The sequence below is a fragment of the Prunus avium genome, chromosome 6, assembly GCF_965620075.1.
Source record: "Prunus avium chromosome 6, drPruAviu1.hap1.1, whole genome shotgun sequence".
Lineage (NCBI taxonomy): Eukaryota > Viridiplantae > Streptophyta > Magnoliopsida > Rosales > Rosaceae > Prunus > Prunus avium.
In genome coordinates this window covers 27634251-27691870 of record NC_142289.1, presented here as the reverse complement: position 1 = coordinate 27691870, position 57620 = coordinate 27634251, and the positions used below count along the sequence as shown (strand labels likewise).

Below are 57620 nucleotides of genomic sequence, written 5' to 3'. Positions count from 1 at the left end.
ATAAGCCTCAACCGAACAAAAATGAAATAGCCTTATTTAGTGTGAATTCAAAGTAGATGCGGTTAAGGCCGTTTACCATCTCAGATATTGTTTGTTTATTTATTATTTTTAAAGTAGTACACCGAAATATATGTGAAATGTTAAACTTTATCTAAGCAATGAGGTTTTTTTCTTTGTATATTTTCTTTTATGCCGGAGTTTTTTTCTTAAATAAATATTTTTTAAATTTCCCACGAATATCATAAAAGTAATGAACCTTCAAACAGAACGAGATCAATAAAACCAAAAGGGGACAAACTTTGCTCGTCTAAGAATTTTTGCTTTTGTTGTTTTATGTGATTAACGAGATAAAATTCCAAAAGAATGTTATGGTAATTGTTACACACTCATAACTTTAGAATTTAGTAATTTTTGGATTTAGAATTTATAAGGGTTTAAAACTTGTACATTTTTCGAATTGTAAATTGTTCTATTTATATTGAATTTAAAAAAACATATTGATATAAGAGAAAATATGCCTATTAAAAATTTGATTGATGATTTCCAAATTCGATAAAAAGGGGTTTGTGCTAAAATAATCCTTTTCACAACTTTTATTCTATAATAGGCCCAGCCTCGTACAGTACCTCTTTGTCCTTATAGTGCCTCTTTAATGCAAAGGGGTTATTTTAGAATAGAAATTGTGAAAATGAGTTATTTTAGCCAATTCAAAAAAAAGAAAAAAAAAAGAAAAAAAGAAAAAAAAAGGACCAAAACATAAAACAAGGTTCAGTTTTCAGGCACCGAGTGCTGAACTGGTGACTGCTCCTACAGTCTATACTCTCAGACGCAGAGTAAGACTGAATTTATCATTTTCTCTCCCTCAGAGAAATGGCGGCATCGTTAAGAGAAATGTCCAAAAGCTTTCTGAGGCACACTTCTCATCCCAACCATTGTATCCCTCCAGCCCACTTTCTCTTCTCCAGGGGATTTTCTTCCAAACTTTTGGTCAAAGGTACTCTCTCTCTCTCTCTCTCTCTCTCTCTCTCTCTCGCACTGTTTTGTTTCTGTAATATTTTCCATTGATATGTTTCTATCATTTCAGACAACTATGTCTAAGGAAGAAAAAGATTTGATTTTTGATTGCCGTATGTGACCCATTTTGCAGCTTAGCTGTTTGTTGAATTGCCTCTTCGGAGCTCTTTTTGGGTTCAATAAAATGTCTTTGTGTGTGTAACTTCTTTCTTACTGCTATTAGTGTTGTTGAAGAATGCTTGACGAGAATTTGTATGGTTGTGTTTATTTTGCAAAGTCGAATTTAGGGATTGTAAACTCATTCCTTTCCTTAGAATAAGATTTTTAGAAGCCAATGGATTGGGAATTGCCGTTTGTGTCTGGAAATGCTTGGAATGGAGCTGTTCTTATTTTTATGAAAAATTAATGGAATTTCACTTTATGGTGGAAGCATAAATATAAGAGCATGGTTCATTTTGAGTTATTAAAAGTTCAAGATTCGAATATGAGAATGCAAAACCTATACAAAACATGAGAATGCATAATTAGGAAATGTTAAACTCATTTTTACCCTCAATTTGAACATGATAATGCAAATCCCTAAATCTGGTAGAATGCATTATTTCTATTCGGGAATGTTAAACTCATTCTTCAGCCTTAACTTTTCAAAACAAACACAGCATTCGGGAACGGGAGATCCACGTGAGCCTCTACAGCGCTATGTGAAGGGTAGGGGTTGGGGTTTATGATTGTAAGTTATATGTTCACCAAGATTGCTGTTTTGTGCATCTTGCAAGTTACATTGTTTGACACAGCCGAACTTTCGAAAACTCATGTTGTTCTGTCTCATTAGGTATATCATTCACCTCCACAGAAGAGTCATTGACTCAAGCATTTTCACCATTCGGCAAAGTTCTTGATGGTATGCCTTAATCTTGTTGATACAAACTTAAGCATATTTTTCCATGTTAAAAAACTGCAACGTTCAAACATCCAGCTGTCTTTCTTCTTGTTCAGCTAACATAGTGAGAAATAAAGTTACGAACAAGTCAAAAGGTTTTGGATATGTGACCTTTGAGATGGAGGAGGATGCTGAAAAGGCTTTGGTGAACATGAATGGGAAGGTAAGAATGCATTAATTCGTCTTGCACTTCATTCTGCGAATGTTTCTTGACACTAGAATCACTTGCAGATGGTGGATCAACGCGTTGTTTTCGTGGATAAAGCACGGCCAGACCACAAGATGGCCAAAAATGCAGGTTGAGAGAAGCTACATTGTGCCTGTGATAGTTCTAGGACATACTCTCTGAATGAGTTGGAATGGCTGGAAATGTTCTAAGAGACCTTGAGGTGCAATTTCTGGTCACGCAATAATTTTTAGTTCTCTTGAGATATCACAAACTTATGACAGTATTTGTACTATTCAGAGACGAAAACCCACTTCAAAACTTCTTTCTTCCCCTCTTGTATTTTTCATAAATAAGCTATAAACTAATGTATTTTTCAAAAGAAAAATATCTCTTCATAATTTCCACCACCAAATCCTAAAGTTAAAGCATACCTAGAAAAGACAATTGCATATTGTTAAAAAGGTAAGGAACGTGAACTGGATTGATAAAGGTTTGTAAGGGTTCGTTTTATTTTTTGCAATAGGTCCTAAAAATAACTTATTATGTTATTGGTCGGGGATAGCAAAAGTATCCAGTTGCATGAGAGTTTTTCTCGGCAGTAAGAAGCAGGGCACTGCAAACATTGGCTAGTCTTCTTCTTTCTGTTTTGTAGTTTTTTTTTTCTTCTAAAGGGTAAAATTGGAACCTAATGTCCAGCTGGAAAAACAGTTCACATAATCTTGTATTCTTTCTACTTACTACTTGAGCTCCAGTTTTTGGGACCTTGGTAGTTTTTGTGAATTACTTTTCGCGATTTGTACGTTGTTGCAATCATGGTCTTAAATATCGATAATATCCCCGATATTATCCCGATAATATCTGATTTTTGGGGGTCCGATATTTTAACAACTAACCATATAGTTATCGTCAATATATCGATATTATCCCGATATTATCGGAAAGATATTTTCAACACTTTTATGAATGATTTGGTCAATATATCGAGATATTATCGATAATATCCCGATATGAAACTCAAAAAATGTAGAGAACTGAAGTAGCTCATTGAACTGATTTGGGCACTCTACGGAAAGCATGTCTCCTAGAGTAATACAAAAGTAGCTCATTGAGCTAATAAACAAAGCATGTCTAGCCGACAGAATGCTCACATGCTTTTACAAAATGGATAAAATATAAAACTTAGCTTTGGATTCCTGGCTTGGTTTACAAAATGGATAAAATATAAAACTCACCAACGTTTTTTCAACTTACATTACTTACCCTACCATTCAACCACTCACCTGCTTTTACTTACCCTGCCATGGCAGTAGGCGGGCAGGACCAGGAATTGGTGCCATAGGGAAGAACTATACTCGTAGAGAAAGAGGCAAGGGGACATTGTCAAGTCAAGAAGATGACTCGTTATCTATAACTTCGGACTCTGTTGGAGTAGGAAGTAGTAACTATGGTTATACTCATAACCAACCATTTCCCTACCCTTCATATCCCATTCCTGTTGGGATGGAATCAAGTGACACATGGAAAGAATCCGAGACTCAATCTTCAAATGATTTTGCTTATGGACAATGTCAACCAATCTCGGATCCATATGGGTGGCATGTTAACAATTACATGGAAAACTATTTTGGGGATTTATCATTTGATGACTACTCTTCAAAATATACTTACTCTACACATAAAGATGATGAAGATAGTGAAAATTTTGAACCTCATAGGAACTCTATGTGGTACTAAGTCACTCATGTATCTTACCATGCAATGTATAAAGTGTAAAATATTGTAGTAATTCATTATATATAAATGATTATGGTGTGTTTAATTTTTTTTCATTAATTACTACATATTTCTACACTTACGGTGTTTGCCAGCTCGCTATATAATCAACTTAAATCAATTAAATCCATCATGCAATGCATTTCCTTCCAATTTTTTGTGATAAACTAATAGATAATTGACTAAATAAACATCCTACAAAGTTTCAATAAAAATTTCCAAGTTTTTCTTACAATTTCCGTGGTTTTTATTCAATTTTTTCCGATACCGATAATATCCCGATATTTCCTGCGATATTTCCGTGTTTTTTGACTTCCGATACCTCCGATACCTCCGATATTTAAGACCATGGTTGCAATTCATGGACGATGACTTAATTTCGTCAAATTTTGTTGATTGTTGACGAACCAAAACCATTGCCTTCGAGTTGCAACGATTGATGTGATTTGCGAAAGTCAAAAACTACAAGTAGAATAGGAACTTTGGACATTGAGGACAAGTAAATAGATATCACCTTTTGAGATGCCCTTTTTATTTTTGGTACAATATATTGGGAAAGGGAGTTTACACAAATATTCATTGGGAGCTTGAGGGTTTCAAGCCTCTGCCGACATGAGTGGAGGTAGAAGGCACCTTTTGATGCTCTTAGAAAAGAAATAACCTATTCCGTACCCAACTCGCACTTTGGGTCTTTCCTCATTCTGAGTCTTATTGTATGACTAATTAACGTGCGGAAAAAATAAAAGGAAAGAGAGGTCATATGATTGGGCATGCCGTTGTCGATCAAATTGATGGAAATTGGAACTCTGAATAACAGAACGCAAGCAAATGCAGAATAAAGAATGGACCAATCGTAATTTAACCCATAAACGCATCAGTCAACATTCGATTGCACTCAATAGGGTAAGACCCACAACATGGCAGATTAAGATTAGCAAAACAAAAAGGTGTGATAAAATTGATCACTCTGAAAATTTGCTACTATTAACTAGACAGTGAACTAAAAATAAAAGATAAAAAAAAATCTAAAAGTGCATCCCTTTGCAACAATTGTCATGGACCATAGACAATAGTTCTATCTTGACCACTGCCCTTGTTTGTTTGAGCCGTATTCGAATTCAATTGCCATGCAGAAACGTAAACATCATCCTATGCCCAGAAAATTGCCAGTATTACCTGGATAAACCATGAATCTCAACAAAAAAATTCTCAGCACCTTGATGCGTGTCATTCTGGCACAATAAGTTATAAGCATTTTCCTATAACCAACAACTGAATGATCCTCATGACATGAACTAACGTGTCAATTCATCAATTTTAATCTACGCCACGGAGAATCTTCTGTACTAAAGAAAAAGGTAATTTTCTGGCATAATCCTATCTTCAGTAATCAGGCTGTTTTCACCTTACGTGATGGAGGTCGTCGAAATAAACTGATCAGATCATCAAGACCCTGCCGAAGAGCAGCACCAGAAATTGAAAAAAAAATCAGATTTCTGCTCGTATTCCATTAAAAAACTACTACATATAATATGAGAGAATGGCAAAAAAGAATTTCGATGCTTTGATATTGTAAGGATTAGGAACAATACCCTAGTTGTGATGACAAGGAAACTGAAAAGTACTATCAAATATGATCCCAAAACCAGAAGCAACAGCAAGTCGAATGTCACACTAGCAACCTGAAATAACATGGTTGAACTGATTAGTTGAATGTCCCATTTCTACCTGCATATAGTTTCTATGGCAGTCCAAACATAAAAATAAATAAAACTTTGAAGAGACTTATTTAAGCTTAAGCATAGATATTGATGGTCACAGACTGCCTTGAAAGTATATTAAACCAAGAAACTTGTAATTACTAATGGGCATTGATATAGGGGCGGGAGATGGAATTGTTATACTACAAAACTAGCAAGTATAAGAAATCAACATAAACTAGCACAAAATTAGAACATTTTCTTTTTTCCAGTACACATTTAGTACCTGATATACGTTAAGTCTAGCCCTAGTTGAATCATAGAAAGTAAACATCCCGTCAAGCACCTCATGCTGCACATTCACCTCATCGGTATGATCTTCCAATTCCTGTCAATAATATAAAATCTGACAGTTCACAAACATGTACCAATGAAACGAGAAAAAACCAGATTTATTCTTTAACAGGCAGGTTGGTTTAAATTTTCCTATTTGACCATAAGGTCCCTCCCTTCCCACGGTCTTTTATTCGTTTCTCTTTCCTCAATTATCCCATGGTCTACAACAGTATATCCAACCCCACCTACAATGGTAGCCAGCACACCAGTTGCTATCCTTCCCCAGTTTCTATCCTGTGCTCTATTTATGACAAGTTTTCAATGCTTGCAGTTCGATCATATTTCACAAATGAAGTCTAAATTTAGGTAACTTGTTTGTTCATAGCCTACATTTAGGTAAATTTGAATTCAGGAAGTAATTTAATTTAAGAAAACCCAAAAATTTGTATAAAATATATTGCATAATCCCATAGTTACATATTGAGCGCAAAAATGCAACTTAGAGTATCATCGACAAACTTCTGAAGGTTGAACTCAAGAGACTGTCAACAATAGAGAAACATTGGATGCTTCCAACATATTCTCAAATTTATAACTTGGTTCTTTTTCATACAGTAAGAAAACTAGAGAACATATATGTACATATTTAATAAATATTAAACAACCATCAGCACAATATTGAGTGAAAGCAATTGCATATTTGAGCTATAACCATGAAATGTATGGAATATATGAAGATAGTAAAACCTTCTTCAATGCCAAGATAAATGGGTCATTCTTTGATAAAAACGGCGCCACACGGGGTGTTTGTGACAAGAGATCCAGCCATGACTTTATGTAAGAAGGATTGACTGCTAGACTACTGTTGTCTGCAAAGATTTGGACGTTCTTTCCTTCGTGACCATAAATATGCCTCTGAGTACAATAGAGGAGAAACATGCAGAAAGATTATAAACAAATAACAAAAAAGTCAGAAATCAATTACTTCCGACCTATTTAGTAAATTTTCCGGTTAACAATATTCACTTCTATGGAACATATTTTAGCAATTCATATTCCAGAATTCACATCGTCTAACACTTGTTGTTCAAGCAACTATTGACATATCAATGTTCATTTGATAATGTGAATTGATAATGGACCTGCCCTGAATTAACTGTGTACATTGAATAGACACAAAAATTAGGTCAAAATCCTTCTAAAAAATATATCCAAGGACACGACAAAGACCAAGATTAACTACTTTTACAGTGTACAGTAAAGAACAGGTTTCTTAATCAGATAATGCTAAAGTTTCTAAATAACATGATGTTTATCCTTAACGCCACAGCACATGCTGTTTATCCAGACAAAAAAGAGTAGTACACACACTTACAATCTATAGCAAGTAAGAACAGAACTGTATGCTCCTAGAGATCCTGTTAAAACCAAGAAGCAAAAGCAAGAAAAAGAAAGAAGTTAATTTCCAGATAAATTAGCCTTACCGCAAGGCTCTCAGCAACTAATTTGACACTTTTAATGATTGCAGCTTCATTCACGAATGGTCTGCACAAAACCAAGATCTCAGCAAAAGACCACTTATAATATATGTACCAGTAATAAGAAGTGGGTCTAAATAAACATAACCTGCCATCAACCAGACTGCCAGTACTTTCTAACAGTTCAGGAGCAACAGAGAGTTCAGAAAGAGTGGCAGCAGTAACTCTCAGCCGTGAAAACTGTTCATGCTCCCAAGCTACCTAGAACAGGTAAAATGGTTTATCACCTGGTATAAACAGTAGGGTACAGTGCAACAAAAACACAGCATGTTTCTAGCAATGGACTAGTACTTTGAAGAAAGATGCACCCAGATTGATTTACAAGCTCATGGAAACACAAAATAAGTAGCGTCCAGTTTGGTTGCAGCAGCAAGAATATATAATTTTAAGAAATCAATAACCTATCTGCATAAGGTATGACCACAACATAGACCGAACCAGCAAAGTATGGTAGAGGAATTGATTTTGTGGACAATAGTAAAGATGAAAACAGATTAAAACTTGCAATGAACCCCAAGCATAACCTAGTGATAAGTTTGATTATCCTAGAGCTGATTTTAGATTAGGAGAATTGCAGTTATTTTCTCAAGTTGTAAATGTTTTCCATAATATTTCATTACAAGAAGACATTACGCCCTATAAATTTCCCTGTCAAAGCCAGTAGTTGAAATGATTAGGGGTATCATAGTTTTCCTGGTAGAAGAATTTCAGAGATAACCTGGGAAAATCAATGCAAACTACTTGCTGAGTTATATAAATAATAGCTATATTTTTGCATCGAATGAGCAAGATAACCAAACATCTTTCCTAATTTGAGGCATTAAGCATTATACTTAAACATAGAAATTTTCTCATAATCATTAAATTGTGAAGACATAACATAACAAAATAGTCTTGTTTGTTCACCACAAGATGGCATTTCAAGTATATCAACTTACTCGGGGATTTGAAATATTTATCTTCTTGTGCTTCAGACCAACTTTAACGCCCAATTCTTCTGCTACATTAGAGAAACCCTACAAGAAATCCCATCGCTTAAACAATGTAGTGCAGCAGCAGAACTCAAGGTAATTTAACTGTACATCTGTAGTATGTAATGTAAAATCTTATTTGCTTACTTCAAAAATTTGCTTAATGTAGGCATTCTCTGGAGGCTTAGACACATGAATCCACAAGTCATTATCCCCTGATCCAATACTATTCAAGCAAATAGCATAGTCAATACTCTCGCGCTGGCGTTGATCAAAGCTCCGAAGCCACTGTAAAATGCAAATAACTAAGGTAAACAGACAAAAAAGATAAACAGAGGGACACTATATTTAAGAAACGGGAATAAAAGACTTGAAGAAAGAAAATGAAAGTTGAAATAAATCGGGAGGAGATGAGCACCTTATGAGTTCCATTGTAATTATAAGGCCCTCCTGATGTTAACCCGAAAAGTAAATTGTACCTTCCCCTTGTCTTAGGATTGGAGTAAAGAACAGAAAATAACCTAGCAATTTCAAGAAGTGCCACAACACCACTTCCATTGCTATCACTTCCAACTGATAAAGCCTACAAAATAAACAAAATTTTAAACCTTTATAAAGTTAAAGTAGCTGAAATAATTCATGATATGCTGTAAAGTTACATACAGGAGCCGCCCCAAAAGTGTCATATGATGCTACTACAGCAATAGTTGGAAGTTGATTTGCATCTCCATCAGTTTTCAATCCTGAGAGCCATCCCTGCACTCATTCAAAAAGAAACATTCAATTTCCAAACAAGGGGAAGCAAACTAAACACTATCAACTGGATCTTCAGTCTTCCAAGAAAGATTCCATTTAAAATTATGCTACTAATGAAGACAGTTGCTAAAACGGATTGCAGAATAAGGTAAAAACTACAGCTGAAATCTGATTGATGCTCAGACATGCAATAGTATTCAGTACAATTGACATCTGATGTCAAGTCATTACTATCTCCTAGGTATGAATATAAATACAGAACTGAAAAATCAAATAGGCTTGGCCGGCCATCTAGTTTTAAGAAGTGGAGGAGTAAATATACAATGAACTCACTTCACTTTAATGCATTACAATGAATTAAAATGCTAACTAGCTCATATGTGCATGAGAATGGTATTTCTGGTTGCAACATAAGTTATCCACCTATAACTAAAAGGATTTGAAACACCTTTTGAGCTTAGCAAGGCTACAACACCTCCAATGCAGGAAAAGACTGTGACACTCAAATCCTATCAGATATAACTAATCAATACATAGAGAACTAATAATTCCTAGGTGATTATCCTTATTATAAGATCATATGCCAAAATTCTTACCAATTTTACATTCTTCAGTCAAAGCAGCTAAACTGTAAGCCAAACTAACAGCAAACCTTTAGCCTTCTACAGGGGAATGTACCCAATATAACATAAGAGCATCTGAGGGTAAAGTATATGATGCAGGACGCATATGACCTAAATTTATTAGTTTCCTAATGTATTTGTTAGTTTCCTAGATTCTCTAGTTTTCCCAATTCTAGTAGGATTTCTACTTTTTCAGATTTCCAAATTTCTAGTTTTAAGTTTCCTATTTTATTTGGGTTAGGATTTCTGTTTAAGCAAGGGATTTTTATCCTATTATGTCTAGGTTTTAGTTTGCTATAAATACCCCCATGTAGTTCTTTAAAATTCAGATTTGGATATTGAGTAAACCTTCTCTTAAAACTATGTGATTTCTGTTCTTCCTTCTCGGTTCTCTGATTTCGGTCCTTTCTTTCGTCCCTTCGATCTATATTTTCGTCTCCTCGATCTCTTATATTCTTCTATGTTCTATTGTTTAAGTGTTTACACTACAACCTACGGGCTGTTCTACATCAGTATAATTACTAGTCATATTTTAAGATAAAGCAAGTCATCTGTGGAAATATAACAAACCTAATAAGAGACTTCAAGGGTACAGCGGAATTGATAATCACATTTTAAACTGTACCCTCAAAGTCATACTTTCAGATATACTTCCAATATCAAATTAACTGTTTTAAACTTTGGATAGGCATAAATATGTGCTGAAATATCTGAGACATATGATATCTGATATGGAAAGACTCTTTATAGAGGTGTTAATGGAAGAATAACATTTATTGCCTCCTAAACATTATAACTCATGAACAACGAACAAATGTGAAACCACCATAGCAACGAAATATAACAAACCTAATACAACACTTCCTTGATATTCTTACATTGTGCAACACATGTATCATCAATTTTAGGATATGAGATTTTTACAAACAGAATAAAAATGTTATATGGGTAGAAAAACACAAAGAAGGCTTAATAAGATATGTTCCAACTGTTATAAGGTAAATAAAGGAGCTAACAGATATTTCCATACTCTACTGGTTTAAGAAATCGCTAAGATTGAGCTTAGATGAACTGACAGGGATATTAATAAAAATAAAAAGAATGTGAGAAACAAACAAATAAAAAAGTTGAGCTTGAACCTGAATGTTTGTGATGGTGGGTGATGCACGTTTCTTAGGTTCTGGCACTGAAACAACAAGCTTATATCTGCAAAACCAGAAAAGACAGAGAGATTCAGAGTTGTGCTATGACAATTAAACAAAACACCTCCTAAAGCTCATGCCAAACAAGGATGTATAAGCATATTTGAAGTTAAATGGTATTGGCATAACTAAAAGGATAAATAATGCACTCATGTCAACAATGAAAATCAGACAGTACCAAAAACAGGATTCTATGCATTTACTTAGAGCACAATACAGATCTTTAAAAAGGACAGGAAGAAGAACAATAAATAAGGTCACAAAATATAATGAATCGTGATCTAACAAACAAAGAGAATTAGAACAAAAGTTTATTGCTGTATAAGTTGTACTTGCTTCCAGTCATATTCGATAAGGACTCCTGAATCAGCAACCACAGATATACTTTCAAGTTCCAAAATTTCCAGCCCCTATATAACTTTTTGGTGCAATGCACAATCCTACTTTAATGACCTCGGCCTCCGAAAGATTTACTCTATATTCCTCTTTTCTTTTATTCTATACCTCTCTATCATCTGTATCCTCCAGCTGGTTCCTAGTCCAAACCAGCTAACCTCTCATCTTTTACTCTTTACTCTGTGAAGTTGAATTTTTCTTACTTTCTCCAGCCAGCATATCCTCCAAGAATTCTACAGCCCTTATCCATCCTGCTGGTGTTATACTGTAACTTTTCCTACCTCAATCCCTTAACTTTTTTTTTTTTTTTTTTTAGAAACACAAAATTATTAAGATGATAAAAACTGAGTAAAAAACTGGAGGACAAGTAGTCCATCAGGAACAACCAAACCAAATCCAAACTATCCCCACAAAACTAAACTGGGCCAAAAGTAATGGAACCTTAACCCACAAAATCAGACCAATCTGGAAAGATCAAGCTGAAATCCTTAAAATGCTTTGATACATCCAAACAACTGAGTCAAAACCTACTAGCAACTAGTAAGCCGAGCCAAGATCCAACAGCAGTGAGTAGCTACGCAGTTTTTTTTATAGTAGTTTTGGCCGCCACTCCTCCACAATCCTGATCAACTTGGAACAGAAATATTTCCCTTGCAAGCTTTACATTCTTATAATGGCATTCTATGTTTAATCTATAAGGACCCAAACTCACTCTGGTGGCCACCCCTCCAATTTAACCCAGCCTCTCACTAGAGCTTACTCTCTGTAGTGACCATCTTTTTTAGGACAGATATATCATTGACAAGAAATTCATCAAAATTTATAATATCCATATTATACTATGCAGCTATCTGTCTAGGGATAAGTTCCATGGTTTCAATCATAAAGCCATTTACTTACCCGCCAGTAGTTGCAGTAGCAGGTTGACCAGTGGCATCATTCCTCTTGACATCAGCCAACACAGCCTCAATATCATCATCTTCAAAAGCAAAATACACAGGATACTGTAACAGAACATACCACAACAAAGATGTCCTTTAGACAACAACAATTTTAAGAAACGAATAAAATAATAAAAAAGTATCTGAAACTTAAGAATTACTCCCATTGTAACACTTGGATTCCCCAAACAAACCCCATTTAAGCACTACATCACAGAATTGCAGGAATTAACATATTGTAATTTCATTTATGGATGAGGAATGCAATTCATTACATCTGAGACTAGAACTTATACATATTAGATGAGTGTAGATGCCCTAAAATGGTTCACAGTTCATAACTTCGCAGAAAAAGACTGGTGAATTTATTTTTAAACATGTGATAGCAAAATAGCATATGCAACTCAATGAACAGATTAATATAATTGCCTATTACGCATGCACAACAAAGAATAATGCCTTTACTCTACTTTCATTTAGGGGTAATTTACTTCAAAGTCAAAATGCAAGATATTACATTCAATGATAAAAAAAGATAGTGGGGCTGGTTCCTTTGGAGAAATATGATTTCGTAGGATTTCAAAAAGTACAAAACCTTATTAGTTAAAGCCAAACAGTTAACAAGGCTCGGGTAACTAACAAATAGCAGCAAGTAGCTGCTGCTACCAAATTCCTGTTGAGCTGATATGCTATAATGATCAAATAAAGCACCTCAATCATATGGTATGCATCATTCACTAAAGGAAGAAATTAGGAAAAAAATTATTCATACATCTTAAACCTAGGAAAGCAACCGGAAGACTGAGAAACGAAATCAACATGTGGTCAATTTGATAAATTATATATAGGATGTTTCAAGGAAAACAATAGAAGCTAGTTGAAAAGCAATCATAAAGCTAAATGCAACAGCATATGCAACATGCGCATCATAAACCATAACTAGAGAGGTGCAAGAAACAAACAGCAGAAAGACAACTGCCTCCAATTATAAAGAATAAGAAAACTTATGGCTGTTTGACTTACAGGTATCTTGGAATGTATAAGTAATTTTTCAAGTTCGGCCAGATCATTCTTCAATAGCTCCTCTCCATCAGTTTGATGATTACTTTTTGCCCTTTCTCTATTTTCTATACTAAATATCTGGGGCAGCAAAAACAGCAAACCTCCCAGAGGCTGGTTTTGAGTAATATATTCTGCAATATGATTAACAATCTCAATCAGCAATCAGCAATCAGCAATCTGAAAAGGAAAGTTGGTCGGTACTCAACCAACTTAGCTAAGGCACTTATAGTTTAAGAATCAATGGGATCAACATTCTTATTGAGTTACTCAATGATCATAAATTTAAAATTCAAACTGTCATATCTTATTGAGTTACTCAATGATTATAAATTTAAAATTCAAACCGTGATATCTTATTGAGTTACTCAATGAGCATTATTTTAGTTCAAAATAGTTGCTCAAAGTCACATATTCAAACAGCCCCAGTATTGTAGCAGTTAGAGGTGGCATTTATTGTTTGTCATACGCGGGGCTTGTTACTAATTAGCATTTAGAAAGTAAAAGCATCGAAATTTAGGCACTTCTAAGAAGCATTCTCAAACTTAAGTGATTGTACACAAATGGCCTCACCAATCTCACTTCACTCAGAAGACTAGGAATACACACATATTGGAGAGCCCAATTAAAAAAAACATGAATTTATTCAAAATCGAAGATTACCCACATAAATGCATAAAATATAAGAATACATGAGATGAAAAGAAGCACTACCTTTGACGAAGGAGATGTTGAGTTCACGTAAGGGGATGATGAGGACAGTGCGGGAGAGATCAGAGCCAGGAGCGAAGTGCAAAGAACCAGCATGGTGGTTGAGGTTGGCGAGTCGAGATCCGAAAGGAGCACCGGAGATGTCGTACTGGATCAGCCGATACACGTCGACGACTGTGGCGGCATCGCAGAGCTCAACGCAGGCGACGAGGATGAATACGAGAGCAATCATCGAGTACATCGACTCCAGCACTTGGCGCTCTCCGCCAGGCTTCGCTTGGACCATGGCCGTTATCCGATTGCGATCTATTCTCTCTGGTCTCTAGGGTTTTGGGATCGGAGGAACCAAAGAGAGAGAGAGAGAGAGAGAGAGAGAGAGCGATGTAAATTATAAATGAAAGAAATCAGAAGCAGGCTGCTGCTGTTGTCACGTTGTGTGATTGTGTTTCTGGTGGGAGGAGTGATAGTTTAGTGCGGGCTGACTCTCACTCAAGTCCCCCTAGCTAATTTGATTTTAGATTGGATTGGTTCCCTTCGTTCTTCTTTTCTTTAAGAATAAATTGGATTGGTTTTTCAGTTCCATTTGAGCATGTTTAATTAGGGGAAGTCATGAATAGGAAATTAAGAATTTTGCAATGAGGAATTGAAATGGGATCAACCACTCTTCTAGTTGGTATGAATCCTAATTTTGAGAGTATTTAATTATATATTTTACCATAGAATTTCCCTAATTTTTTTATTCCATATGTTTAACACATCTAAGGAATTGAATACCCATGTATTACTAAACACAAGTGAAAATGAGTAAACATGAATGGTTAGGAAAAACATATTTTTGTAAGTTAACTAAAAAAAACAATAAACCCCAACGAGGTCTTAAAAAGGGTCTTGGCTTCCAATTCATGCAACTATCAATAATGAATTTATTTTGATCCTTTCAAGTTTCATTTTTGGGAGATCAAAGACGAGTTGATATTGATACTCCAAAAAAGTCATTATACACTCCTTCGAGTAGAATTTATCTCTTATATTTTTATAATAGGAGAGTGCGGGACGCCTATTTGAAACTTTAACAGTTTTTTATTATTTTATTTATCATTTTGTATTGATTAGACGATTATGACTAGGATTGGGCATTCAGATCGGTAACTAGGTCAAACCGCCCAAACCAAACCGATGGTTAGGGTTGGTTTGGTTTTTTTTCAACTTTTTTTTTTATCATCGGTTTGAACCCAAACCAAATCGAAATATATGATTCGATGTACGGTTTGCAATATTCAAAACCACGGTTTCACCAAACCAAACCGATGGTATTAAAAAAATATTATTATTAGAAATATATATATAATTTTAAAAAAAAAACTAGCTTTTGTTGTTGGGCATGCCAACACACATGCCTAATTGAATTTTTTTTTTTTAAAAAAAAACCTCAACACACGCATGCATCTTGTCTTCTCTCTTATTTTTTTCTTTTTTCTTTTTCTTCTCTCTCCATCTCTCCCTCTATCTTATCTCCATCAATCCCTCTCTTTATTTTTTTTTTCTCCTTCTTCTTATGTCTGTCTTCACTCCCTCTCCCCGTCTCCCTTTTCTTTCTTCTTCTCCCTCTTCTTCTTCTTCTTCTCTCTCTCTCTCTCTCTCTCTCTCTCTTCTTCTTCTTCTTCTTCTTCTTCTTCTTCTCCATCTCTCCCTCTCTTTTTTTCTTCTTCTCCTCTTCATCTCTCCCTCTCTTCGTTACTTTTATTTCTTCTTCTCTCTCTCTCTCTCTCTCTCTCTCTCTCTCTCTCTCTCTCTCTCTCTCTCTCTCAGAAAGCCAAAAAACCCAAACCGAACCAAACCAACCCACCAAGTCCGATTAACCGAAGTAGTTGGTTTTGATCAATTATGGTTTGGTTCCGATTTCCAAAATAGCCAAATCAAGGCCTATGGTTCGGTGTTCGGATTGAGTCCAAAACCGAACCAACTCAAACCAAGCCCACCACTAGTTCTGACTTGAGGCCATAAATATACTGTATATCTATTGGCATTACATTGTAACCATATATAACCAATAATGTTATCTCAATCACTCAATGGTTTAATCAACTAAGGATGGTGTTGTTGTATTGACTTCAATGTTAAATTATCTTTGATTTGTTAGATCGAAGTAAATGTGTATACAAATGTATTTAGGTCTGTTGTCCTTTGTTGAAGGACCAAGCAAGCAAAATTTTTAAGGCGTGCTTTGAGTGACCAAGCAAGTCAACATTGCTCTATTAAAAGGAGGAAGTGAAAGGATAATTAGAGTAATACAAATGTGGTGATGACTGAAGTCTTGTTCGATCTAAAGTAGAATATTCTCTATTATGTTGATGCCAAAAATAGGTTCAATGATCAGATCAACCTGTCGAGATTGAGATCAAGCAATCCTTCCAAACTAACTTAGCATGACCAAGCATCCTCCAGAACAAGTTTTAGTGCTTAGGGATTGCAATTTGTACGTAGAGATTGAATGAGAACATACAATCAAGCAACACGAGAGGTTTAGGTGATTCACCCTTAATTAGGTTACGTCCACGAGACTGTTTGGTGTTTTCACTATTGAATAAAGAAAGAACAAAGTACAAAGTATTTAATCCTCACAATTCATATCCTAGTTAAGAAATAATATTGAGACATCTCAAGAAATGTGAAATTGATGTCGTAGGGTTGAGTTGCCCTTTCATATGATCCCTCTTGGGTTGGAGAGTCACCTTTATATAGTAGATGGAGATGACCTAGTCTTTGACTTGGCAAATGGTTCGTTTTTAACACGACCCGTTAAGTTAACAGGTCAGAAATACCAGGTCCAAACATGACCAGCACAAATTCGCGAATAACATGACACGACCCATTATGGCTAATGGGTCGTTTTTCACCCGCTTAACCCGTTTCACCCATTTAAATAATATTTTTTAACAAATTATTAAATAAAAATACCTCAAATTAGAGAAATAATAAAAATAAAGCTGAAATCCTTAAATAAGTTTTACACATTACGTACATTGGCAAACAAAAAAACTCTTAGACAATGTGAGTTTCAAATTAATCTCAATTTAAACAAGTTTTAAATAAAATGTTAAGGAGAAAAGGAATAAGTCTAGAGCCTCCTCCATGAACATAATCTCAAAACTTCAATCCTCCATGAACATAATCTCAAAATTGCCATTTTCACCAACTGTGCAAATCTCACTATAAGGAAAAAAAAAAAAACACAACAGACATGGTCAAGAAACTTCCAAAAATAAGTTCAAATGTTATCTTCACATGAAAGCCGTGGATCTTCAAGTCGAGGAAATCAAGAGAAAAATCAAAATGGAATGCATCTTCAGAAAAAGACCAAATGACTTGAGATTTTCATACCTTTTGGTTGGAGAAGAGGAAAGGTCGTGGATTGTTTAGTTTGGATCTAGAGAGAAAGAGAGAGCTTTTGTTTAGATCTCTTGAGAGAAAGACAGATAGAGTGAGTGGCGGCGTGAGGGAGAGGGAATAACAAAAGCTAGGTTATTTTAGAATGTAAAATTAAAAAATGCCTTGCTCTTAACGAGTTAACGGGTGATTCACGAATGATACTTACACAACCCATTAGCTTAACAGGTGACTAACGGGTCCATCTGTTTTCAACCCGACTCATTAAGCTCAACCCAAATACTGTTATTTTCGTGCGAATTTGTATCATGTTATTGGATTGTGTCCGATATTGCCGGGTCTCTTTGTATCAAGTTTTGCAGCAATGGTCTTCCCCTTCATGCAGCTTGGCTTTGAGTTTGAGGAACAAAGTTTAATCTTTTACGCGACCATCTTTACCACCATCATAGTTTCCAAGCATTGTAAATTGAAGTCTTTATATTTTGTGATAAAATTATTCACTAATATAAATTTGCTAAGTTGTAGTCGCTTTGAAACGCTAACGGTACCTAAGACTTATGCACCAAAAAGATGGCAAAAACAGTTTGTATGATAGCAGGCCCACACCAGGTTCGAATTTTGTGTTTGTTTGGGCCTCTCCCTGGTTTTGGTTGTGGGTGCTTGTCTTTTAACTTTAGGCTGAAATATGTTGTTTGTTTATTGATGAGCTCAGTAAGTGTGGATTGTGAAATGTTGTAAATACATGAGCCATGTTTTGCTTGATGAAAAATTAAACGAAGTATCTGCCTTGTGTTATAAGCCACACTCAACTGCTCCTTAATACGTTTCCATGAATTAAATGCAAAGCTCTCATTTTAAGTTTCACAAACATTGCCTTCCTCTCTTCGGCCATGTGTTTCAACTCAAAATAGTTTTCCAAACTGGCTTTAGCTTCCCAATGCAAATAATCTTCTGCATGCACCTTCCAAGGGCATGAACAACTTCCAAGCTTTCCTCCAACATTAAAAGATCAACCTCTATTTCAGTCCTCCATTCATACTAATTCATGTCTCCAGCATATCATTAAAGGGGTTCTTCTCGCCTAAATCAAGTGCCAGTGACTAGGTTTCGATCATACCATCTTTGTCCTCTCTGTACGTTGGGCTTGATTTCCACTGCCAACATCTCTACCTTGTCCAACCTTGAATCTCCAGGGCAAGAGTGGCCCAAAACAACTCTACTATATACGAAGACTTGTACATGGTACTCGAACAAAGGTTACGACAACCCAGCATTCTAGTTGTTGATTACACGAATAATGTTTTCATCATAGCCCTTCAGAATACTTAACTCACATGACAGGCACATCACCTATTTAAAATAACTAAGAGCATAACCAGTAGACCAGCAAGGCCTCAGCAAGCCTCGAGTACGCTCCTGCGTCACTTTGAAAGAAGATCACACTACAGGAATGAAGATCAGAGCGGATCTTCAGAACAAAATTACCAATCTTTTAAAATGGTCAACTATGTTTTACAGCAGCCAATTTGTTGTAAACTGTAAAATAGGTTTTAGGCCACCTGCCTTAGGATAAACTCATTAACCATGAACCACTACCTTTTGAACAGATCTTGCTAGATAAGGTAGCTACTAGTATAACTTTCAGAAACTAACCTGAACCAATCAATCAAACAGGCATCAGCTCAGACCACATTACTTCATTTCAATCTTGAGGATGCTTCTCTTGTTTGACTATACATTCATGCAGGATATAATACAGGTACTGACGAAGGAAAGCTAATTTTGTAATCTTAAGGGGCAAAATTTCTGGGAGGCATCTGACTCTGCTTGTTAAATTATGAACAATGCAAAAGATCAAATGTTTCAGTCACTTCGAGCCTTCTTCATTTTCTGGAAAGATAAACTGTAAGTCTTCATTATCTCTATAAACTTGATAAAGAGCAGCAGCTTTATAGACAAACATCCCAAGCATAGCTGGCACAAGCTGTGAAGAAGAAGCATTCGTGTAAACAAGAAGAAAATAAACTTTCACCAGTATGAGTTCTTCAGCCTTTCTATGGATGGTCAAGTACATGGTTTCAGAAAAGAGTTTCCTGACACAAGAATAGCTTCAAGGTTTACCTGGAAATCAAAGAGATCGCTGGCAAAATATTGATGAGACAGAATCCACAATCCATATATTGCTGCTGGTATTACAAGCCTTGGAGATGAAAGAGCAATACCACAGCCCTTTATCGACTTCTCTAGAAAATCCTCAACATCCTCGCTTCTTATTCCAATTCTGGATGAGAGGATGAATTTATGTTTGAGCAAACCAAGCGCAAGGAATATTTAACAAAAAGAATAAGACCAACTACTAAAAGAAAGAATACAAAGTTGTTTCTGGTTGTACTTCTTGGTCTTCCTCTGCCTGAAAATTTGAGGGACTGCATCTCTGGATATATTGTCTGCTTGCTGGTACAAGAGTTTAAGGTACAAACAACTGCATTGAGAATGATATAGGCTATAAGTTCTTCAAGACAATCAAAAACATAAGGAGCTGCATTAACAACTCATTCAAGCTGAACATGTCTTCTTAGGGAAAGTATTTACCAATTCTTTCTCACACTTTTCATGAAAAATAAATGTAAAAATAACAGCACACCTTAAATAACTTTCCTTCCATTATTTTAATCAAGATTTTTGAAATATTATCATGCCATAAAGCTGAACCAATAACCCAAAGCATAATAGAAAAGGCATAAGTGTTGGTAAATTGTCATAGACTCAGTAAAACAAGAATTATGTCTAGATTATCGGCATAAACTATTGCTTTAGAGAAATAATCTCAACTTAATAAGATGTATCAACAAACCTGAAAATAACTCCCGTAGCATAACTGACAGCAGCCTGTGCGGTAGACTTGCAAGTCAGTACTCCAAAACAGAAACATATACTACATTCACCAACTTCTAGTTTAACATAAAAGTGAATGAAGGTAACGAGCTAATGTGGAGAAATAAGTTACGAGACTAGAAAAATTCACAAATACTTGGGTCAGCACCATTATTGTGATATCTCAGAAAGTAATTAATATTCATTCTTTTCATCAACTAAACAGAGCACTCCTACCAGAATTGATGAAAGTCTTTCCTAAGCATGGTGGCAACAATAAAACTACATTTAAAGCTCAGTGTGTTTTTTCTTGAAAGGTATACCTGGAATGATAATGCTATTAAACAATACCCAGTACATGCGGTTCCAATACCAATAGATAATAGCATTAGTTCCCTCTGTAGCTGCAGGAAAGGACAGAGATTCATCACTCATTTTGTAAGACACCAAAAAGCAAGCCACACCATGTTAACTGCAAACCAGCAAAAACATATATGTATATCTGTATATTAATAATATATATATATATATATATATATAGTTTTTCTATATTAAGGGTGCCCTTATTGTAAGAAAAGGGCACACATATTCTTAGGACTACCCCACAATATATTTCAATGATTGGAAACCATCTATATTTTACATCATCCTTAAAGGTTATCCCTGCAAACATCCAGATCGGAAGTTGTTTGATCATCTAATGGCTAAAAAACGTAATTTTTTAGATAAAGCTAAAACAAAAAAGTGGATAATCAAATGGCTAAATAATTTTAGATTTATCATAGGGATGAAGATAAAATGCAATAGGGAAATGTATTATGGCAAACATCATGAAAGCATACTCAATAGTTAACCTAAAGTAAAAGTATAGAGACTAATATTAACTAAACTAGCGATTCTCTACGTAGGCTTTACATAGAACACGATATGTCTGATTATAATACTTAAAGTCATGCGTCCTCACGTTGCTGATGCATTTCGGACAAAAAAGCATTTACTCTACTAGAATATTCAAACTAACAAATAACAGTTGATTTTTCAACCATACAGATTGCTTTAGGCTACAAAAGGCTTAAGGACTCAAGAATTGATAGTTTAATTTGATATTAGATTGAACACATAAAAGCTTAAATTTGATAGAGCAATCTATTGAGATCACAAATAGATAAAGATTAATCATATAGATAGCTAGCTAATAGCATTTATGATTTAACAATAAGGTAAATCTATTTGTATCCCTTAACTTGCTCGACACACACTCAGAATTCATAGTACCCATTTTAACATTTTCATTTAATTTTAACAAGAAGAAGAAAAAAATGTGGCCACCCTTCCCCTCCACTACCAAACACCATGGCTAGAATCCTTGCACCACAGCCAGAGGCTATGTCTGTGTGCCATGGCCAGAGAGGGGAGGCAAATCATTTTTTTTCTTTTAAATTTTGAGTTTTAAAAATATGATAAAATGAGAAATAATAGCAGCCTAACAATAATGCTGATATAATTTTGAGCCCATAACATCTACTTGATTGATCAGTATAAATGGAAGACATGAACTTAGAATTTATTCAAAGAGATGGTGAACATATACATTAGTTGATGTGCAAACACTGACTTCTATGTATTTGCATATATATATGGCTTGCCTCTTATAAGGACGTCCACTATGTATATAGTGGAACGAATATAGACATAACCCACACTGACTTGCACAAAATACCAAGGAACATACTGGGTTCAAGTATCATACAGCTTCATATTGAAGAAGGTTGAGTTTCTTTCTTCTTTCACTGTCATTCTGCAAGGCCTGTTAAGACAAGTAAAGTAAGAACAGATAAAAATATCAAATCTTCCTTTGTAAAGGTACCATTTTGATTGAACAAATTTTGCAATTATCTTCCCTTTTCTCTTCCTTTTTTTTTTGGTCACAATGGAAGTGTCGAAAGCAATAAGAGAAAAATTAAAATGTTAGGATAATCAATTAAAGCATACCTTAGCAATGGCTTTTTTATTTATTGGTGCAGATACGTCACCTAGTACCCATTCATTTGTTCTTGACAATTTCAAAAACCCACCAGCGTCATTTTCTGCAACCTAAAAAAGTACATCCATTAAAAATCGGAAAAAGAAAGTGATCACATTTGATTACTTGCCATTTTAAATTTGAAACAAACAAATACAATGTGATTTAGCACTTGGATGTAGTAATGCTTGCTTGAGCAGATGAAGCAAATCCATTATTTATCAGGAAAAAAATATCCAAAATGTAAGGCCCCCCCCACCTTCATTATGTTCATCCTGCTTTCCAACTGATTCAATGATCTAAAACCCATGCTCACAAGGTTTAAGCCTCAATGATTAAAATGTGTGCACCTCTGGACTACATTAACTTTCCCTCAGGCATTCACATATAAAAACTTTTCCTTTTGTAACTAAAGAAACTAAAAGCGCCAGTATGAAGCTATCAAACTCAGTTAATGAAACCCTTTTGCAAGAGCCACGTACTGGAAGCTTTGAGGAGACCCATTTGCTAGGACCACATATTGGACATAAATTTGAACCAATATTTAGAAATCAGAATTGCTATGTTTGACCAAAAAGAAAACTTCTATCTTCATTGTTTGATTCATTAAATCCCAACACATATCAACTACAAATTTGGAATTTTTACTAATCTTAAGCAGCTTGATTCATTAAATTACAGTGAAGAAAGCATGAAAGAGCTTTGTTGTCCTGTACCTGCTCTGCTTGTTGAGGAGTGTCAGCAAATCGGCCAACATCATCAGCATCAACAACAGATTTCGTAAATTCCTTCTGCCAAAACACATCAGAAACTTTTGATACAAGGTCTCCATTCAACTGCCTTTCCTTAAAGAACGCCTGCAGAACGTCCTCTTCTGCAAGGTCACTCACTGCAATTAAAAAAAAATTAAAACTAAAACTAAAACCCATGACATACAAAAACTGCCAAACGAAAGCGTTTCAAAAGTTACATTACATATATTTGATTAAGGGGATTACCAGGAGGTGGGCTTGTTCTTAGGGCTGAGACAGATGGATTGGGAAGTAAACGATTACGGATTGGGAGAGTTCTTGGGAAGGAGAAGCACTCAACCCTGAGAAGGGTCCCCATTTTCCCTGTGACTGTGGTCTGCGGCCGCTTCTGTGTACGGTATCAAAACTCTCTTGCTAAGGAATATCTAATGCAATGCAATGATGAGGGAAGTAGAGGGCTGCTGGATTTTGATTGGAGATAAGGTGGTGAGAGAATTCGTCCAAAATCAAAACTTTTGTGACCGAGCAGATAAGTTATCCCGTTAGATGAGAGTTTCTCTCCTCCCCTTACCCCTTACTCACCGATTCAAATCCCATGGAAAGTGCCCTCTCCACAATGCCCTTGTATAGAGGTGTCAAACAGGCGTGCTGGGCCGGCCCATCCCATTTAAATTCGTGCTTTTAACATTTTTGTGCCTGGCCGAGCCGGCTCATTTAATTTATCGGGCCGGGCCGTGCCGGCCCATTTAATAAAATCATTGATCCCGGCCCGGCCCAAAGTCCACGTCCATATTGAAAGGGGCCGGGCCGGGCTCGTGCTCGTGCCATACTCGGGCCTAAGAACCAACTCATTTAATTTGAATTTTTTTCACTTGATTTTTTTTTCCCACTAGATAATTCAAATTATAAACATGAAAAATATAATTAGAGGCAAGAAATGATGAACTATTTGAAAACATTAATTAATCAAACATCCAAACAATATGAAGGGGCGGAGGGCAAAAAGTGTCCAACTCCACAAAGTCCACTCGAACTTTTCATCTTTAAACAACTTATTATTTTATATGTGAAGAAATGTCTTGCTTTGATTATAAGAGAAGCGTATATGTCATATGTATTGGTTAGATATCAAGTCCAATGTTGTTTAATTAATTGGTAGTTGATATGTTTAATTAATTAAGGACCCAAGTAATTTCCCTAAAATGAAAGACATCAAATATATGTTTATGATTTTTTAAAAAAAACATATAAACAATGACATTAGATATCAAATTATTACATTTTGACTTTTTTAGAAGAAAAAAAAAGAAGCTAAATGGGCCGTGCTTGGGCTCGTGCCGTGCTCGAAGCGGGCTCGGGCCAAGCCCGGCCCATGTCGGTGTTGCGTCGATTCAGCTACACCAAAATGGATTCAGCTGCATCCTCAACTTGTGATACTCGCAAGTGCACGAGCCGTTCGGTAATATAACATATGTAAGTGCGAGGTCGATTCCACAGGGATTGGTGATTGAATAATCCAATTCAATTTTCCTACATAAAACAGAAAAACAAGAAAGAAAATAACTAAAACAAGAAAGAAAGAAAAGAAAATAACTCAAACAGATAAGTTCCCAAGTTCAATTAGATTAACGGATTGATTCTAGCTAAAGTATGATTAAGTCATGGTGTATGGTCCTAACTTTGTATTCCTAATTCCCTAATTTGATCATCTGTTGTCTAACCTAAACAAAGCATTAGGAATCCATTAAGCAAAGAAGAACATTTTAAACAACCAAGTATGTATCTAATCCCTGTTGTCGAATGTCCATACAAACTCTTCCTATTCATAGTTCAATTCGAATTAAAGTATGGTGTCTACTCTTAATTCAAACCAAGATAGCTAACATGCAAGCCTAAATGATGATCAATCATTCAAACTAGCATATTAACTTATAAGCATAATGAATAAGAACAAAAACCATAATTGAAACTTGGAAACTAATCAAACTTGAAACTAAAGAAAAGAATTTACATAACAATGAAAAGTAAAGTGGAACTAAGAAAAACTTAAGGAGAATTTCAGCACAAAGATTTCATTACAACAATTGAAAACTAGAAAGAGAAACTAAGAGAATTTGAGGGAGAGAAGGGAGGGGAGCTCTAGAGAAGTGTTTGAGAGCTCCCCCCCTTGGGGTGTTTTATGAAGTTTGAAGACTTCTCTATTTATAGGGCTAAGAGGGAGGAACATCATGATGAAATCCAACACCACCATTCCTTTTTTAATACAATCCATAACTCACACTTCATCTTGTCTATGCTAGTGTGGTTGGAATCAATCACATCCCATACTTCTTTTGCTGCACCTCAAGCTTTCTTCACATAGGTGTTCAAAGGTGTTCAATTGTGGCTGCCTTTTGCTGCCAACCCATGTGGGTTTTCTTTTGGTTGCTGGAAAAAACGATTCTTCTGAACCAGGCTTGGTGTAGGAAGGCCTGAGGTTTCAATATGTATCCAATGGGGCTCAAATTTGGATATGTCATACTAGACACCCATTGGAACAACTTCTATGAAGAAAATATTCCCATCGGAGCAGTAGAAGTATGCGTTTTGGGCCTTGCAAGTTGGCTGCCGAACAGAGACTGGAATTGACTTCATTGCAGTCAGCTTGTGGGTTTGTTTTGGGCTTGATCTTCCCTCCTTAAAAATCTGGAAAAATCTGGATATTCAAACCCTTTGAATTATCTTTCCAAGCATATGCAGCCCAGCTCAAGGCAAAATCGGAAAGCCCTTCAAATGTGATATTTGGCCCAGTAACGCAGATGCTGCTGAATTTGACCTTAAGTTGCCAAAACTAGTATAACTTTCTCTAGAAGACTGGGAATCATGAATCGTAAAATTCTCCAGGAACTAGACTTCTGCATTTTCCAATGATGTATGGCTCGTTATCTGGTTCTTCTTGAGCAAGTACAGTCCAATTCATGAAGTTGACTGATCTGCAGACACCGATGAGCCAACTTGTCTCCAAAATGCATTTAACGAGTCTCAAGCTTATTACACTGAAACAAACACAAAACTTATTAAAAGCACAAGTTTAACTCAAAAACATAACCAAATCATAAGTTAGAAGGATACAAAATGACATGTAATTATGCACGTCAGTTGGGCCATGGGCTGGCCTGGTCCATTGGACCTATTTTTTGATCCCGGCTCGGCCCAAGTTTTCATGCCGTGCCGAGCACGGCCCATTAATATTCGTGCTTGTGCCGTACCGTGCCGTGCCTCATTTAAACAGGCTGGGCTCGTGCCTTGTTGGGCCGGCCCGTCCCGTTTGACACCTCTAGTATCGCTAATTATCACAAAAAAATGACTTCAGATTTTCTGTCCCCATTTTCCCTGTACCCTTTCTGTCCCCTATCTAATACTTTGACACATGTCCAGCCACTTCACCACAGTTTCACTGTGTTGTTAAGTCAAAAAATTATTTTTTAAAAACAAAAAACAAAACATTAAAGAAAGTGAGCTGATTTTGACCCCAAAAAAAAAAAAAAAAAAAAAAGTGAGATGATTTTCCCACTCTTTTTTTCTCTACTTACACTCTCTTTTGTTTTTTAAAACTTTTTAATCAATTTTTTTTTTCTTTCTCTTTCCTATACTCTTATCCTATATTAATTTCTTTTTACTTCACTTTTACATTATTTCTTTTTCTTTATACTTAATTTTCCAATTCTTCTTTATACTTAATGTAATATAGAAGTGAAGTAAAAAGAAATTAATGTAGGGTAAGGGTAGAGAAAGGAAAAAAAAAAAAAAAAAAAAATTGATTAAAAAGCATTAAAAAAACAAAAGGGAGTGTAAGTGGAGAAAAAAAGGGAGTGGAAAAATCAGCTCCTTAAAGCCATCTCCAACCCATGAGGCAAAACTCAAAATATCCCAAATTTTAGCCTAATTCCTCTCCCAACCCAAGAAAAGTAAGGGCCTAAAATTTGGGAAAACCCAAACTTGGGGCCAAATATTAGTCCAACTATTACCTTGACTAGAAAACTTTTTGGTGGAGCCCACTCAAAGCTGACACATCCCATGGGCAAGTAGGAATCAATGGGGGGCCATGTGTCGAACTATTGGTGCTGTAGAACCTGTCGCGCAATGGTGTTGCAACACTTTTTTTTTTTTTTTTTTAAATTCCAATAATAACCCAAATCAACGATTTATATTAAATCCAAGCTATTTTAATTTTAAAAAAAGATTCAACGGTTGAAATTTAAATCCAACGGTTAAAATAATATTTTAAATTAATCTAAATCATATCCACCCCAAAACTCACTCCAAACTCTATAAATACCCACCTATTTCTCACATAAAATATATTTATGGAATTTCATTTTTTTTTTTTATCAAATTGTTCAAAAAATTAAATTATGAAGTTATTTAAAAATATTAAATGATGAAAAGTTATCTATAAAATAAAATAAAAAATTAGACTGAAACTATTCTTAAATAATTTAATAAAATTGCAGACTTAAAATTTGAGTCTAAAGAGTTAGGTGAAAAAACAATTTGAGTCCGAGCAAAATCCAAATAAGTACTTTTTTAAGGGGGGAAATTTGGGTTTATGACCAAATGGGTTGAAGAAGGCCTAAAGAAAAAAGGCTAATTCCAAAGTGAGCCCACCCTTCGACCAAAAAAAAAAAAGAGGTGAACGCACCCACTCCACCGGCTGCAACAGCAAACCCACCCCACTTCACTGCCATCCAAGCCTCCTCTCCCTCTCTCTCTCTCTCTCTCTCGGTCTTGGAGAGCTGCGATTCCATGAAAACGACAGCCACATTATTTACATTTTATGGCTTGGATTCGGGTGTTTTGAGCACTATCGCATCTAGGTCTAAACCAAAACTCATAATTTCATTTTGATGAATTGATATGAAGAAAAAAGAGGAATACCTTTCCCCTTCAGAAAGACTATAGCAAAGAACTATGATTTGTAAATCTAAGTTGTTTTCCAATCAGGGTCTATGTTTCCTCTTCCTTTGAAAACTCAACCAAATAGGTCAAATGGATTTGGCCCCAAATTTTCGAATCCATCTGCTTGGGCCTGAGTCGTTTGGTGTCTTCTCTCACATCCCCGTATCTAATTAAGAGAGAGAGAGAGAGAGAGAGAGAGAGAGAGCATGGGAGGCTCGAATGGCGGAGGATGGAGGATGGGAGGCTTGAATGGCAGAGGTTGGAGGATGGGAGACTTGGATGGAGGATGTTAGGTTTTTGTTTTTCTATTTAATGTTTTTTTGTGGTGCCTATGATGTAAAATATTTTCTTAGCTATAATAGGCAAGTGATTGCGCCAAAAGTTGTTCATTTACTTGAAAGCTTGGAATAAACTGGTGTGTGATATACTGTATGCTCCGATGACAAGGTAACAACAAAGGGTAGTGAAGTGGTAGGACAAGAGTTCAAAGATATTAGTAGTAGCTTTGGAAGTAACGGAAGCACTGCAAATGAAAGAAAAGAAAAGGAAGCGGGAAGATGACCTGTTGGTGGCAGGAAAGTGGTGCGACTTTGGATGGAATTCCTCAAACAAAAAGTACGGCTCAAGGATCAATATAAGGTGACGTTCGAGCGAATTTGACACCTTCACATCCTTCAAATCGAAAGAGAAGGGGGGAATTTTGTGGGGGACCTAGATATAAATCCCAAATAGAGGATGCACATTATGAAACGGGGTTGTCGAGCATCAATTGGAAGCAAAGTTTCAGAGTTGGAACTTATTTATTTGAATATGTTTCATACTTACCTACTGATGTGCTCACAGGGTTTCTGTGTTCTACCTTACCTACTGCCGTGGTCACAAAGTTTCTGTGTTCTGCCTTATCTACTGTTGTGCTCACAGGGTTTCTGTGTTCTGCCTTATTTACTGCCCTGCTCATAGGGTTTCAGTGTTCTGCCTTACCTACTGACGTGCTCACAGGGTTTCTGTGTTCTGCTTTTATGTGTTCTTCTATGTGCCCTATTTGTTAGTGTTTGTCAGTTGTTTCACTCATGGTTTATGACAAGGCCTTCTCTACAGTTATTCAATTGGTTAATGTTGAGTACGGTGTTCTATGACTCGCTTGTTACGTTTGGGCATGCGAAATATCTTTGCCCCAACTTAAGGGGAGTGTTGGCGAGCCCTTACTTAGTTAGGTTTTTGGTTCCTTACTATGTTAGGATTTTGGTGACTTACCCATTTATTTAGTCCTATTATAATTGAGATTTATTTCCTATTGTAATTGAGATTTATTTTCTATTGTAATTTGGATTTATTTCATATTTTATTTAGGATTCTACTTCTTTATAAATACCTCCATATTGGAGAAGAATAAATATATGAGCATAACCGAATATTTGCCCTACTTTGTTTGACTCTTTCTATGTACACAAGCACATCTGAAAATTATTATCACTTCTTCATGTTCTTTCCTTCAAATTTGAAACATAACATTTTTTAAATATTTTTTAATTTCCTAGAATTTTATATGGAATCAGGGCTATTCTTAATTTTGACATGCATATATAGAATAAATTTATTTTTTTAATGTGAAAATTTTAAATGTTAAAGCTAGATAGATTGTTGTGAGCCTCTGCAGTAATCCAGGCGTTCGACTTCTTTGTTTCTCTTTGATTAAAGCACAAATTCTCTATTGTCTGCAAAGGATTTCTGAAAATTCTTCTTGTCATATTGTTGTCTCTTTTCGTCTTTGTCAATTATAAGATCAATACTTTGAAGTATTGTGGCCTTCTGCCTGCTTTCGCGTCACTCTAGTTTATTTCAGTTTTGTTGGTCTAGGCTTCTGGTTTTTTATTGCTGCTTTGTCTTTTAGACTTGTGCTTAACAGGCGTGTTCCTTGCCTTGGTTCAATGACATTACCAAATTGACCAAAAAAAGGGGCAACCTTTATGATGATCTCTAACCTATCTAAGCATGGTTACCCCCTAAAGTAAAAAACACAAAGAATAGAAACTTCTCTATGTAAAGCTTACAATTTGACCATGACTAAATAATTAGATAATTTCCAATGTGATCGTTTATTTTTTTGTTTGGATTATGTTTTATGAGATTCTAGCAAATAGACAGTTTGGGTCATTAAGGTTGAGCCTCAAGTCCGATTTGTGATCAGTTTGAGCATACGCGCTCGTGACTCAAGCCATACATCATGAGATGTACTGTAGCCTCTAAACAATCCACTAAATTTCAATTTTTTTTTGTCTCTGTGGTATAATGGTCAAAGTACAATGGAATTTAGACAAATAGGTGAAAATTAGGAACACTTAGTCAAAGAACTACAAACAAATGAGTTTCTTAATTATGCGTACGTTGACAATCATCAAAGGACTAAAAATCAATGTTTAATTTTACACAAGGGTTTAATGGAAATTTAATCTTATACAAGGACTAAAATTGAAATTATTGTATGTACACAAATTTGGAATTCAAATTTTGTATGTATATAAATTTGGAATCTCTAGAATTATTGTACATACATAAAATTCACATTATTGAATTAAATACAAATATTGAATGATGAATATGATCTGAAGTTTTCAATACTGCTTAAGGAAACTTTTGAACCAGTGCGCCGAGAGTTTTGGGTACCTTTTAAGCCTATCGTTGTAATCTATGTAGGTAATACCAAATCGAACACTGTATCCCGAACTCCATTCAAAGTTGTCTAGCAACGTCCACGGAAAGAATCCCTTCACTTTGACACCATTGCTAAAAAGAAATTAAATATATTTATGTCAATAATATAAATCAATAACTCAAAATCTAAAGCTAGACCATATATATATATATATATATATATGTTAATACACTTACTCAATAGAACTTTGAACATAATGAAGGTGGCGATTGTAGTAGTCAATTCTATGCGTATCATTAAGGGCTTCGGCAAGAGATAATTTCGGATCATTGAACTCATCCACACCTACAATATAATACATTTTAAATTTAGAGATATGTACTACTTGTGTGTGTTTTACACCAAAAATATGTGAAACATTGATCATGCAATTACTTAAGGCTAGAAATAATTACCGTTTTCAGTAATGTATATGATTGGATTGTGATACTTTTTCTTTGTGTAGAGTAAAAGATCTTGAATTCCTTGGGGATAAACATTTAGCAATTCCGAAGCACTCTGCACCCAAATTTGAAGATATTTAGATTTTTAGGAGCCACATTTGTAAGTGCAAAACGATTAAAGGTCAAAATCATAAAGGCATAATCTAGTAATTTGATGTGTACCTTTGAACCGATAGGGACCCCGTTACGCTCAGCTGCCACAACACATATGAATATCAAAATCTAATTAGTCTATAAACTTAAATTGCATGAATTAAATTCTGAATTTTTACTCACATGAAAGATTAATGTCAGCATCTGTTGTGTAGCTTGCGTGTACAGAGTTATTTTGAGGTGCATCGCTTGCATAGTAACTAGTATAGTAATTTAGTCCAAGAAAATCAAATGAACCAATTAGCAACTTGGATTGTTCTTTCGTGAATTTTGGTAATCGGCTTCCGACAAGAGATCGCATGCTTTGAGGATAGTCACCCCTTGTCAACGGCTCAACAAACCTACAAGAATGTAAAAATTTCAAGCATTAACTTGACATTATATTATATATTGCTCGCTAGTAAGTAGTAACTATTATATTCATAAGTAAATCCAAAATACACTTGCCATCCGAACATAAAATCCAAAGCTCGTAATGTAGCATTTTTATTTTCTTTTTCTTCTGATAGGGGCTGAAACCAATCTGACACCAGTGTTATCCCTATAACTCCATTTTGAGATGCCTGCACAAGAACATATAGTTTGTTTGTTTTAGAGTCACAAAAAAGTAAACTAGTCGCTCTCTTGTTACAACTTAGAATCCAATATTATGACAAACAAAAAAAACTAATGAATTGTATATACCTGATATTTATTTTTGTACAATTTTACGGCAGCTGCATGAGAAAGGAGCAGGTGGTGTGCTACCAAATACGGTTCAGTAGATGAATCTCCCCCGATGCAGTTTAGCTGCTGCCAAGTGGAGCATCGTCCCGGCGCGTGAGACCCGATTGCATAACCAAATTTACTAAAGGTGTATGGCTCATTCAGTGTGCTCCAATGCTTTACTCGATCACCAAATTCCTTATAACAAAGTTTTGCGTAATCTTGAAAATGATTGCTGTATATACACATTTCAAAATGTAAATGTCATAATTGTATTTATTAATTAAATTATTAATACAATTCAGAGGACTAATTTTCTTCACTTACACAATATGAGGGCTTAAGAAACCACCATATTCGTCTTCTAAAGTTTGGGGAAGATCCCAATGGAAGAGTGTCACAAATGGAATTAAACCTATAAATAGCATGATCAATAAAAGCGAGTTATAAGTTTGATAAAACGAGTTTTTTATTTTTATTTTTTATTTTATGAGTGCATGAAACAATTATTGTATAAATTATTGATCATTTGTGAGGTGGGATGACTCGCCATTGCGTAAGAGCTCATTGATGAGATTGTTGTAATATTTGATTCCTTCCTTGTTTACTCCTCCACTTAACGTTCCATCTAATAATTAAAACAAAACCAGAAAATAAAGAAATAAGTGCACCAATACAATTTAAACTGAACTTTAAAAAAGTTGGACTATATGTCGAAACTTGAACTTCGACTTCCATTTAATTTATCTTTGAAAAAAAAATATTTTTGCATTAGTTATTTCAATTAATTATTTTAATTGAAACAAAAATATTTGTTATATTATTCGGTAGACAAACTTGGACACATTACTTAAGCTAAAATCAACATGAAGGTAGAAATATTGACGATTGGTCACAACCAAATGTGAGGATGTGGATGAACTTACTTGGTAATAATCTTGACCATGAGATAGAGAATCTATAAGCATCCCACCCCATATTCTTCATAATCCCCACATCTTCCTACAGTGCATAACAATAAAACATTTTATGAGAAAGAGCTAAACATTATAGGGAGCTTATCTTCAATATCCTGAGTTTTCTTCATGCTTCAAAATTTAATATGTGCACATTGGGTCATGAACCTTATAGCGGTGATATTGATCAACAGCGATATCTCCATTACTGCTATCATTAATCTTTTCTGCAATTAATCATTGAAAATTTAATTAAATATTTAGAGCATAAGAGTAAAAGTAATACCATTTTGTTATTTGAACTAATCCATGATTTGATTGGACAGACCTGGATATTTGTGGGTGAAGGTATCCCAAATGCTTGGTCCTCTACCACCTTCGTTTGCAGCACCTTCATACTGAAATACACAAGAGAAACAATGAAGAAGATGTCAATATTCTTGCATGGATCGATGCTAACCAATCAGAACACAAATTAAATTAAAGCCTAGAAGAAGGAAGGACTTACTTGGTAAGATCCAGAACCTACGCCAAACATGAACCCATCTGGAAAACTGCTCCTATTGAGAGAAGCAGTGTCAAAATGCGTGGGTGGAGCTCTAATATCTTCTTTGCTATTTGTCAATGCAAAGCCAATTAGTAGCAGCACGCCTAAGAGAAAAGATCGTAATTGCATTGCCATAACTTGAGGTTTTTTTTGTTGGTAATAATGTTGATAAGTATAAGTTGGCTCTGGCTGGCATGCTTCATGGCCTTTATATAGAGGAGGGAGTACGTGCTGCAAATGAGAACAAAACACAGATGGGCATTGAATGGGTTTGAGGGGGCAACTACGTAGAATGTCATGGTACAAAGGGAAATGAAAACTCAACGGCTATATTCAAAGACGTAAATGTATAATGGTGCATGTGTGAGTAGAGCCGCTGAGTCTGATTTAGTCTCTTATAACCAATGGGTCAAACTGTGGAAACAAATTTGACACACAATTGTTCAAATTAAAACTCTACGTATGTACCCAATATACTTGAGCTTCAAAATGTCACTCTGTTTCAAGAAATAAATTATATATTCACAGCGAGGTCATTATCCAATAAGCTTTCCTTGAAGATGTTTCTTTTGCTAGACTTTTTCTTCTCGTAATAGCTGTACATTCAATTTTTAGAATATTGTACATGAAGGCAAATCGTTTTGAATAATTATCCAATAAGTCACTAATTTCTTGTGTGATATAATCCTCTTTTGGGTACAGTTACCCTGGAAGTGAAACAATAAATCAAGAATCAACCATAAGAAGCAGGCCAGTGAAAGTGCCTAAAGCTGAAGTATATTATATAATAATTGGGAACAAAGTGCTTCAATTTTTGAAAACCCAACCAATTCTAGATGGCATTATGATGTAGACATCAAGTAAAGTTAAGCCAATGGGTCTAGCCCAGTTAGAAAGGGTCTTAGTTTGCAGATCAATAGTTTCAAGTTCGAACTCATAACACCTTAGTAGTATGTGTGTGAGAAACTCCCAACCCTTATAGTTTAGACTATACCGCTTGTATTCAAGAAACCAAATAAAACTAAAAATTCTAGTTCGTTAAACAAAAACGAAATGACATATTATGCACAAATATTTGAACAATCTACAGTGTCAACAAAACAAATGGTCCGTCAAATTCTTTTCAAAATTTGACGCATGTGGTTAATTTGCGGCTACTATTCCATGTTTGACTATTCATTCAAATATGAAACTCTCCCTTTGTACCCTTCTAAGTGCATGCACGTGTGTTTTGCAAAGAAATTTATTTCATCATTGCTTACTATATTCATGTGCAGCACGTACTTCCTCTATATCCATGCAACATGCCAGCCAAGCATCCATGTAAGTCCTTCTGTTCTTCTGTTTTTCTGTTCCTTAATTTACCCTTAAATGCATTTTGATTATTGGTTACTCTTTTGTTTCAATGTCAGACCAGGCATCCATGCAAGAATATTGACATCTCCATGTTTTTCTTGTGTGTGTATATTTCAGTATATGAAGGTGCTGCAAAAGAAGGTGGTCAAAGCACATATTAGAACTGAATATGCTCATGAAGAAAAATATGAACCTCTCAACATAATTTTGTCACCACTAATTAAATAATGGGGTTTTATTATTTTAGGTTTGACCTATTCAAGATGCAGTGTCTCTTAATTACAATCACTGACTTCAAGGGAACACCCTTTGATTCCATCATAATGAAACAGAACGTGTGTGTTTGGTTTTGTTGCTGCCAGGGATGGTCCCAAGATTTTAAAATGAGGTGGGCTAAATTTAGGTACTAAGTAGATAGAAAACTTAACAATACCATGTGATTTCATTGATAACAAAATATATATATAAAGCAAGAACAATAAAATTAATTACAAATCCTATTTGATAATTCATAACTCATAAACTGAAATTGATGCCCCAATTGCAAATCCTAATTGATACTTCATAAACTTCAAAAAAAAATCCTCAAATTAAATCATCAAGAAATTGAGACAAGCTTACATGACGAATATAGAAACTTGGTTCACTTGAATCAAGTCTTGAAGGTGAGTTCAGCAGCAACAAGAGCGTTTTTTTTTCTCAATATGCGAGGGTAGGGTGGTGCTTCTTCTTCTTCTTCTTCTTCTTTTTTTTTTTTTTTTTTTCCTACATGTTGTGTGTGAGTTATTTTATTTTTTTCTCTTTTTTTTCTTTTGCTGTGCTGTGTGTGAGTTCCCCCACACCCCAACTAGATGAGGTTAGGTTATTTAAATTGGGTGAGCTAGGATTTTATTTTTTTGGTAGGAAAAAAGAAGCCACTTGTACTATAACCACCCCACCCTCCGCATTTTTCTTTTTATTGACTAGGAGAACTAGATGAGGTTAGGTTATGGGTGAGCCTAGGATTTTTTAATTTTTTTTTTGGCTGGAAAAAAGAAGCCACCTAGGCTATAGCCCAGGTTTGCCAAACTATAGATCCGTCCCTGCTCGTACATAAACTTTTACAAATGGACCATCAGAATGCTCACACACAAATTTGTGAGGCGGTGGTTTCAACTTTTAAATACATTGGATGGTCCTATCCAGGGATGGACCCAGGATTTTAAAATGGGGTGGGCTAAATTTAGGTACTAAGTAGATAGAAAACTTAACAATACCATGTGATTTCATTGATAACCCAAAATATATATATATATATATATATATATATATATATATATTAATTAATATATATATGAAAAAAAGATTTCATTGAAAACTTAACAATATATATATATATATATATATATATATATATAGCAAGAACAATAAAATTAATTACAAATCCTATTTGATAATTCATAACTCATAAATTGAAACTGATGCCCCAATTGCAAATCCTAATTGATACTTCATAAACTCCAAAAACAAATCCTCAAATTAAAGCATCAAGAAATTGAGACAAGCTTACATGACGAATATAGAAACTTGGTTCACTTGAATTAAGTCTTAAAGGTGAGTGCAGCAGCAACAAGAGCATTTTTTTTTCCTCTACATGCGAGGGTAGGGTGGTGCTTCTTCTTCTTCTTTTTTTTTGTTTTTTTTTTTGTTTTTACATGTTGTGTGTGAGTTATTTTATTTTTTCTCTTTTTTTTTTGCTGTGCTATGTGTGAGTTCCCCCACACCCCAACTAAATGAGGTTAGGTTATTTAAATTGGGTGAGCTAGGATTTTATTTTTTTGGCTGGAAAAAAGAAGCCCCTTAGGCTAGCCCAGGGGGCAAACCACCCTACCCCCCGAAGGAGAACTAGATGAGGTTAGGTTATGGGTGAGCCTAGGATTTTATTTTTTTTGGCTGGAAAAAAGAAGCCACCTGGGCTATAGCCAAGGTCTGCCAAACTATAGGTCTGTCCTTGGCTGCTGCCCCTAAGTTCGAATCTCAGAGTGCCTACGTATCCCTTACGGGAATCAAGCCACTCGTAGTTCAAATAATTGCAATGAATAAATGACTCATTGCGAGGGAAATTTGATTTGAATTGTATTGAGAAGTGTTTGAGTGGATTTAGCTGAATAAACTAGGGATTCAATATAGAATTATGTATAGGGGCGAATTTGGTTAAGAATAAACCAAGGATTATGTTTGGATAGAAGATTTGGAAATTAATGGGTAAGTGTGGCCCACTAATTAAGAATTTGTGCCTTTGAGACAATTTGGAGATGTTGAAATTTTCATAGGTAGATGACCCATGGAAAAATTGGATGGTTTTGTACCATTTTTCTTATTGTCAATGTCCAAGAAAAATAATGATCAATTTTTATTAACCCAATAATTTTCTAAAACTGACATTCGCACTTGGAAAAGTGTTTTGGCAAATTTGGTTAGAATAAACCAATTATTCAAATTTGGTTGCGGTTGCGTCTAGTGGGATGCTAGACTGCCTACGTACCCTTGATGGGATCAAACGGACGTAGTTCCAAATTTAGAAATTAATGGGTGTTGAGGCCCAAAAATCCAAGGGCTAGGCCCAAACTTGTTCTTAGCCCGGCACAAATAATTAGTCGCAAAAGAAGCCTAATCGGGACATAAAAAGAAATTGTAGGACACGCTTACATAAGCCGTGGGTCATGTGTCACGCCAAGCAAGCATGCAACGGCTTTATAAATTCACACTCATAAACCTATCCGATGCTATTTAATTCGATCACGGCTTATTATGGCACAACATAACTCAAGCACAAGCACGACAAATAAACACGCGATGCCGTCAAGCCATGCTACGAGCTCAAGTGGGCCCAAGCCACGTAATTACCCGGGGCTTGCTGAGAAGGTTGTGGTATGGAAGGAAACAAGCAATCATAGGGCACATTGAGGGTTCGAAGAACGAAAGTTTTAAAGCCACTTGGGAGCATTAAAACTCAAGCCCGTTCCTCGGACCAAAACACATGGGTCGGCATGAGAGAGGGAGAAAATTAATCCGATGCCTTAGGAGAATATCTAGTTTGCTACAACACTTAGATAAACCCACATCAGTAAAAAGCCCAAAATGAAGACAAATGGATTGTTTCCAGCAGCTTGACGAAAACCCATTGGATGTTGGAAATAGCATGCCAATAACCCAAAACTATACACAAAGCCCAGCCCAGCACTTTATAAAAATCCAGCATCGTGTTCCACCCTTGCCAGAACTCCAAGGTGGTCAACAAGGAGCCATAGCAGGGACCAAAGGAAATCTATGTATGTAGAAGGAATACCCATTGGACAAATGACTTCATCCATTCTCTCCTTTCCTTTGCGAGCTCCAATTTGAAAACCAAGGGAGAAAGCAAGTGGCGCCTCACCCCCATGGGGAGACCCAGCTGTATAGAAAACCTTGGAACTCAAAGGGGCCTGCACTTCGGTGGAAGAGATTTCACCAAAAGGAGTGAATGGAGAGAAGCGAAGGAAAAGTGGGAATGGAAGATTGATAGAATTAGAGTCCTAAGCGCCTATAAAAGAAAGCTCTCTCTACCCAGCAAACACACACCATTCCAGAGCACGACCAAGCTTCGTCAAGCAAACTGGAATTTACTCTAGACGCCCCATCCTTTATTTCCATCGTTTTCTCTCTCAAACTGAGATAGAAACCCTCCTAATTTCCCCTTTTTCCACTCTAAACTTTCTTTTCTGAAAGAAATTCATGCTTTCATCTCTCTCTCTCAAGTTGCTAAACTTGTGAAGGCTTAGCTCCCATGCCACAGGCTCCTCAAGCTAAGTCACTAATAAATTTGATACGTTCTTCTGGTTGTTGGTGAAAAGAACCTAAACGTATTTTTTTTAAGGCTTCAGCAAGTCTTTTAAAAATTCTTTTGGGAGTCTGGTTCTTGAACTCAGGCAACAGGAGGTTTTGTTCGTTTTCTTCTTACAGCAGCCCAAGCCCATTCGTCAGGTTGCTGGAACAAAAAGACCCCTACAATGGGTAAGTGTGGCCCACTAATTTAGAATTTGTGTCTTTGAGACAATTTTAAGATTTTAAGATTTTCATAGGTAAATGACCCATGAGAAAAATTGAAAATTAATGGGCATGTGTGGCACACTAATTGAGAATTTGTGTTTGAGAGATTTGAATTTAATCTCATTGAAATTTGCATGGGTAGATGACCCATGAGAAAAATTGAAAATTAATGGGTAAGTGAGGCCCACTAATTGAGAATTTGTGTTTGAGAGATTTGAATTTAATCTCATTGAAATTTGCATGGGTAGATGACCCATGGGAAAAATTGGATGGTTTTGTACCATTTTTCTTATTGTCAATGTCCAAGAAAAATAATGAGCAATTTTGATGAACCCACTAATTTTCTAGAATTGACATTTGCATTTGGGAAAGTGTTTGGGCAAATTTGGTCAGAATAAACTAGGGATTCAAATTTGGTTGCAGTTGCGTCTATTGGGATGCTAGACTGGACTAAGGGAAGTCCAATCAATCCTGGTAAACAGGATCGTTCAAAGAAACTGTCTCATCTTCTGGAACACATCTCCCCAAGTAAGGTTTAAGTCGTTGACCATTAACCTTAAAAATATTTCCATTCTTGGGATCCTCAATTTCAACAGTCCCATATAGGAAAACTCTTTTAACAATGAAAGGCCCTGTCCATTTAGTTCTTAATTTTCCAGGAAACAAATGAAGTCTAGAATTATACAAAAGAACAAGTTGAGAAGGCTCAAAGTTTTTCCTCAAAATATTTTTATCATGAAAAACTTTAGTACGTTCTTTGTAAATTCGTGAGTTCTCATATGCATCATTCCTTACTTCCTCGAGTTCATTCAATTTGAGTTTTCTCAAGGTACCTGCATCTCCAAGACTAAAGTTAAACAATTTGATAGCCCAATATGCTTTATGTTCTAATTCAACAGGTAAATGACAAGGTTTACCATAAACTAGCCTATATGGAGACATACCAAGAGGTGATTTGTATGCAGTACGGTATGCCCACAAAGCATCAGTTAGTCTCAATGACCAATCCTTCCGAGTTGGATTCACCGTCTTTTCCAAAATTTGCTTGCTTTCCTTGTTTGCAAGTTCAGCTTGGCCATTTGTTTGTGGATGGTATGGAGTAGAAATCTTATGGGTTATGCCATATTTTTTCATCAAAGCTTCAAATGGTCGGTTGCAAAAATGTGATCCTCCATCACTGATGATCGCTCTAGGAGTACCAAACCTGGACAATACATTTTCTTTCAAAAATTTCAAAATAGTCTTATGATCATTCTTCCGACATGGTATCGCCTCAATCCATTTTGAAACATAATCCACAGCAACAAGGATATATAAGTAACCAAAAAATAGAGGAAAAGGACCCATTAAATCAATGCCCCAACAGTCAAAAATTTCAATAATTAAAATTGGGTTAAGAGGCATCATATTACGTCGAGTAATTTTTCCCAACTTTTGACAACTTGGACAAGTCTTGCAAAATTCATACACATCTCTGAAAAGTCTAGGCCACTAAAAACCACATTGAAGAATTTTGGCCGAAGTCTTTTTCGAAGAAAAGTGACCTCCACAAGCCTCAGAATGACAAAAAGATATGACACTAAATATTTCATCATCAGGAACACATCTACGAATTACCTGGTCGGGACAATATTTGTAGAGGTACGGTTCATCCCAAAAGAATTTTCTCACCTCAACCATAAATTTCTTTTTCTCTTGTGAGGTCCAATGAGGTGGGATAAGACCTGTAGCAAGAAAATTCATAATGTTAGCAAACCATGGTAATTTAGAAACACCAAACAATTGTTCATCAAGAAATGAGTCTTTTATAGGCAAATATTCAGAAGGCTCCTCAAAAGATATCCTAGACAGATGGTCCGCAACAACATTCTCCACTCCATCTAATCAATCGTGATTGTAAGATCGAATTCTTGGAGAAGCAAAATCCATCTAATCAATCGTGATTTGGCTTCCTTCTTTGTCAATAAATACTTCAAGGTCGAATGATAAGTAAAAACAACAATTTGTGAGCCCAAAATATATGATCTAAACTTTTCCAATGCAAAAACCACAACAAGCAATTCTTTTTTAGTTGTAGTGTAATTTTTCTGTGCACTATTCAAAGTTCTGCTTGTGTAGCAGATAACAACAGGCTTCTTGTCTTTTCTTTGGCCTAGCACTGCCCCAATAGCACCATCACTAGCATCACACATTATTTCAAAGGGCATGGACTAATTTGGGGGCTGCATTATAGGAGTAGATGTTAGCATTTTAATTAATTTCACAATTCCAATCAAATTTAGCATCTTTTTCCAAGAGATTATTCAATGGTCTTGCAATTGCACTAAAATTTTGTATGAATCTCCGGTAGAAACCTGCATGTCCCAAAAAAGATCTAACATCTTTAACAGTTTTAGGAATAGGAAAATTAGCAATTAAATCAATTTTGGACTTATCCACTTCAATTCCTTTGTGAGAAACAATGTGTCCAAGTACTATGCCAGATGTGACCATGAATTGGCATTTCTCCCAGTTAAGCACCAATTTTTTCTCTTTACACCTGATAAGAACATTCTCTAAGTTAGATAAACAGTCAGAAAATGAATCACCAAACACAGTAATATCATCCATGAAAACTTCTAAATATTTTTCTACCATGTCACTAAATATGCTTATCATGCAACATTGGAATATAGCTGGTGCATTGCAAAGACCAAAAGGCATTTTTCTAAAAGCAAAAGTTCCAAATGGGCAAGTAAAAGTTGTTTTTTCTTGATCTTCTAATGAAATCTCAATTTGATAATATCCTGAATAACCATCTAAAAAACAATAATACATATACCCTGCAACTCTTTCCAAAATTTGGTCAAGAAATGGTAAAGGAAAATCATCATTTCTTGTGACTGAGTTCAATTTACGATAATCAATACACATTCTCCATCTAGTAGTGACCCTAGTTGGTACCATTTCTCCATTATCATTTTCAACAACTGTGACTCCTGATTTTTTAGGAACAACCTATGTAGGACTTACCCATTTGCTATCAGAAATTGGATATATGATACCTGCTTCCCAAAGTTTAAGTACTTCTTTTTGGACAACTTCTTTCATTGTTGGGTTAAGTCAATGTTGAGCCTGTCTAACTGGTTTAGCATCTTCTTCAAGAAAAATTTGGTGTGTGCAAACCAAAGGACTAATACCTTTAATATCAGATAAAGTCCATCCAATAGCAGTTTTATGATCTTTCAAAACTTTAAGTAACATACCTTCATGCAAAAGCTCTAGTTTAGAAGATATTACCACAGGATAGGTCTCATCTTCTCCCAGAAAAGCATATTTAAGTCCAGCAGGAAGAGGCTTCAATTCACACTTTGGGGCTTCTTCTTTTGATGATTTTGTCTCATCACTCACAGTTGGCAGCTCCTCATATTTTGGTATCCAACCGTTATGTTCTTGTACCTGCGCAGAATCCAACAAAGAACAAAGATATTGTACTTCAAAATCTTGTGCAAAATTACAATCCCCATTTACTAAACAAATTTGCAATGGATCAGAAGAAAAAGAAGAATTAAAGCAATTTTGAACAATTGTCCCGATCATGTAAACTTCTTTGTCTTCTTCATTGTTTGCGGGCTGCTTGCATATGTTGAATATGTTGAGCTCCAGTGTCATGTTCCCAAATGATAGTTGCATAAGTCCATTCTTGCAATTTAGCATTAGATGTAGCAAGAAATGGTCTTCCAAGAATAACAGGAATTTGAGAACTAGAATGCACAACTGGTTCAGTATCCAAAACTATTAAATCAACTGGAAAATAAAATTTGTCTACCTGAACCAGCACATCTTCCACCATACCTCTTGGGATTTTGACTGAACGGTCAGCCAATTGCAATGTTACTGAGGTGGGTTTTAATTCACCAAGACCGAATTGCTAATAAACCGAGTAAGGCAACAAATTAACACTAGCACCCAAATCCAATAAAGTTTGTTCAATGCTAAAATTCCCAATAATACAAGAAATTGTGGGACAATCTGGATCTTTGTACTTGGGTGGAGTATTAGTTTGAAGAATTGCACTTACATTTTCAGTTAAAAATGCGGTCTTATCAACATTGTGCTTTCTTTTGATAGTGCATAAATCCTTTAAAAATTTTGAATATGAAGGAATTTGTTTTATAGCATCCAAAAGAGGTATATTGATTTTCACTTGTTTAAAAACCTCCAAAATTTCAGGATTTTGATTTTTCTTTATAGCCTTAAGTGCTTGTGGGAATGGAGCAGGAAAAGGGAACTTAACAATTTCAGAATCACTATTTTCTTTTTCATTATTTTTGGATTTTTCTGAATACTTTTTATTTTCAACTCTTTCTGAATCATCTTTCCCAATTATTTTCCCACTACGAAGAGTAGTGACAGCCTTCATATGTTCATACTTATTTTCATTCAAAGAGGAAGAAGAAGGGGTAGTTACCTCTAACTGAGCATGTGGATTAGGTTGGACTTGAGAAGGAAATTTACCCTTTTCTTGAATTGACAGTGAAGAAGTGAGTTTGGAAAGAGTGCTCTTAATCTCACCAATGTCTTGTGCATTCTTTTGATTTGTGGCAGTTTGGCTTTGCATGAATTGCTTCATAACATCTTCTAAATTTGATGACGATGATTGTCCTTCCACCTGTGGAGAATAATAAAAAGAATTAGATTTTTGTTGAGGCACATTATTATTAGTATTATTTCTCCAATTGAAATTTGGGTGGTTTCTCCATCTTGGATTATAAGTTTCAGAAAAAATGGATGGTTTTTTAAATTGATTCACAAAGTTTGCTTGATCATGCAACATTTCTTTGAAAGCTGGAAGTGTTGGACAATCTTTTGTTACATGTCCCATGACCCCCACAAACTTCACAAATCTCAAAAATTTCTTGACTTGCAATTGAATTAACTTTTTGAGGCAATTTTGATTTTAGAGTTTCAACTTCCCTAGCCATTGTCGCCAATTGAGCTTTGAGACTATCTTCCTCCATAAGGTGATAAATACCGCTAATGGAAGGATTAATAGAAGATTTTGCCCTTTGGGAATTAGGCTCAATTGTGTTGGGAGTGCTCCAAATATGAGATTTCTCTACAATTTAATCAAGAAAATCAAAAGCATCTTCAGGATCTTTATACATAAAATTTCCATTGCACATCATGTCAATAAATTGTCGATCTTTAGGTGTTAAGCCATCATAAAAATGACTTACCACCCTCCATCTTTCAAAACCATGGTGAGGACATAACATTAACAAATCTTTAAATCTGTCCTAAGCTTGAGGTAAAGACTCGGTGTCTTTTTGAGAAAATGTTGTCATTTGTCTTTTCAAAGAATTTGTCTTTTGAATTGGGAAAAATTTCCTGAAAAATTCAGTTTGCATTTCAAGCCATGTTCCAATTGTTCTTGGCCTTAGAGAATAAAGCCAAGTTTTCGCTTTATCTTTCTGTGAAAATGGAAAATGGAAAAAGTTTTAGCAAAACTGTATCAAGCCTACACCCTTGGGTTGGAAAAGTTTCACAAACTTCCTCAAACTCACGCACATGTGAATATGGATTTTCAGATTCCATTCCATGAAAAGTTGGTAAAAGTTGTATCATGCCCGGTTTAAAATCAAAATTTTGACCATTTAACGGAAAAATGATGCATGATGGCACACTTGTACGAGCATGATGCAAATAATCATGTAATGTCCTAACAAGTGGATTCTCATCATTATGACCACTATGATTATCTTCATCATTTTGGGGCCCTTCCAATGCATTATTATTATTATTATTATTATTCTCAGCCATTTGTGATGAAATTTGGTCAAATTGAGGTTTCTTTGCAAATCTACCAAACCGATCACGATATCTCATAAACAAAATAAAAGCGCAACAGATAAAAACAAACAAACAAAAACAAAACTATTTTTTTTCCTTTTTTAAAAAAAAAATTATAAAAAGAACTAAGACAAAAGCTAAAACAAAAACACTAAAAATGAAAATAAAAAATAAAAAAATAAAAAAAGAAATGAAAAATTGAGTTTGATAAGTCTTACCGAATTAGCTTTGGAAACTAAAACAGCAAACCTTAAAAATGAATTTCCTTGTGCTACTTTTCGCTTCACTGCTCCCCGGCAACGGCGCCAAAGTTGCGTCTACCCAAGTGCAAGTAGTTACACGAAGTAACAATCTTGGAAGTCCAAGTATCGTATCCTCAAGGAGCAGGTAGGCAAATGTCTGCACACAAAGAAATAATTAAAAGTACCAAAATAAAAGTGACAAGCAAAATGGACAAGTAATTTGATTTGATCGTTGTAGAGATTGGGTTTAAAAATGAAATATCAATAATGGAAATGCTAAGGCATCAAGGTTCAATTCTTTAAGCAAAATATGTTTCATGCTCTTTAATCCAAATTAAACTCGATTAAAATTATCATTGAGAAACTTTAACCGAAAGATAAAGAAATTACAACCAATTTACTTTTTCAATGTTATCTTTTATTAATGATTGTTCAGAAAATCTAGTTGCTTAATATCTAATCTTTTAATTTAAAAGCATGCTAAGTCAGTTCTTAACAATGAGAAAAATATAATTGAACTCATGAAAAGATAGTAGCACTTAACATCAATCAAAATAAAAGGATATGAAAATATTGAACAACCAAAAATAAAAGATTTAGCAATTCATACCGTATATTGGATTAAAGAACAATTCACAAACTTACTCAAAGGACATTCCCTTTAGCCTTAGCTAGAGTTCTAGTAACTTGTTACAAAGGAAAACATAACTAAATTTTGAATGAAATGGATAAAGAAATCTGTCGTCAAGATGCCTTGCCAAATAAGTTGATGGGTGATTTATAGTAGTCAATGAGGTGAGTGGGAAGTTAATACATTCGTGGTAGGTAATGAAAGGTCTAAGTGAGAGATTCATTGGATTAAACATGTGATGATGGTGGAGAGTTGGTGGAAAAGAAATAATGGTGAGGTAGTGGGCGTTAAATGGCTATGAATGACATGAAATAGGCTATTTAGCTTCAACGGTTTTGTCTTCTCTTTTCCTTCTTTATAATCACAATAATACCACAATCAATTCTTCAATAAAATCCACCAACAATTCTCTTCACACCTGGCTTGAACTTGGACAAATGTACGTTCGTCTTTTGGCTTTCCAACTTCCTACAAAACATAAATTTACCTAATAAGTTCACCAAATTAATATAGAAAATTCATAAATCCAGTTGGTGAGAATAAAATGTAACAACAAGTGAAATTATGTTTATTAAGCCAAAATTATATCATAAAGTCTCCAAAATAATATTAAAAAGATGTAATTTGAGACTCTCATCACCTACGTACACTTGACGGGATCAAACCGCCGTAGTTCCAAAATTTGGAAATTAATTTGCATGGTTTTGTACCACTTGGGGTTTTGGCGTGGTTTTGTACTACTTGGGATTTGGGGTGGTTTTGTACCACTTGGGATTTGGCGTGGTTTTGTACCACTTGAGTCTGCACTTGACGATTTGAGAATTAATGGGCATTTTTGAAATTTAAGCCCATTAATCCATAATTTGCAAACTTGAGACTTTGCACCAATTGTCGAGTCTTGGAATATCGGCTTGAAACTGTCTCATGCTGAGAGAGAGATGCACATCTGCTTTTAACTGGTCCCAATTAATTTTGAATTGGATTATTGTCTTCATGGTAGACATCTGCTTGCTAGACCAACTTGAGACTTGTGGCTTTGTTGGTCTCATATTTAACTGACATCGCGCAGCTTGGTGACAAAAACAAGTATGTGTTTATCGCAAGGGTTTAGCCACTTTTTAGCTGGGATGCTTATCTTTCAGTGTTTGATACTTGGCAAAAACTTATATTCTTTGATAAACTTGCAGGGAGGAATATATCAATCCCATTCAAATACAAGTTTATGGCTAGCATTTTATTTTATTTTATTTCAAATGGGTAGCCGCCCCACTCCCTTCCCCTCCCCCCCCCCCCCCCCTCACGCCCAACAAAATATACAAGAATATCAAATATTTACGTATTTGAAATATTGGGAGGGTCGAAATAGAAAACAAGTATATCAAATACATATAAGTGTTCAAAACACATGTTTGAACTAAAATTTTCAAATGAAAACTAAAAACTAAAAATGAAATGGTTATCAAATGGGCTTTAAAAGAATTACAAATATGAGAAGGCTCCACCACATATGTGCAATTGCAACATGATGATAGAGGTAACCTAATCATAAAAAGAAAAAGAAAATGAAAAAGAAAAGTTTGTATAGATCCAAATTCCCATTAAGGAGTTGAGTTTAAAACTCGGATTTGGTGACTTTGATCTAAGCCCTTTGACTTTTGTGCCAATAGGATTACATTTCTTTTTTTAAAAATACTTTTTAATGTAATCTTTTTGTCTAAGTTCTTTAATCTAATGTTGCCCCTTATGACTTGAATCGGATAATAGTCATTTATGTACTTACAATGTTTGGCATTGAATGGAAAAGGATAATAGCAAACATATCCCAAAAATCACGTTTTTACCTACAATCATGCTCCTTCGAACTCTAAATGTTTTGACAAAGGAAAAAATGCATTTGTTTACGATGTATGTATAATGGCTTATTGCCTATTACATAGGTATATATGTGTTTTTTTTCTTCATATTTTTGACAATGTGTAAAAGTATTTTATGTACTTTTTTTTTAGGTAACATAAAATTTTCTTTGTCTATTTGTGTATCTAACTCAAAGGTAGTTGTAGGGGTCTTTTTGTTCCAGCAGCCTGACGAATGGGCTTGGGCTGCTGTAAGAGGAAGACAAACAAAATTTCCCTAAAGCCTGAGTTCAAGAACCAGACTCCCAAAAGAGTTTTGAAAGACTTGCTGAAGCCTTCAAAAATACTTTTGGGTTCTTTTCATCAATAACCAGAGGAACGTAACAAATTGATTAGTGACTTGGCTTGAGGAGCTTATGGCATGGGAGCTAAGCCTTCACAAGTTTAGCAATTTGAGAGAGAGATCAAAGCATGAATTTCTTTCAGAAGGAAAAGGTTCAGAGTGGAAAAAAAGAAAATTAGGAGGATTTTTATCTCAGAAAGAGGGAGAAAACGATGGAAATAAAAGATGGAGTGTCTAGAGTAAATTCCAGTTTGCTTGACAAAGCTTGGTCGTGCTCTGGAATGGTGTGTGTTTCTGGGTAGAAGAAGCTCTTTTTTATAGGCATTTGGAACCCTAATTTTGTCAGTCCTCCATTCCACTTTTCCTTTGCTTTTTTCCAATTCCACCCCTTTTGTGAAATCCCTTCAACCAGAGTGCCTGGGTCAAAGGTTTTTTGGGGTTCTAAGGTTTTATGCGGCTGGACCTCCTCATAGGGATGAGGCGCCACCTTCTTTCTCCCTTGGTTTTCAAATTGGAGTTTGCAGAGGAAAAAGAGAATGGATAGAGTCGTTTGTCCAATGGGTATTCCTCCTACACACATAGATTTCCTTTGGTTCTTCCAATGGCTTCTTGTTGGCTGTTTATGGAGCTTTGACAAGGGTGGAATACGATGCCAGATTTTTTACCAAGGATCTGGGCTAGGCTTTGTTCACAGGTATTGGGTCATTGGTACTCTCTTTTCCAGGGGCCTACGTGTTCTTCGTCAAGCTGCTGGAAGTAGCCTATTTGCTTTGGGCTCTTTAACTAACGTGGCATTGCCTAAGTGCTACAGCAATCTATAAGGTGTTCTTCTAAGGCATTGGATCCCATTTTTCCCTCTCTTATGCTAACCCATGTATTTGGGCTCGGGGAATGAGCTTGAGTTTTAGTGCTCCCAAGTGGCCTAAAACTTGCATTCCTTGGACCCTCAATGGGCCCTGTGAGTGCTCGTACCCATCCATACCACAACCTTTTCAGCAAGCCTCGGGTAATTACGTGGCTTGGGCCCACTTAAGCTTGGAGCATGGCTTGGCATTGGCGTGGCGGTCCTTTACATGGCATCGCGCGTTTATTTATCGTGCTTGTGCTTGGGTTTTATTGTGCCATAATAAGCCATGATCGGACCAAATAGCATCGGATAGGTTGGCGAGCGTGAATTTATAAAATCGGTGCATTTTTGGCCCTTTTGCACATGCTTGCTTGGCGTGACACATGACCATGGCTTATGTAGATGCGTCCTATAATTTCTCTTTATGTCTTGATCGGGCTTCTTTTGCAATTAATTATTTGTGTTGGGCCAAGAATAAACCTGGGCCTAGCCCTTGGATTTTTGGGCCTCAACAGTAGTCTTCTAATTTATGTTCCTAACTTATAGGTAACACGATTTATCAAGGAAAGAATTCAAAATTTAAATTATTAAATTCAATTACAAGGAAATAATGTATTAAATTTATATATTTAATGTGTTTTCCTTATTTTCATCAAAGGGTAAAACCGACAAAACAAAAAAAGTAATAAATGTCAATGGACCTACATCTAAAACCAAAAATGCGTGGACTAAACCCAGTGACAACTAATCGTTTTGGACCTAGATCTAAAAAGCCCAAAAAGAAATTATGAAGTTTAGGTGTGTGCATCTATATGTATGCACCTACAAATGAACCATTCTAATAAAAATTTTGCGGAATTCACTGTAAACTAAAAATACAAACTAAAATCCAATATAAGAAACAGAAGATGAAGAACCACCAAAAATTCAGAAATTCCAACCGCGAACATCCAAGTTTGAGAGGTAGTAAGAAAAATGTGCGAACTACACTCACAAATCTCGTCAGCAAATATACGTGATGCGCCAACATCTCAGCACAACCAGCCCAAAGGCTCAATCACTCAACACACCACACCTCAAGATAAGGACCATGTTTGCAGCAGTACAACTGTCCCAGCTGGAAATGGATAAGGACCTCCAAGAGCGGAACTATAAATTTTTCAATGGGTGGGCTATCTGAAGTTTTAGCTTAAAATTTAATGATAATTGTTTATACCATATTTGGAAAATGGAACAAAGTTGGTTTATTTTTAAAATAAGATTACATACCCAAGCCCAATTTCTTTCTTTCAAAACCAACAAAAAAGGTTTTTTTTTTAAATATTTGGGCCATTAATTGGTAAAATTCACTCAAAGGCCCATGTCTCTAAAAGACCCCAACTGTCTCTAAAAGACCCCAACCTTAACCCACACTAATAAAGTCAGAAAATGGGTAACCGTTACCAGTTGACCCACGTGACTTTTTGAAGATGGGTTTTCACCATTAAGAATAACTTGACCCCCGTTTCTCTCAGCAAGAAAGCAGGTTGGCTAATTGGTGCCAAAACCAAGAGGAGCCATCTTCCTACTGATTTGCTAGTTGCGAAAGGAAGACAAATCAAAGGGATATCCCTTGAAACCAATATTTTCATATGAGATACCTTTTCTCCTACCTATGGATCGATTCACGAGGACAAATTAGTAGCTGACTTTGAACAAACACTCAAGTATTATCCTTCAACCTTCACAGTCATCGTTGGAAATTTTTGCCTATAAATATATAGGCTCAACAGCAGCATAAGAGGACTTTCTCTCCAAAATCAGATGCATCGTCTTATAAACACTTGAACAAACTTCAAGGTTTTCAACTAGCTAACTTGCTGCCCAGATAACCAGTTGACAGCTCTTGCGTTTATCTTTTATTGCTCTACCCTCTTCATGGTATGATCCTTGTTTAAACAATAAGTCTAGTTTCCTTCTAAACAGCTGAAACTTGTACAAATTGGATGAGAGAAATCTCCGGTCTCTTCTATATTGTAACTTGTTCTTTAAAAACAACTAAATGGAGAACTCTTTGGTTTTCGTTTTAACTTGTTATCATGCCGGAGGTGGATAAAGAAATCTCCAGCTTTTGGAACTTTATTCTCTCTACACTTTACCTTAATCGCGCTTTACATTCTTGCCATTTATCTTTTTCGTGATTTACTTTGCCGCATTTTTATATTTGAATCTTTACTCTGAGAATATTATAACTGTTCATTACTGGATAGGCCCATGACAAGGGTTCTAAGTCCGAATAGGGCTTTCTTAGCCTTAAAACAATGGTTTGTTCAGACTTGAGTCATACCATTGGGCTCAAATTAACTAAGTCCTAACCCAATCCAGGGGCAGCCCTGAGGGTGTGCAAGTGGTGCCACCGCACAGGGCCTCCAATTTTTTAGGGCCCCCAATTTTTTTTTAACGTATGTGTATATATAAAACCCGCGTAGGACATTTACAGTTTTACCTAAGTTTTGCCTTGGTGTTGTTTTTTTTGTTTTTTGTTTTTGTTTTTTCTATTGTAACAGCAACAATAAAAGAAATAGAAATTCATGTGTCCTCCTTCTTAAACTCTTATTTTCTACTAAGTAATAATCATTACCAATCTATTGCTTTGGCTTTTTTTTCAATCCTTTAATTTTATTTTTTCCAATATCAAGGATTTCAATATCAAAAATCGAAAACATTAATTCCTAAATTCATAAGGGGCTAAAGAAAAAAAGTATCATAAGGGGCACTCAAAATCAAATAGTCAAATTTAAATCTCAATTTAAATTCAAGTATATATCTAAATTTCAATCTATATGACTTGTCTCATCGTGTTGATTGTTTACAAGTCTTTATATATCTAAATTATACCATATACAAGTCTTTATATAGTTAATGAGCACCGAAAGGAAAACCTAGTCTTTATACTGAACATACTGGTATTTAAGTTTCTCAAATTGAAATGTCAAAAAATTTATAAATTTGATTTATGATTTGCTTGCTAATTGATGATGATTTTTTACTTAAAAAAATAAAATTGTTGTACACCACGATATAAGTTTGTGTTAGATTATGTGAGAGTCTTAGTTTAAGTTTCGCACAGGGCCCAGAAAATCTCAAGCACGGCCCTAACCCAATCCGAGGTTACCTTAGGCCCGAATTAACTAAGTCCTAACCCAATCTGGGGTTACCTTATGCCCGAATTAGGTTTATGAGCCTAATCAAGGAAGGATTGACCTTAACATCGGTTTTTTAGTTTGGCTAGGTATTGTTCGTACTTTCCAAGACATAGACGCACGATTGAAAGAATATTGAAGTCCTCTTAATTGAGGCATAGAAAAGAACTCATTCGAGCCAGTACCCCCCTTGGAGCACAATGGCTTGATTAGAGGTCCAGAACAAGCGCAAGTCCATCAAACAAAGCATTCTACATCACATATACCAGGTCCATTAGGCTGGTCTCATCCCCAAAGTGGCACGCCTACGCAAATTATGATCGAGCTAGAAGAAGCAAACAGCCAGGGCCCAACCCGTGCTCACCTACCTTTCTCAACTTGATCCAACTTTCAATTTTGTTTGAAATTGAACAAGTCCTCTCACAATCCAGAGATCCAATCAGGGCATTGGTGTTGACCCGGCCTCTTCCGCTCTCCCGCTCCATTCTCGAAAAGGATCGACACGGAAGAGGAAGGAAAAAGGGACCAACAATAATTTTTTTGGTACTTACATTTTTTTTTATTATAGTTTTTCTAGAAATAAAAGTATACATTAAATCATATAAATCAAGCTAATTGTAAACACAAGAAAAAAAAAATGGAATTAGAGCCATATTATTCACAAAAGGGTGAATTTCATTTTGAAAAATACTTCTCTTTTTTAGACAAATTAATAGAAAAAGATTTTTCATGTTGGGACAAACTTTGACACCAAATACAAACGTTGAAGACCTTTGACTATGCCTATTGGTGTTGAAATTGTATATTCATTTATTTATTTAAAGTTTAAAATATTAGGCCATATATATGTTTAATTTTTTTTTTCCCAAACCTTCCTTGGGCTACAGACAAGGGCATCCCTTGCACTGGTTTCGCTCATGAGGACCTTCTTTTTGTAATTGGTACTTTGGTGAAGATGGGTAAATTAAAGGCTACTTTAAAGACTTACCAACTACACAAATCTTAACTTGAGATCAGAATGACGAGTCAACTATTAGTCATAAAATAGCAGCAATCACACACACACAAGCAATAACTGCAAGCCTAGAAGATCACTAGTGACAACCTAGGCACTCAGAAAGACCCGTCAATCTAGACATCCCCTCTGCTAGCAACAACTAAGGTGAGTAGTGTGTGTGAATACATTAAGATCAAATATATAGCAACATTCAGATGATGACTAGTCAACAGTAAGAACACAACACCAGAAAAATATGAACAACAAACCCAAAAAATTGTTCACCTAGAAATCCACCATTGGGAAAAATTGGGAGTCATCATCCAACTAGGAAATCCACTAAGCAAAGAAGATTCTTATAGAGAAATTACAAGCAAGCTCAAGGAATCTTAGGTCTATTTAGGAAATGAGCTATACCTCATCCATGCAATCTTCTTTTCCAAACTTAGCAAAGCTTGCAGCTAGTTCTTCATGGCAATGACAGCTTCCTCCTCAGCTCGTTCATCCCATGGCACTAGCTCACACAGCTCAACTCCAAACAAGAACGAGAAATTTAGATTCAAAATGAAATGATCAATTTCTTCAAGAAACCATACCCTTGAAGAAATCAATCTAAAATCTGGCATAGATCTATATGAGAATGTGTTTGATTTAGCTAGATGCAGATTTCATCTTTCAAAGCAGTTTTCAAAATCAAGTTGAAAAACTCATTTATGAAAAGATGGAGAAATCACTCCAAAGAAGAGGAGAGCAAAGGAGGAGAAACTCACAACCTCTCAAAAACCCCCTTACTGAAGTGATGGCTCCAAAAGGAATGAAGGGACCATTTACCCAAAATTCCTAGGTTTGAAACAGATAGATGGCAGCATAAGAATATAAGAGAATAAGACAAAAGTCGTTAGGACCCAGCTAGAAAATGAAATGAGCTGGCAGACCTCATGATGCACAAAAGATGACTAGTCAAACATATACAAGTTGACTAGTCATAACCTAATGCATTCTAATGAATATAATGCAGAATTTACCTTTGGCATCCCTTGATTATGTTGAGCCATTGATGAACACAGCCAAAGGAAAACAATTAGACAACAATTTAACCTAGTCTAATAACCTTGAGCTTGAGAAATACATTACATGTCCTATTACAAAGTTGGCAAGGAAAGCTAAAAGAATACTAGCTAGAATACAACTCAACACTTTTTGTCCTCTATGATTTTTGTATAGTCTAGGGTTTTTACCCAGTATATGATTAGGTAAATTCTAAGTTTGATGGAGGAAATAAGAATTGTGTTAGTCTATACTCAATCAGTAATGCTATTGATTACTTAAAAATGAGAACCTTGTTCACTTCTCAAGTCTGTTCATCTTCTCCCAAAACAAACCAACGTGAGAATCAGACGTAATAGGGTGTGATTTTTTATGGGGTTTGGTATTTATATCACCCACTGAAAAGCCTCACAGAATACATCATTTAATGAAATACCTCAAAATCGATAAGTTTTTGAATACCACCGTACTTTTTCTAATCTTTTGAAAGTCCTAATTGAATATCACCATACTTGCATTGATGATTTTAAAATCCTAATTGAATATCATCAGATTTTTATTGATTACTTAAAAATCATAATTGAATACCATTAGGCTTTTAAGCTTCAAAAAAATCTATTAAAAGCCTAGTTGAATACACCCCCCCTTAATTGACCACATTAGTTGATCACCTGATGTGGCAACTAATGTGGGTATGCCATCTCAATTAATGAAAGTAGTTGATATGAATTTTTTTTTCTTATTTCTCTTTTAAAAAATAATGTTTTACAATAAAACATTAATAAAATCGTTTGGTCTCTCAAGATAGAAAAGACCCACCAACGATCTCCACAACTAAATCGAAGTCGTCGTGGCTAGGCACTCGCTGGCCGGGCCCTTCCCCTTCAGTTATGAGCAATCCATTGACAACGTCAACACTGGAAGAGGGAGAAAATCCTTGAGTTATGAGCAAAGGGAAGAAAAACGATTATTTTATTTTATTTCTTTGTTAAAATTGGATCGGCACATCGAGATGCGTAGTAACAAAATCCGCTCCTTGGGTACCAGATTGCTTCGAAGGTTGAAAAGTCTTTGAAATTTATGGCTTTGATTTTCTCGTTGATTGTTTTAAACAAGCAATTTGATACTCAATTCCAAAAAAATAAAAACCAAGAAAGTATTATCGCCTATCTCATTTGGACTTGGAAATTCGGATTCAAACCAAATTGAAAAAAGACTATCCAATATGGAAGAGGTCTGCAACGCCACATTAGAAATGAATAGGCGATGACGGCATTACTGTGACGGTGAAGGGTAGTGTGCCGGAAGGCTCATAATTTGGTTTTCACAGTATGGTGTCATTCAAAGAAAATTTAAGATTTAAGATTTAAGATTTCTCTCTCTAATGTTTTTCTACCCTTATCTTTTCACCACAGAATTTCTTTATGGCTTCATTTAAGAGGGTTGTTTTGTTTTTGCCGTTATGTGGGCTCTTGGCCTCTTTGTGGGCTTTATGCCTTTATGTGTGCTCTATGCATTTTGTTAGTTTTATTTGTAATGGGCTCTATGTCTGTTTGTATTGCATTTTGTGTGAACTCAATTATTTAAGTTCAATTTGATGTAATCGGGCTTTGACCTTCTATTTAATGAAACTCAATTTCGACCAAAAAAAAAAAAAAAACTTTGGTCATTAGCCGTATAGTTCATTTTTGCAATTACGTTCCTGGCTGAAAGAATTGGAATGTATGGGGTAAAGCCTCAATCATCATGAGGCTTATTGTATTGATTTATACAGTATTATAGATAGAGTCCTATACCAAGTATGATAAGAATACAATGTAATCAGATAACCAAGAGGAATCCCACATGGGATAAACGTAAATACAAGATAGAGTCCTGGGGACAATAGTCATCTAATACACCCCCCCCAAGCTGGCAGGGAGGAACATACTGAAAGATGGGATTGGAGGCCAATGAACGTCAAGCTCCTACCACACAACTTTTTCACGAACATAATGATAATCGACTTCAACATGATGAGTACGCACATGGAAGACGGGATTGGAGGCCAAGGAGATGGTGCTAATGTTGTCACACCACAATGTAGGATTGGAAAGAGAAAGTTGCAGATCACGAAATAGTGCACGAAACCAATAAATCGCAGCAGCAGTATAAGCAAGTTGGCGGTACTCGGCTTCGGCATAGTCCGCATCAGAATAAGCCATTAAAGACAGGGAACCAGGTTTATAGAACAAGCCATGAGTGGAAGTACCATTAAGATAGCGAAGAATACGTTTGATAGCAACCCAATGAGCAGAGGTAGGTTGGTGCATAAATTGGCAGATGTGGTTCACAGCATAGGCAATATTAGGGCATGTGAGAGTGAGATATTGCAATGCACCAATGACACTTCAATACTCAGAGGGATCATCCAATGGAACACCATCATGGAGGCTAAGATGACGTCCACTGGCAATATGCGATGAAATATGTTTGGCGTCCTGAATCTTTGTGCGCGTCAACAAGTCCTTTATAAATTTGGATTGAGTGAGAGAAAGCCCTTTAGGAGTGCGAAGAATTTCCATGCCCAGAAAATAATGAATAGGGTCGAGGTCCTTCATGGAGAAAAGACGGCTCAAGTCTTGAATGAGTGTGGAGATGTGGGCTGGGTCATTGCCTGTAATTAAAATGTCATCAACATAAATTAATAAATAAACTCGAATGGACCCATTAAGATAGATGAATAAAGAAGAGTCGGCCTTGGAAGCAGTGAAGCCCAAATCTTCCAAATGAGTGGAGAAACATTTAAACCAGGGCCAAGGGGCTTGTTTGAGCCCATAGAGAGAATGCTTAAGATGACAAACATGGTTAGGAAATTGGGGGTCAATGAACCCAATAGGTTGACACATATAAACCTCCTCATATAGATAGTCATGGAGGAAAGCATTCTGAACGTCCAACTGACGAACGGGCCACTGAAATTGAGCAGATAAGGCTAAGATAAGATGGATGGTGGAATGATTCACAACTGGGCTAAATGTCTCGCCATAATCCAACCCTTCTTGCTAATGAAAACCATTAGCCACTAAACGGGCCTTGTAACATTGAATAGAGCCATCGGAATTGCGTTTGATGCCAAACACTCACTTATTTGGCAAAACATTCAAGGTGGGCTTTGGAGGAACAAGGACCCAAGTACCGGCTCGTTGAAGAGCATTAAATTTTTCTCCTATAGCTGTGCACCATTCCTGAAATTTATTAGCCAGACTAAAACAAGTGGGCTCAACAATATCATTAGTAGAGTCCAAGAAAGCATGATTTTCATATTTAGGATTGAGCTTATGAAGACCAGTTTTAGCACGAGTCACCATAGAATGAGTAGTAGAAGATCTTTCCCGAGAAGATGCCGAAGGTGATGAGTGTCTTGAGGAACTTGGTAAAACAAGTTCAAGGTCATGAGAGGGAAAAGTGAGGATGGCCCTATGTGGATTGCGACGGTAAACTTGGAGAGAACTAGGTGGGGAGTGTTGGGTTGTTTGCGAGGCAACGGCTGTGGGAGTATTGGTGGCATTGGGCAAAGGAGAAGATAAGGGTGGGCTAAAGGATATGTGGGTTGGCAAGGG

At 35.7% G+C, this 57620-nt stretch overlaps 4 protein-coding genes and 1 pseudogene across 5 annotated transcripts; 1 reads left to right on the top strand and 4 right to left on the bottom strand.

Annotated features, from left to right (window-relative positions):
• The first annotated feature begins 717 nt into the window (after positions 1 to 717).
• On the top strand, positions 718 to 2527 carry LOC110750019 (RNA-binding (RRM/RBD/RNP motifs) family protein). Its single transcript, XM_021950264.2, has 4 exons — positions 718 to 994; positions 1847 to 1915; positions 2011 to 2117; positions 2186 to 2527. Exons 1-4 carry the CDS (start codon positions 871 to 873, stop codon positions 2255 to 2257), a joined length of 372 nt encoding a protein of 123 aa, XP_021805956.1. The 5' UTR covers positions 718 to 870; the 3' UTR covers positions 2258 to 2527.
• A 2198-nt stretch (positions 2528 to 4725) lies between these two features.
• Positions 4726 to 14733, bottom strand: LOC110750024 (M28 Zn-peptidase nicastrin). Its single transcript, XM_021950274.2, has 14 exons — positions 14133 to 14733; positions 13383 to 13552; positions 12319 to 12422; positions 10960 to 11026; positions 9105 to 9197; positions 8860 to 9024; positions 8589 to 8729; positions 8409 to 8486; positions 7559 to 7671; positions 7417 to 7477; positions 6680 to 6847; positions 5883 to 5984; positions 5489 to 5578; positions 4726 to 5349 (listed from the first exon to the last, which is right to left on the bottom strand). The coding sequence occupies exons 1-14, from the start codon at positions 14413 to 14415 to the stop codon at positions 5287 to 5289; spliced, it is 1698 nt and encodes a 565-aa protein (XP_021805966.1). The 5' UTR covers positions 14416 to 14733; the 3' UTR covers positions 4726 to 5286.
• Positions 14734 to 19193: 4460 nt separating this feature from the next.
• Positions 19194 to 23766, bottom strand: LOC110750018 (NF-kappa-B inhibitor-like protein). Of its 2 annotated transcripts, none has more exons than XM_088254215.1 (9): positions 23412 to 23766; positions 23130 to 23287; positions 22383 to 22484; positions 22141 to 22197; positions 20714 to 20794; positions 20371 to 20405; positions 19909 to 19998; positions 19638 to 19797; positions 19194 to 19500 (listed from the first exon to the last, which is right to left on the bottom strand). In XM_088254215.1, the coding sequence occupies exons 1-9, from the start codon at positions 23521 to 23523 to the stop codon at positions 19384 to 19386; spliced, it is 912 nt and encodes a 303-aa protein (XP_088110341.1). In that variant the 5' UTR covers positions 23524 to 23766; the 3' UTR covers positions 19194 to 19383. The 2 variants fall into 2 exon arrangements, with proteins under 2 accessions (XP_088110341.1, XP_088110340.1); XM_088254214.1 differs by having other exon boundaries at positions 23130 to 23302; positions 23412 to 23765.
• A 6781-nt stretch (positions 23767 to 30547) lies between these two features.
• LOC110750025 (beta-glucosidase 12-like) lies at positions 30548 to 33859 on the bottom strand. The gene is made up of 13 exons (XM_021950275.2): positions 33582 to 33859; positions 33402 to 33471; positions 33242 to 33300; positions 33044 to 33119; positions 32668 to 32745; positions 32445 to 32532; positions 32097 to 32352; positions 31860 to 31975; positions 31536 to 31753; positions 31422 to 31453; positions 31212 to 31314; positions 30993 to 31101; positions 30548 to 30887 (listed from the first exon to the last, which is right to left on the bottom strand). Exons 1-13 carry the CDS (start codon positions 33753 to 33755, stop codon positions 30716 to 30718), a joined length of 1551 nt encoding a protein of 516 aa, XP_021805967.2. The 5' UTR covers positions 33756 to 33859; the 3' UTR covers positions 30548 to 30715.
• A 7987-nt stretch (positions 33860 to 41846) lies between these two features.
• LOC148293968 (uncharacterized) lies at positions 41847 to 44207 on the bottom strand (annotated as a pseudogene).
• Between the last annotated feature and the right edge of the window lie 13413 nt (positions 44208 to 57620).

Excerpts from the sequence above, each read along its gene's own strand:
- LOC110750025 (XM_021950275.2), bottom strand. The coding sequence starts at position 33,755 with ATGGCAATGCAATTACGATCTTTTCTCTTAGGCGTGCTGCTACTAATT. Across the intron at positions 31,315-31,421 it reads GGGTCCCTATCGGTTCAAAG|AGTGCTTCGGAATTGCTAAA; the intron begins GTACACATCAAA and ends ATTTGGGTGCAG. Across the intron at positions 30,888-30,992 it reads TATGTTCAAAGTTCTATTGA|CAATGGTGTCAAAGTGAAGG; the intron begins GTAAGTGTATTA and ends ATTTCTTTTTAG.
- LOC110750024 (XM_021950274.2), bottom strand. The coding sequence starts at position 14,415 with ATGGTCCAAGCGAAGCCTGGCGGAGAGCGCCAAGTGCTGGAGTCGATG. Across the intron at positions 7,672-8,408 it reads TAAATATTTCAAATCCCCGA|GTAGCTTGGGAGCATGAACA; the intron begins GTAAGTTGATAT and ends TACCTGTTCTAG. Across the intron at positions 7,478-7,558 it reads GGCAGTCTGGTTGATGGCAG|ACCATTCGTGAATGAAGCTG; the intron begins GTTATGTTTATT and ends GGTTTTGTGCAG.
- LOC110750019 (XM_021950264.2), top strand. The coding sequence starts at position 871 with ATGGCGGCATCGTTAAGAGAAATGTCCAAAAGCTTTCTGAGGCACACT. Across the intron at positions 1,916-2,010 it reads ATTCGGCAAAGTTCTTGATG|CTAACATAGTGAGAAATAAA; the intron begins GTATGCCTTAAT and ends CTTCTTGTTCAG. Across the intron at positions 2,118-2,185 it reads TGGTGAACATGAATGGGAAG|ATGGTGGATCAACGCGTTGT; the intron begins GTAAGAATGCAT and ends AATCACTTGCAG.
- LOC110750018 (XM_088254214.1), bottom strand. The coding sequence starts at position 23,523 with ATGGGGACCCTTCTCAGGGTTGAGTGCTTCTCCTTCCCAAGAACTCTC. Across the intron at positions 20,795-22,140 it reads ACCTTCTTCAATATGAAGCT|CTACAGAGGGAACTAATGCT; the intron begins GTATGATACTTG and ends CCTTTCCTGCAG. Across the intron at positions 19,501-19,637 it reads GCGATCTCTTTGATTTCCAG|CTTGTGCCAGCTATGCTTGG; the intron begins GTAAACCTTGAA and ends TCTTCTTCACAG.